Source organism: Vigna angularis, chromosome 10 (genome assembly GCF_016808095.1).
Source record: "Vigna angularis cultivar LongXiaoDou No.4 chromosome 10, ASM1680809v1, whole genome shotgun sequence".
Classification (NCBI taxonomy): Eukaryota; Viridiplantae; Streptophyta; class Magnoliopsida; order Fabales; family Fabaceae; genus Vigna; species Vigna angularis.
This window is the reverse complement of record NC_068979.1, coordinates 19,473,162-19,545,250: the sequence shown is the minus strand read 5'-3', so window position 1 is coordinate 19,545,250 and position 72,089 is coordinate 19,473,162. Positions and strand designations below refer to the sequence as shown.

The following is a 72,089-nucleotide window of genomic DNA, read 5'->3' as shown; positions in this document are numbered from 1 at the left end:
AATGGCACTGCGCTTTGATACGCTTCGGTTTCAATAAAACCGAGGCATATACAGTGTGTTAAAAACCCTCTTTTTTACTAGTGTACACTTGTCGTGAATTAACCTATAAATAAGGATTTTATTGTTTTGTTGACAGATGAAAAGAATTTGAAGAAAAAAAAATGAAAAATAATAGGGATTTGAAAAGAAAAAGAAAGCAAAGAGGGGGTTTGAAGTAGAAGGAAGGAAGAAGAATAAAAGTAGATAGGAGAGTTAAAGTGTGTTGAAGGTAAAGAAACTATATACGAAAGAGAGAAAGGGGGAAAGGTGGTGAAAAAGAGATGGAGAAAGAGAAAAATGGCGATGAAAGGAATGTGGAGAGAGAAGAAAAAAATAAATACTAACATGTGTCATTTTTAAATACAAACTTAACCAAAATAATTTTGAATTTTTTAAAATGAAATAAAGGTTGAATTGAGAAAAAAAAGCTATTATATTAAATAAAGTTCAAAAATAATATATAATAAAAATACCAAATAAACACAATAAGTTTGACAAAGTGATTATAAAAATGATTAAAACAATGCTCATCAAATGTTTAATATAAATAAAAAAATCATAAAACCCATATTTAAAATAAATAAGGAGAACATTTATGTATAATATTAGAAAGTAGATTTTAAATCTAACTCAATCCGACAAAATCGGCTTATACAGTGAGATTTGCATCCCACTTATATATTATAACTTGGCTTTATCTTTAATCGATGTGAGACTTTTAATGTATAATAATGATTGAATTTCTCTACAAAAAGTCATATGTTAATATTACGGTGAGAATGATAAGAAACTAATCTCAATTAAAAAACATAGAGGGAAAGATGTTTTCCAATAAACCTAATGTGAATGACAAAAGATGTAACTTTTGGTGACCAATAAAAATCCTAACTCAGCACAAAATGATTGTCCCTGTCAAGAGGAAGTTTCACGCAAGGTAAAAAGTATGGAGAACGTTGTAGATTTTTTTAAACACGTTTATGTCTTACCTATAAACACCATACATAAAAAAAATTACTCTTACGTCTGAGAGGTCAAACGTAAATATACGTTTATTTTACAAATGTTAATCATAAATTTATATATGGTATGTAAGCGTCATATATAAAAGCTATTTTTTAGTTTAATGATTAACAACCATCTATAAATATTAATCATTTGATAATAAAAATCTCAGCGTGCATTTTTTACATATATTACAGAGTAATAAAAAAAATTCAATATATAAATTAAGTAAAATTATAATATTGTAACTTTCATGAATTATAATATCTAAGTAAAAGGCTTCCTAATTCTATAAATAAGTTAATTTGGATCCATTAACTATATATTTATTAGGTTTAAATGCTTACTTCGTCCTCATGTTAAGAGGTGAATTTCTGTTTAGTGTCCGGTTTTAAAATTGAATTTATTGAGTCCAAGAGTTATAAAAATTGTATAAATAAAGTCCCTTCCGTTAAATTATCATAAACGGAGTTAAGTTCGTGTTGACGTGGCTATAAAATCTGACTCTCTTTTTTCTCTTATCTGATCTTTATGCAACGTTCAGCTTTTTCTCTTTCTATACTAATGATTTTCATAATTTTCATAAACTCATAAACGTTCAACTTTTCTTTTTGCAACATTTTCTTTTCATAGTTTGGTGGTGACAAGGGAGAAGTGGTCCTGGGTGGTGGTGATGAGGAAGTAGAAGTGGAAAAGGAGGAACAGGGAGAGGATGGGAATTGAGATAGGTGTGTTGTGGGAAGTGGACCACCATAAGCCACCACCGCAACCTATCACCACTGCTGATCATCTTCACCGCCATCATAACCTATTTCGCCTCACCACCATCAACACAGACCTGCAATAAGAAAAACCCCAATTGCAAAGCCACTGCGAAGCCGTCACCACCGACCCACCCCCTTCTCCATCATTCTCACGCAACTACCTCCATTGTGAAACCTTCACCAACCTAAATCGCACCGTTGTTCAAGCCAAACGCACCACCCCCAATCTTCTGCGCGAACTAGATGCATCATCAAACCTGCAAGAAGAGATACCAAACAATCCAGATCCAAAATCACACAACCATCAAAATCGCACCTCGCATCTTCATCTCTGTTTTCAGGAGCCTCTCCAAGAAGCTGGTGACCCCCTTGGGTGGTCTGGAGCACAAGGTGATGCGGTGGGGAAAATCGGAGATCACGAAGGGGCTAGCGTCGGAAACAAGTGCGGGGTTCGATATCACGGACTCCATGGCGGCCACGGTGAAGAGGGGGAAGTCGTTGAAGGCGAGTCTGTCAATGCGGAGATTGCTCGCCACGTCGTGAACCCAGGATTGGATGAAGTCGGCGATGGCGCAATCTGGTGGATGCTGCTCTAGGAAACTAGTGATGGCGACATGGAGGAGCATGCTGGCGCGGTAGAACTTTCTGGCACTTTCAGCGTCATTGGCGGCAGACATGAGTTGTACACCGTCCGAGAAGCCGACTTCTCATGACAACCCAGGAGAAACCCTTTCTCCCTTTTAACTTTGATCCTTTTATGGAGGGTCTGAAATTTTGATTTAGGAGGATTGCAATATGAGCATGGGTATTGAAATTGAAAAATTGTGATGAATTGGTTGAATTTTTGGCTGAAGTTGAATGTTTCAGGAAGGAGGAAGGCTCTTTGGGTGATAAAGATACAAAGGAGAATAAAAAAAAAACCTTGATTGGGGAGAGAAAAAGATGGCAACAAAAGCAAAGAAAAGAAAAAAAAGTGCAGTCAGGTCAGCACAGACTTAACTTTGTTTATACTAATTTAATGGAGGGTACTTTATGTATACAATTTTTACAACTTTGGGACTCAATAGATTCAATTTTAAAATCGGTACTAAACAGAAATTTACCTTTTAACATGGAGACGAAGTAAGTATTTAAGTCTATTTGTTATTATGATAGCTTTTTTTTAGAAAAAAAGTGATACTAGTGAAATATGAGTTTAATTTATTCAAAATTAATACCACTTTTAATATTTTAATATATAGTGTTGAACTTTACATGTTTAAAATTTAGATTCACTTTTAAATTTCTAGTACGTGTTGACGTTTGTAATAACAACTATCAATTGAATTTTTTAATATATTAACAATACTTATTTTTTATATAAATAAAAGATACTTAAAGAAATGTTTTAGAATTGTTGTTGGGTGAAAATAGTGATTACATAAGATGGAAAAGGTTGCATATTATAAAAAACGTCATAATTGAGTATGTCCTTTGCTGTCGGATTAGCCCAACTAAGAAGTTCTTTACCCTTATCCAAAATCTTCATCATGAAAATACTTTTTGTACAGGTTCAGCTTCTTCATCACTAACTTTGCACAACATTTTAGAGACAAGGCTCAGCATTTTGAGAAACACGCGCAACTCTTTTTTATCGAAAAAGACATAAAATACTTATCATAAGGCCTGATTAAATCGTGTCAACAGAGAATAACCCCCACAAATACATATAAAAGATTATCTTTAGTGGGGATCATTTAGGTCACACTTCAATTATTTTAAAATAAAAAATCATGGCCAGTGTACCACAATTATCCACACATATACTATAAATTTATTTTATTTTTAATTAATATAAAATTTTTAATATATCTTTTTTAGTTAATATAAAATTTTTAATATATCTTTTCACATTTGAGATATACACATATTAAATGTGAGACTAAATATTAATGATAACTCGATAAAGATGATACAATAAATATAATAAATAACAAATCTTGTTAAAATATATTTCATATATCTATGATGTCATCTTAAAAATGAAGATATAAACCTCATTTTGTGAGGACATAAAATATAATTAAGAGTTAAGATGACACTCGATTATTTTATTATTTAAAAAGTCTAACTTTAAATAGAATTTTCTATTAGTTGAGTTTTATTTTATAAGAATTATCATCTTTCTAAAACTTTTTAAAAGCCTTTTCTCTGTTTTTTTTTTCTTAATATCTGACTTCATCTTTCATTTGTTTGAGGATCGGAGTACAACATAAGATTCTTGAATATAGTAAGTTCATCTATAACTCTTCTTTGAGTCTTGCTAGAAAATCCGTTACATGTAGGGTGCATGGGTTTGCTTGTGATGTTAAAGGGTTCAAGGTGAATATATGTTTGATTAACATTGTAAGGGTGTGTTATGTTCGTTAATCAGAGTTTTGTGTGTGCAAGTAGAGTAACCTATGTGAAGTAGAGCTTATGTGGAGTACTAATGAATGCATATTTATGTCCTCATTTAGCCTTTAATATTGAATTCTTATGTGATTTTTGTGCTTGAAAAGACTGTTTTAATTATGATTTTTTATAATTGGTTTTATTGAGCATGACATACAAAAACTTGTTAAAAATAACTTTACAGTTGTATAAATGTTCTACAAATATTTTGAGGTGTGTTAATAAATTGATTAAAGCTTCATGATACCTTAAAAATAAATCCAAGAAAAACAAATAATCAAAACTATAAAAGAAATTCAAGCCAAGCATTGTATGGAGAAGGAAAAAAAAATCATAAAAAAGTGAAAATTTTTGGCTAAACCCAAATTGAATTTGGCTAAGCCGGGAAGAGGGAAAAAGAAACAGAAATTGTACCTTGTGATTTTCTATATCTTTTTCCAAAAAAAAAAGACTTTGATAATTGATAAATTTTTATCATAAAAGATAATTTGGTATGAATATATCTTTAGATGTTTTTAAATAATTATCTTATTTAATTATATTAGTAAATATCACAAGATAAATATTTGTCAAAAAATTTTGAATCTCACAAGATCTTCTTAAATTTTTTTAAATCTCCAAAATAATTAAATATATCTTGAAAATATTGGATTATTTATAAAATCATTGAAGGAGATTACATTATCAGAAAAAATATCACAACAACAAAAAAAGTCCAACCCGATTTCTATATAAAAAGACTTAGTGAAACACATAATAAGAGCTTATAAACTCTTTGGGGGACCGAATTTGATCCTTCCTCTCATCTTTCACATTCTCTACCCCTTCTTCTTCTATTTTTTATGTTATTTATATGTTTATACATTCCATGAAATGTTAAATCAGGTATTTTAAACTAAGGAAGATTTCGAGTTGCCTAGATAAGCAAATTGGATAACTAACTTAGTTAAATCAGGTGTTGTTGTTTTTTTGAAACAGTGTCGTGCAGTACAACAAAACTATTGGGCACCGAGCAAATAACTTAAGTTAGTGGTAACTTTTAGAGGTTCAGGGCATTGGGCAATATCTTGGGATCGTTGGGAGCTCACTTAATAGATATGTATAAGGGTCCAAGGCGTTGGGTGATACTTTGATCACATTAGGTGTTCACTTGACAATGAGCATTAGGGGATATGGCATTAGATGCCACCTTGATTTTGTTTTTAGCTTGTCTCAGTAAATCAGAATTAGAAAGTTACTACTTTTATGTGTTTAGTTGGTTATGATTATGAGAAATGTACTATACATGGGTAGCCGACCGTCCTAGGAGAGGATCATCTACACTGACCAGTAATTCAATGATTGTGAGCAAGGTAAGATGGATGTCGTTAATGACCAATTAATACTGTTGTTTACCATATCAGTGGAAAATATATAGTATTTATGGGCAGTTAGCAGGTATATTATTAAATATTAATGGTTTGATTACCGTATCAAATATGAATATACGACATTATTGTCATATCCAATATGAATTAATGAGCTTGATTGCCATAAGCCCTATAAATATAGGGTTAATGTCCAAGTAAAGACATCTTAATCTATTACAATAAAATATAGACCTCTTTATGAAACATATATGACTTGAGTGTAGGAGTGTCTTCTGCAGGTCAACAACTCATCAAAGTGGATTGCATTCTTGGAGAGGATTGAAGATCAAAAGAGAGCAGAGCAAGCAAGGACGACCAACCCTCAGACCAATTCAACCGAAACATTTTGGCGCCCACCGTGGGGCCGAGCAGCATCCCCAAGATTCCACGAGGAACCAGACGTGCGCTCGGTCTCGACATCGCTACTTCGAATCAATACCAGGTTTGCAACAAGAGTAAAATATTCCGTAATAATTTCTAAAGACATGTCTTTTGTTTTGAGAACTTTTAGGAAGGTTCAGTCCTACGTTGAACCTTGACAGGTTCCACTTTTCATTATAATTTATATATTATAATATATTTGTTTAACTCATATTTTTGTGAGTAAAAATATTCTGCACAGGAAGGTTCAATCCTACGTTCAACCTTGATAGGTTCCACTTTTTATTATAATTTATAAATTATAATATATTTGTTTACCTCATATTTTTGTGAGTAAAAATATCTTGCACAGGAAGAATCAGTCCTACGTTCAACCTTGACAGGTTCCACTTTTCATTATAATTTATAAATTATAATATATTTGTTTAACTCATATTTTTGTGAGTAAAAATATTCTGCACAAGAAGGTTCACTCCTACGTTCAACCTTGACAGGTTCCACTTTTGATTATAATTTATAAATTATAATATATTTGTTTAGCTCATATTTTTGTGAGTAAAAATATTGTGCACAAGAAGGTTCAGTCCTACGTTCAACCTTGACAGGTTCCACTTTTCATTATAATTTATAAATTATAATATATTTGTTTAACTCATATTTTTGTGAGTAAAAATATCCTGCACAAGAAGATTCAGTCCTACGTCGTTCAACCTTATCAGGTTCTAGTGACTTTTTATTATAATTTATAATATATTGAAGTTTTACTTAACACATATTTTTGTGAGTAAAAATATCATGCGCAGGAAGGTCCAGACTTACGTTCAACCATGGTCTTCTGGTGATCAGCTCACTAGCAATCTTAGGCGGCCAAGTGACCAGCTCACTTGTGTCTTCTAGTGATCTACTCACTAGCAATCCCGGGCGGTCATACGGAGACATTCAACTATGGTCTTCTAGTGACTAGCTCACTAGCAATCCTAGGCGCCCAAGTGATCAGCTCACTTGTGTCTTCTAGTGATCTACTCACTAGCAATCCCGGGCGGCCGTACGAAGACATTCAACTATGGTCTTCTAGTGACCAGCTCACTAGCAATCCTGGGCAGCCAAGTGATCAGCTCACTTGTGTCTTCTAGTGATCTACTCATTAGCAATCCTGGGCGGCCATACGAAGACATTCAACTATGGTCTTCTAGTGACCAGCTCACTAGCAATCCTGGGCGGCCAAGTGATCAGCTCACTTGTGTATTCTTGTGATCTACTCACTAGCAATCCCGGGCATCCATACGAAGACATTCAACTATGGTCTTCTAGTGACCAGCTCATTAGCAATCCTGGGCGGCCAAGTGATCAACTCACTTGTGTCTTCTAGTGATCTACTCACTAGCAATCCAGGGCGGCCATGCGAAGACATTCAACTATGGTCTTCTAGTGACCAGCTCAAACCGCTCCTACCACGACTCAACTACAAAAAGTTAAACCCCTTCGCACCTGCAAACAACTGCTCGGGGCTTGGGGGGCTTAATGTACTATACAAGGGTAGTCGACCGTCCTAGGAGAGGACCATCTACATCGACCGGTAATTCAATGATTGTGAGTCAGATAAGATGGATGTCGTTAATGACCAATTAATATACTTGTTGACCATATCAGTGGAAAATATATGGTATTTATGGGCAGTTAGCAGATATATTTTAAATATTAATGGTTTGATTGCCGAATCAAATATGAATATATGACATTATTGCCATATCCAATATGAATTAATGAGCTTGATTGTCATAAGCCCTATAAATATAGGGTTAATGTCCAAGTAAAGACATCTTAATCTATTATAATAAAATATAGACCTCTTTATGAAACATATCTTACTTGAGCGTAGGAGTGTCTTCTGCAGGTCAACAACTCATCAAAGTGGATTGCATTCTCGGAGAGGATTGAAGATCAAAAGAGAACAGAGCAAGGAAGGATGACCGACCCTCAGACCAATTCAACCGAAACAAGAAATTTACTATTGTTATGAGAAAACTTATAATTTGAATTATCTCTTATAATTAAACTAGTTTACCTTGTTATATGTTGTGTCCTTGTTTGTTCACCTGCTATGATCGTATGTTATACGTGGATAGTGATGGTGAAAGTAGGAGAGCGTATGAAGCAATATGACTACTAATGGTCTTCTTAGAGAAAACTTATAATATGTATGGTCTCTTATAAGTACATTAGTTTACCATGTTGTCTATTATGTTGTGTTTTGTGCACTCTGTTATTATTGTATGTTAAATGTGAGTAGATGATGGTGTAGGTGGGAGAACATATGAAGCAATAGAACTCCTAATCATTTTTCTAGATAATATAATTGTTGTTTAAGTATAAATCTTTCTAATTGATGAAATACTAATTATTTTTTAAAAGTTTAATTTTAACTTTCTTATAAAAGATTTGTAAATACATTTTATATACATTTTTACTAGAGTTGTCAAAACGGGTCACCCGGCCCGACCTACTACGAGTTGGTTACTTAGTGAGCCAACCCAATCCGGCTCATTTATTAGTGAACCAGAAAAGTTTAAACCCGGCCCGACCCATCACGGGTTGGTGGGTAAACGGGTTGGCTCACTGGCTCACTTAATTACAATTTTTTTAAATAAAAAAATTACAAACTTTCTATAATTCAAATCTAAACAAATTTCACTCCCAAATTTCACTTCCACTATGGGTGTTTAATTAATTTTGAAAATAAGGAACTTAAATAATTTTTTCAAACAAAAACAAAATAATAAATATTTTTGTATAAAATTAAAATTAAATTTTAATAAAATAAAATTTGGTAGGTGGGTTGGTGGGCCAACCCGGCCCACCATGGGTTCAACCCGCATGAGCCGGGTTTAAATGAGCTGGGTGGAAATCTGACCCGTATAAAAAAAATACAATTTTTTCAAATCAAATCCGATTCAAACTCGTGGTGGGCTGGATTGACTCGCGGGTTGTGACCTTTTTTGACAGCTCTAATTTTTACTAATTTTATGTGAATATTTTAAAGACGTCTATACCTTCTTAACGAGAGAGTGAAAGACCTAAAGAAAAAAACTCATATGTGAAAATTACTGAATTTGGAGCAAAATTTATTTAATAATAATAATAGAAAATAAAGTATTATTAAAAAAGAATTTAAAAAACAATTTTTTAATAAGACACAAATTATGTAACATAAACATGTACAAAATATGGAAGACAATTTTCCATATATAAACATAACTTAAATAGAGTAGTATATAAAAATTACAAAAACGGAAAACTATTAAAAAAAACTTTTGTTCTTGATATATTTGACGAGATGGAAAATAACAAACGAAAAGATTAACAGGTTTCAAAAAGAAATCTCCTTTATGCATTTTTTTTCCACCAATAGAGTTTTATTTTTTAAGAAAAAATATTGTAAACACACGAGTTCCTTTAGAAATTAAAGTTTGAATGCATTTTGTAGAATCATAACATATTCTTCATCTATAACTCAACAAACATAATATTCTTAAATAACAATTTTGTTTAGGTTAAATAAAATAAGTATACTCAACAAAACTTTTCTCTTTCTAAACATATAAGCATGTGTGTGCTTTTTGTTTCAGTAAAAACATTTAAAATCTATATATTTCACCATGGTAATAAGGTTTGTGTGATACTCAAATCTAAATAAAAATGTCAAAAATAAATATAAAAAACTTATACAAATTTAGTTGTGTGACGTCCCAAAATATATAGAAGAGAATATATAATAAAAACGTCATCATACATAATATAGGAAAGTAGTCAAGAGTAATTAAGGATTACAGTCATTCTCAAAGTAACTTTAGAAATTAAACTTCAACTCCAAAAAGATCTAAACTGTAAACTTAAAGGGAAACAATATTTCAACTACAGACAATAATTCGATAACATCCTAAGGAGACTAGGCAGCAGCATTGTCCTCAACTTCCAAGGCCGTCTCCAAAAGAACCTCCTCTCCATCTGCTCCCACCTAAGTGAATGATCATCGCAAAAGAAACATACACAAGCAACACAAACAAGCAAGGGTGAGCTAGATATAAAAAGCATGTTATTCCACCTCACACGACATGCAAAAGTCACTCAAACATGATAAAATGACATCACAAGACTTGTTACTTTATAAATCGACTCGTCCGGACTAGAATGATTACCGAGCTATGGCGGGTTATGCACTCATGGTGGCCTCTACTGCTTTGCAAAGCCGTTGCCAATGGGTTCCACCCTACCACACTCACGAGGTTAGTCCGTTCCGTGCCCTAGAGCATACTGGAAGCCTCCAAGACTAGGACCTCCTGCTACTACTCACCACATGATTCAATCCTCTCTACTTGAGAATGATTGATCATTGTAGTTTCAGGAAAACCCTAAAAACTGAGATACCATGCAATCATTCTACACAGCACCAAGGCACCACCATGTATCCTCTCCTTGAGGATCATGGAATTACGTCCATGAACCATACTGTCACTTTGAAACTTAACCCAAGACATGAATAACCAGATACCATCATATTATTACAGTGAATCCAACATATCTCATACATTCACATACTTCCCACAGAAATCACATCATACTATGGATTCCAAGAAATTGATCCAATCAAAGATATCAAAAGAAGAGACTTGACCCAACAGGAGTCGCACAGCGCATCCTATTCGCAAGGCGAGACAGGAGGATCTCGCACAGCGCACACCTTAATTCGCATAGTGAATTAAGTCGCAGCATACATCAGACTTCAAACCTCTCGCATAACGCACCTAGGTCGCTATGCGAGAACCCAGACAAAGACCAACCTCCCCAAAGCTCTCGCTATGCGCCCCACTCACCCTTCGAATTAAATGGACAGTGATCCCAGACCACCACCAGTCGCATAGCGACAGGATTTGCCATGGCGAGTCCATAAACATAGAGCATCACCTTCTGGTAATTCGCACAGCGCACCAGCTCGCAGAACGAATTTCCCAGACGGTGAGCACCCTCTACAGGGTCTCGCTATGCGAGACAACTCGCATAGCGACTCTGCATAATCACTAGAACGAAATTTCTGTAGAATTATCTACTCAACCATTCCTTACCACTTCTAGACCTTTCTTCCAACTTCTAATGCCCCTAACTCATATTTCATACCTAGTTAAACTTGTCTAGGCGCTCCTAAAGTGACATTAACATGATTCTAAAGTGATCACTACCAAACTTTTGATTAAAACTCTAATGTTATTAAACTAAGGACCCAATTTCAATTATACCTTGTTGCTAATGACTTTACTTAGTTTTCTGACCCTAACCAGTTCTAATTTACTCATCTAGACTAGCCCAACTTGCCCAATTGGTCATCGGAGAAGAACCCAATGTCTGAACGCATCAAACTCACCTTCGACGCCAACACATATGACTAGTCACAACTGACTGGATCAGACCAGGGCTGCTCTATGATCAGGGATGTGTCAACTCAAGTTTTTTAAGGTTCCTCTATCCTACCAACAAAGTACTCTCAATAAGTCATCATTTATTTATCTAAGTCATCCAAACTGTCCTATGGTGTTCTAGACTCCGATTGCCCAATTACAATACTTCACTTCCCTTCTTAGTAACCGAAAACAGTATCTGTACATCCACTCACCATCCATATTAACTATTTTACAGCATTCTTACTCCAAACCAGTAATCTAGTACATCCAACAAGCTCATCCAAGTCAGAGAATACTCAGTATACCATGGTTACACAACTTTCACATATTCAACAAATGCAGCTCAACATGCTCACCACCAAAAATATCACATAACAGTAAGATAAATCACAACTGATCAAACATGCACATCATATAGTTCAAACAAAATATCACTAGCTCTCCTTACCTAGGTTTCTCCAAGCACAACTACTGAAACTGCCCTAGCAGTACCCTTGACAACACAAGAACTCAACCTGCCCCTTCAAACCACCAAAGTGGTGATGGAGCAGCTTTTAGAGTTTGATTAGGCGGAACGTAGGAAAACGAAATCCACTAGTAACATGCAAACAGTAACGTTGCATGCCCTAGGTTCAAGGACAGTGAAGGAGAAGGGAATAAATGACTTACCGATCGGAATGAAGAGGACGTTCAGTAGAAATGAAGTCCTCTATTCCGCGGACGCTTAGGTAGCACCAAAAATCGAATTTCTATGGTTCAAGGAGTTGGGAATCTAAAGAGAAGTCAGAGAAAACCTATAGGACAAAAGTTTTAGAGAGAGAAAGGAAAAAGCAGAAATGAAGACTCGGGCTTTTGAGGAAGGACCCTTGCTAAGGTCAGGTTCCTTTAATCTGGGCCTGGCTGCCTCCAACTATGGCCCAATAGTCTTTTTTATTTATTTAGGCTCTTACAGGTTGAACATAAGTCAATTTTATTTTATAAATAAAATAATTTCAAATTATTATTATTATTTTTTAAATATGTTAAAATAATTACAGTAAAAATTATTTTGAATTATCGTTTTATTTCAATTTTAAATTACATCAAACCATTAACTATTAGATATATCAAACATATGCATACCAAGGAATGACCTGGGTGATTGAATTCAAATCTAATATTCAATATAATCTAAATTTAATATTTTAAAATTTATATGATCATTTAATATATTGGATTAATCCAATTCAAGTTTTTTGATTGAGTTAATTTGGATAAGATTTTTCGAATTATAGATTTATATTAAATTAATTTTTTAATGTAAAAAATTATTTTTGTTATGAATAAATGATATAAATATAATAAGTATTTAACTTACTACTAATTTTAATAAAATAATGTCATATTAAAATAGTCTATAATTTTAATAATAACTATTATAATAGACTAGAATTTTATATAACTTGTTATTAAATTTTACTAAAATAATATCATATTAAAAATAAAAATTTGTTTATAAATTTATAAATATTAAAATAGAAATTTGGGTGACGTAAAATATTTTTAAAATTTTACTTAATCATAATTATTTATTTTACTTAATTTTATTTATTTAATACTACCCGTCCAACATAATCATAAATTGGGTGGCTTTCGAAATTATTTTTGAGTACGCGTAAATATTATCATTTGTCATAAAACTCGTTTCCTTGGAATCAATCATTAGTGTTTAAAACGATGCAAGTAGGAATTGATTTTCTCAGCCAACGTGTCGGTAGATTTTTCCTCTCCTTTCTCATTCTTATCAACTGAAGCTTAACCTTAAGAAAAATTAAAATAATTATATCAACAACTATTGCAGATCGTATCACATGGCTGATCATGTTTTGTCACTGTTACATAAAAAGGACTCCTCCACCTTTCTTTAGTATATCCATAACATTAATACATGGATTTCTTTTCTTTACATTTTTTAATTTTATTTCATTAGTTTATACTAAAATAATTTCTTTTCTATTTTTTAAATAATTTTTAATGTAACTTTAATTATTTTATAAATTAAAATAATTATTTTATTATTTTTATCATTTCAATAATTATTTTTAAATTCAAATAAGTATTTATAGTAAAAAATATTTAACAAAAAGAAATTATACATGTTATTTATTTTATAATTATTCTTAATAAAAATTATGCTATAATTTAATAATTTTTTACTAAAACAAAAAGTAAACACAGGTATTTCAGTTATTTATTAAACTTATTCTTCAATAAACATTTTTTTATCAATAAAATTTGAAGTTCAATTTTTGTTTAAAAGAGTTTAACGCGATTTACTCCAACCAATAATTTACTGGCCGCGGACTACATCATATCATAAAAAAATATTTTAAAGTTAAGTTAAACTAAATTTTATCCTTAAATTTAAATCTAAAATAGCATTATAATTTTTTTTAATCAAATCTTTCTTACGTTAAAATATCTTAAATACAAATAAAGTTTAATTTTTGTTTTCTTTTTAATTTTTAAAATGCAGTCCAAATACTATCATATGTACTACTTAGAGAACCAAAAGTAGTATATCTTAAAATCAGAGTATTAAAAAACTAACAAGTATATTTTACCTTTAAAAAATATATCCTGGTATTTAAAATTTTTAAATTAAATAAATTAAAGTGAAAAGTTAGTAAAAATGTTTCAGTTATGTTTTTAAGAAGTTAATTTGTTCGGCTATCTAAAAATCAAGGAAACCCAGTAATTTTTGTGCCTCCCTCTTTAGCCCAATATTGTGCTAATTGATCTGTTCAACGTCATCAAGCCCATTGGGCTCAGTTTACTGAAAACCCATATTGTATAGGCTTTCATATTTAATGTCGACTTCATCACTCAATTTTGTTGGTTTGATTTTGTTTATTGTTATAATAATTAACAGACGTGTTTAAATGGCCTTTTCTGTAAGTATTCTTAGAGAAGGAAAATAAATAAATTACAATTTTCCATAAATTAAAATCAATTCATACTTAAAAATAAATAAATAAGAGAGCTTCTATAAATAAATTTTTGCATAAGTTAATTCTAATTTATGGAGAAACTAATTTCAAATTTTCTTTTCTATTTTATTTCCTAGAAGGAATTTATTCTGAATTAATTCAAACAGATCCAATATGTATTTACTTATTTTTAATAACTTAAAAAATTAAGTTTTTGATATTAATACTTGAATTATTTTTTCTATATTTGTAAATGTAAGACCTTGGAAAATTAAACCGTAAGTCAGCTGTCAAATCTAATTAATGCACTGAAACCCTTCTCTGATTTCATTAAAAACCCACTTCCATAACTCTGCAACTCACGCCAAGTGTCACCAGGAAAGAATTGAAGTCAGTAATGGGGGTGCAGGTGTCGACAGGAGAGACGCACGTTCGTGTGGACGTGGGGAGAACAAAATGGATTTTTCTGAAAAACTCTCCCACTCTCCTACACGCATCTTCTCCCTTCCAAACTCAGGCTCTATTTTTCTCCTTCTTCTCTCTAGAAAACCCTCCCTTCTCTCTTCTGTAACTTACCATTCTCTACTCCGATCCCATTTCAGAGACCGTAGAAGTACTCCCGACGCCGTAAGCTTCAGTTTGAACCGAACAGTTTCAGAGTCTGAAGCTGGTAAGTTCCCATCTCTAATCGTTCGTTCATGGCTTACATGCAAAACCAAATTTTGGTTGCATGCAGTAGTATAATCTAAATCCTTCTGTATTTTTATGGTTAGACTTAGTTGGAGGAATTAAGAAAATCATTGAGGGTAGAAAGCTGTAGTTGGGCGAGTCAAAATTCTTAGACGTTCACCACTGATCCAGGTAAGGGAAGCTTATATAATTTAATTTAGATTTGTATGTTGTTTTGCTGTATGAACGATCGCTGTTGTACTGAATGAATATGATATATGTTGGTTGATATGTATGTGAATGGTCGAGGCGTATGATTGTGAATATGAGAAATTATTTTAAAGTATGATTGATTAACATGAATCATATGATGTATGTAAATTGATATTTAATATGAAGTTATGAAGTATAAATTGATATGTTGAAACTGAGTTAGAAATAGATGAAAAATCTGGAATATGACATTCTTACTATGAAAATGTACGCTCGTCATCGAACGGTCCTCTACCATTCGGTTTCCTAGTAAATAGTTTAAAAATGGAATTCTTCCATTCGGGAAGGACTCTGGTCGAGAACGAGCGTCCTCTTGTGAGGTACTAGGTTGAGCGTTCGATTCAGTCTAGTTGAATCTATATATCTGAAATAAAGCCATAATACATTTATACCCTTATACTTTAAAAACTAGTAATGCTCGGTCTTATACCTAGCGTTCGTCATAAGTAGCGCTCGGTCGTATACCTAGCGTCCGTTCTAATGAGCTCTCGGTCTTACACCTAACGTTCGTCTTAAGTAGTGTTCGGTCTTATACCGAACGCTCGTCATTACATTTGATTACCAAACGTGCGTAAATAGCGTTCGTCCAAATATTTTAGTAAACGGGTATTATCGCGTTCGGTCATTGACTGGCAGTCGATCTCTTTAAATGAATTCTTTTTTTTTCATTATAGTCAATTACTCGTCTTGTTGTATCTTTATCCATTTGGATTCGGCCTAGAGCCTTTGTATTTAAATTATTCTGAATATTGATTGTATCGTTTTAGAATCAGTTCATTTAACTGATTTGAATAATAATGACGTTAGTCAAAGAATCAAGTGTCGATTTATTCTGATTGGCAACGAGTCTTTCTAGATCTCGTCCTTAACGTTCGTCCTCGTCCTTTAGAGGGCTGAACGTTCGTTATTTTAGGTATTGGAAAATAAAGATAAAAATGAGAATGAAGTACAAGATTTTAAAGGATAAACATGATATGGAATGATTATACGATTATGGATTTTGTACGAGCGTTCCAGGGAGGAACGACTCATATATATTGAATATTGGATTTGGTAAAGTATGACTGTGGTTATGCTAATGCTGGCAGTCCATCCTGATGTTCCGTGAGTACTCATCCTCACGTAGAGGGGGTAGGTCATGTGTGGGAACGGCAGGAGGTCCTAGTCCTTAGGGGTACTTTGGATAGGGCTAACCTCGAGTGACAGCTGTTGAGTGTATCCCAGTTACTACATCACTCGGGTGCAAGGACGCTTGTAGCTACACAGAATTCATACAGTTCAGACGGTCTGTCTAGTACTATATGTCGTATGATGTTATATATATTGAACTATGTGTTGATGTGTATTGTGAATGCTTAATTTATATCTTGATGTATGAATTAAATTACATAAGCTTACCCTTCGTTTTCCTTGTGTTGTCTCTCGTCCTTGTACGTCCGTCTTGTCTTTGCAATGATCATCCGTGTGGATGTGAGCAGATGGAGGTGCGTTACTTGAAGAAATGCTGGAAGAAGAAAATTTGGAAGATGCGAATCTGGTAGAAGTGGAAGTCAAAGCCGAGCCCTAGAGCGCTCATTACACTTGTAGTTGTTAGCCGTTTAGTTTTAATATTTGAACGGTTAATGTTTTGTAAAACTGTTCGTTCTTAACTCTTATTTTCTGTAGTACGGTAGTTGAATTCTGTACTTGAATCCTTTTGACTTTTGGAATTCTGATCTTAGTGTAAAGACTGCATTGCTTAACTGTTAAATGTAATTAATTCTAAATTATGGTTATTACTGTATTTTGGGATGTTACAGTAAATAAGTATAACCTAATGTTTCAGATTTTGAATAGATATAGTCAACTTATTATCCAAATTTTCTGCATTTCAAATGTTTTGATTTACATTTTTTTTACCAAAACATTTGTGAATTAAACCCGTCCAGACATTGTAAGTATTCATTCAAAATCTACCAAATGTCAATTAATAGTTTATCAAATTATATAAAGGAAATTGATAAAAAAAACGACTTAATTAAGAATTGAGGAGAATTTATTGACAGACTAACATCACCATAAATTATTGATCTTATCTTCACAACCCTTATTTCTTTTACTCCCATTTCACAACTCTTACCATTATTATTTTAATAATTTTTTATTACACTTAATTCCAAAAATACCCTTTATTGTATTTTTTTTTATTAAAATAGTCAAATTAAGAGTTGCAACTCTTAAAAGTATCAAATATCATTTTTGTAAATTATATAATCTTAGTAAATTATATAATAGAGGGACCTTTTAAATCTATTGAAAACGTCTTAGTATCTCTTCATCCATTTCTTTAGACAAAGAAAAGCATTCTTACCAAAAACAAAATGAAGTAGGACTAGTTCTTAAAAAATATTAAACGATTTTAAAAAATCATTTTTATCAAAGTAAAATCAGTACTTACTTGTTTCCCACATTGATTTTATAATTAAACATAGAATTAGAGTTCAAAACTAAAACTAAAAACTAGTTCTAAACTCATTGATCCGTCACCAATTGAATCAGTATTATTATTAGTTTATTGTATAATCTAAAGCATATCTGAAGCAAGAAATTAGACAGTTGGAAATTTCATTCTTGAACTATAATGTTTGATATGCTTATCCATCAATACTAAAATGTAAGTTTGGTGGTAATAAATTTGTTCGTAATCATGCAGTGTTCATAAACATGCAGAAAGTTAACCAGAGACACAGAGAATAAGATACTAGTAAGATATAGGCTTTATGATGACATTACTGAAATCGGATAAGAAATTTATACACTAAATATCTTCAAAAATAAAAATAGAAGTAAAAAGAAAAAAGAAATATATGTTAAAGAAGACATTCACTACCTAAAAAGAATCAGTAGTGTTTATTAGCATAGAATATGGTTAGAATCAGGAATATACATTAAGACCGAAATCCAACTAATATCTAACTACTTCATTAAATTTGACCATACTCTAACCATTAATTGTCTTCCACGATTTAAGTCTCCATATTTCCATGTTATTTGGAATATTGGATTATGAGAAGACCAAGATTGGTTGGAAGTTGGAACAAGAACAGGTTGTGGTTGGGTACTCACTGGAGTAGATGAATCATGTTCCTGGTATGATGGAACTATTATGACATCATCTCAAACCCTGATTTTTTTTTTTAATTTAAGATCTCTTTGGATACCTCCATAAGAAATTTTAGTAACCATTTCATGATTTTTCAAAATTTATGCTTTTTAACTCTGCACAATGTTCTATTTTTTCTTTCTTAGAAAGATTTATGGAATGTTTGTTGGGGGTTGAAATATGTTTATGTTGGACATATTAATGAATCTCTCCTTTCAAGTTACCTGAAACTTAATTTGTTCAATTGAAATCTCACAATATACAAAAGGTAATATATAACTTATATCTCTTACCCCTCACCTTCTGACGTTAAAGATATAGGTTAGGTTGTAGAATATGCAAAATAGTTTAATAAGACCAATTGTAATCAAACAATGGAGAGTGTGTAATAAAGTATATATAGACTATATATGTTAAACAAAAAACACTATTTATTAGATGTCGTGCCATCAATTCTACAAAAATAATGACAACATTCATGGCCACTTTTGATGGCGGGTTTAAGTTCATAAACACAGGCTCTAATTAAATTTCCGAATTTCAGGAATAGAAATGGAAATTAAAAATCAAGTTCACTTCAGACTTGCCATGAAAAACACCATAGATGAAGGTGCTGTAGACCTTAAGCAGAAGCAGTAATGAATTGTATTGCCTCTTTGCATATACCAGTCATTGTGGCTTCTGGTCCATAAACCTGTGGGGAAGATAGATAACCAAAAACCTTAAGACTGTTTCCTCAAGGCAAGTTTTCCTAACAGCATAAATTGGTTGTTCAATACTATGTCAATAATAAAGGCATGGATTATGTTACCTCAATGGGGATGCCAATCTCCTCTCCAAGTGCACGCATTAAAGTTAGACCCTTCTGGTAGTTGGGCCCTCCTCTCCTCACATAGATGTTCATCCTTGCTGCTTTCAATTTTGACTCCTGAATAGCAAAATAACTCACATTGAATAACCCTGCTACAAGAAGATTCTCATCATATTTCTGAACCAAGCTCCATGATCAAAGGCTTACCTTCTCTCTCAGAGCCCGAATTATACCGCTAAATGTAGCAGCAACATCAGTAAAGTTGGCTATGCCTCCTCCTATCACAAGAGCTCTCTTTTGGCCATCAGGGTTTGCAGTTGCACACTGGAAAGAAAGAAAGTAGATTATAATACATACAAGATACCTGTGGTATCAGGTTCAATGTTACTATGAAAATCATAGGCTAATATATAATTAGACACTTCAAACAAGAATTGTCTTATCTTATAAGAACGAATATTGAATCGTTAAATCAATATTTAGGCCAATGATAAAGCAGGGATATAAGTTGATTACATCAATTACAACTCTGGCATACTGTAAGACTTCATCTTCTTTGGGTGCACCACTGTATTCAGCATAGTTTCCAAGCTCAGATGCAAAACCAAGATCTCCAACCTGTGTTAATATTGTATGAAATAAGATGCCACTTAATGCTACAAAATATGGATATTTTCCATGAATTTAGTTTTAATATAGAGAAACACACTGTATCAGCGTAGATGACACTGGCACCTCCCCCAGCTACCATTGTCCAAATTCGGCCCTTTGGGTTCAACACAGTGAATTTTAAAGATGCACTTGTCTGCAATAGTAAATGAGCAAGCAAATTAACAATCATAATAAAAACTATAACCAATAGTATTATTGCATTTATCAATACATTATTGATGACTGCTGTTAGAGAAGTATGAGTATTAAGACCAGGTGATACTGAGAACTATAAATGTTTTGGTTTGGGTAAATAGCTTAATTAAGCTCTATTTGATTACTTTTTATTAACTTGACCGCAAAACTTGATGAAGTTGTGAAGAGCTTATTTTGATATACTACACCAAGAGACTTATTTAAATAAGCCAAAATGAGCTTATATGAGTCATAAGTTATTTTCATAAGTGCAAATATGCTGCACCTACGAGTTCTTTCAATCACCCCAAGACCTTAGTCATTTTTACTTCCCTGTATCCTCTGGCCAGATTTCAGAATGTTGAAATTGTAATAGTTTTAACAAAGGAAAAATTAGTATGTATTGTGTGTACACACAAACAACAAATCTTACGGACAGAGTTTTAACTGAATGGAACAATTTTGTAAAATCAGTTCAAACATTTGTGCATCTATTCATTGAATCCATGAATAAAGATTCAATCATAAACAGGCCTTTTCATCTTACATGTTCATTACCCAGCTACAGAATTAGTAAGAAGGAAAAGAAAAACGCATGTACAATGTACACAGAGAGCCGCGCAAAAATGCAGACACACATCTTATGTACATGGTTTTAACTTGATTTAAAGATTGTACATGTGGGCTAACATTTGTGTACCTTTTCATCTAATCCATGAATGAAAGACTCGGTGGCAGTCATAACCCTTCCAAATGGCAGTGGAAATTCAATGTCTCCCCATCTACATATTCAATCACGTATGTTAACTTAAGAATATTAACAGCAAAACATACATCAATTTTTCATTAGGAAATAGGAATATAGTATTCTATGCTGGAAAATAACACTTGGCAATTATTAGAGGGTAAGAAAAGAACCCACTTCTTGAAGTTCTTGAAAGCAGCAGTGTCATCTAGCTCGCCCCTCATATCCAAAGGATAAGGCTTTCCATTAACCAATGTGAAAGGATTCATCTCTAAGAAAGTGAAATCCAGATCTAACACAAATGATAAGCAAATAAATAAATAAATACATGAAATAAAGGGAAATGGTACAATTTCAATGAAATTTTTAATAAAGATTACAGAATCCCAAACCAATAGTGTTTTGATAACTTGGTAGATATATTTTTGTATACCTTGAAACAGAATGAAAACCACTCTAAGAAATTCCTCAATTTCTCCCTTGATCTGTACAAAAAGTACAGGATTTAATTACATCGTCAGATTGGTTTACATCAAAAATCAAACTAAGATGCATAAAACAAGCATGTTAAAGACTCCAAAGTTAATCTGTTCATAAAACAAATTAGCAATTTAATTGAATTTACCTCCAAGGGAAGGGTTGCAACAAGTGGGGCAACAATTTCAGATGTAATAGACACTCCAGTTGGAATGAATACAGTCTTAACCTGAAATATGAATAAGCCACTCAGTAACTTAATTAAGGGAAAAATTTACAGCACAAAATATAGAATATTTAACATGAAATATGAAAAATATGCATGGTAGCATTGCAGTACCTTATCCCAGTTATCTTCAATTTCAATTCCTCCACATTCAGAAAAGCTTATGCTGTTGCCGAGTCTCTCAGAGACTATGTTAAGGTAAAACTCTTCGTCATGTGGGACAAAAGGTTCAACAATGAAAGTTGTTATGGGTCCTATGCATCCACCCATCTCAACCTATATATAGAGAAAACATGAATAAATAAATCAAGGGTTGAAAGGGAAACTCTCAGAACAATGGAAAAATAAAGTGGGAAAATCCCAAGAGTAGTAAAGCACCTCCTTTCCAAGACGCTCTTTCACAAATGAGACGACTTGTGCAAAATCCAAATTCAAAGCAACCAAACCGCTTTTGCCACGCTTTCCAAATAACATGTCAGGTTTCACAACCAATTTAGAAGATGAAAGCCAAGGTTCCTTCTCTTGTAACTCAGTGAAATCAGTTGATGCATTTATCTTGAGACAAAAAGAAACCAATTCATCAATCATTACTCAAGTTTGATATGCACCATCTACATGAGCCACATGCACAATGGTAAAAGATTATGAATTTAACCCGAATGTACTAACATTAAAATGATTTTTTCCCTGTTCTCCAAGTGACAAATCTATTGACATTTATAATAACTACTAAAGTCACACTTGAGATGATTTTAATTGTTTGACAATATAAATGAAGTTATTTTACATGGACAGTACATGGAAATTAAAGTCAGGAATTATTGATTTATAAAAACTGGAAATTTTTTTCATATGCATCCTCATTATAAAGTATATAAGCGCTTAATAATCACTAATACAGTGAAGGTTTTTTGCATGTTGATTGTTTGAATAAACTAGAGCAACATAACTTAAATGATATTATTCAATTAGAATTGAATTTATTATAGTTGATAGATCATAGATGAATGTTTATAATTCATTGTAATTTACTCATGATAAGATTACTCACTTGTGCAGACTTGATTGGCAACTCCTTGCCAGAGAGTCTCTTAAAGTGCTCCTTCAACAACCTCTTGGAGTCGTACTCTCTGATCTTCTTGCGCGCCATTTTTCTTACTCTATTTCATCAACAAAACAACCCAATCGTCAATGATTGATCATAAGTGAAAACAGATCTGAAGAACCACAACCACAAATTCAAACACCAAATCCCATCAGAAAAAAATAAGAAAGAACCCATCTCAAATTCGCTTCAGGGGGCACAAAATTCATATCAAAATCGAAGCTTGAAGGCTCGGAACATTGTACGGGAACTTGAACATGCAGAAACATGAAAGAAGTGATGAGGGAGAAGAAATGGTGGGAATTACCGTTAGATGAGGAAAAGGGTGTGATGGTTGGTTAGATCTAACAAAGGAGTGAACGAATGGAGAGAGCTTCTGATGGGTGTGTGTGTGTGTATATATATATATATATATATATATATATAGTGCAAGATTTGATTAATCTAAAAAGAAGAAAAGGGTGAAAAGAGAATGATAGGGTGGTTGGGTTGGTGAAGTGTGAGAATGAAGATGAATTAGGCAAGAACAAGGCACACACATGAAGGGTTACCCACCTACTACTCCTTCCTTTGGACCAAAGTCTTAGCTTCAGCTTTCATTCAACCACTTGGTTACATAAATTTTCTCAAATCCAATGTATGTATATGGAACTTTTGTTAGCCACAATTTTTAACAAAAATGGCATGTAAGAATATAAAGATAAGAATATGATTGAAAATAAAAATGGAAGAAAGAAAATATATGTATAAATAAAAAAAAAATATTTTTAAGAATGATACTTTTATAGTTTTTTAGAAAGGTGTTTTCTTACTTATGGTATTTCTAATTAGTTAATAAAACATTTATTTTCACAAGAAAAACAAATCTTTCTATTATTGATTATTAAAGTGAAATTTATTTATTTCGATAAAATCTTTGTCGTCTATAAGTTCACAATCAAACTTGATCTCGTTCAACTATGTATTCTTTATTTATTTTTAGACTATTAGTTTAGTTTTGTGGGGTTGGGGACACATGTCAAATAAATTATTAACCATAAATGAATAAAAAGTAAACAGTAAAATAGAAAAACCATCCAATATAAATTTATCCAAATAAATTAAAAACTAGTTTTAAATGAATATAAATGGTATTAAACATAAAAGTTAAACAAATTTAGTTTTGTCGTTTAACAAACATTATCACAACCAATTTGAATGCGATACGTAAACGATAAACCAGCCTACTTTACACGTGTACAGTACAGCCTTGGATGTGAGAAAATTTCAAAATAATATTTATGATGTTAATAGAATTGAACTGGCCTCCTCTTTTGAACTCAATGATACCTGTAATTTGAACAAATTTTGAGTTTGGAAAATGTGTCACTAAATTCCTCCAACACGTGATGTAAATAAAAGTTAAAATCAACTATTTTTTTAACAACTTTTTCACAATTCATTATGTGTCACTATTTTATTAGTTTGTATATTTAAAACAGACTAATCACAAACTATCACATAAACGGAGATAAAAAAGTTAACAATATTAAAAAAATATATTCCTAACCAAAATTATTTATTACTGTCTTTAAATATAAACACACTTAATTTAACGATAAAGATCAATTATATGTTATATGTGTATTCTATGAATTTATCTATTCTGATTTCTTTTGATATTTATCAAATAAGGAGAGAATAAAAAAGAGTAGAAGCGTCCGTATCTAAGAGTATGTATTCAGGGGAGTACACAAGATAATATAGAATTATAGGGAGTTTCTCTGGATTCTTAGGGTTCATCTTAGGAGTTCATGTTTACATTCTTGTAATCTGTTTGTTTTAATAAAAATGGTTGAGTGTTGTTTATTTTTGGTGTTTATTTATTCATTGCTTATTTAAAATTTTATTTGTTTTTATTCGTATTTATCTGCATTTATGCAATATTCTTTCGACTGCCTTCACTGATAGCATGCAAAAGATAAAAAAAAAGAAAACTATAAAACACACAAGACTTAAAAATAAAAGTTGAACTAAAAGAATGAATCCATCGTTTAAATGTGTATTTATTAAACATAAAAATGGGGAGATTATTTAAAAACAAAATCGTCTATATGAACAAACAATCTCATGTTTTGTATTTTAACCAAATAACATTAAAACGAAAATATTAGAAAGCAACCTAGGATAAAAACATATAGCCAAAACCCCAAACAAACAAAAACTAGAACTTGAATCCCAAACCAAGAAATCATAGAAAAACATTTAGGTCCTAGGAAATAGAAAAACACTTAAGCTAGAACAACCAGACGCATGACTAGACAATGTCTTGTTTAAAGACGTTTGAGAGAGAACTGAGTTAAACGTTCAATGCTTAAAATACCTGAAGTAGGTATTTGGCTTCTCTCGAAAAGAGAAACAGGTCGAGAAAATTTCTTCAACTAAAACAATTAAAAGACATAATTGTTAAAACATATAAGAAAGTTTGAGTAAGCTAAACATTATCTGTCTACAAAGAGACAAAAGCAAAAAGAAGTTTTTACTTGAATCAAGACGATACCATGAGCGATACAGACATGTCATCTTGTGATGAAGTATCTATGTGTTTGGTATATTCAAATTAAAAGAGCTTAATTGTAAAATGCTACCTAACGGTAGGAAATAAAAAACACATTTGTTGTTCTCAGTAAACATTAAATGACATTAAATGCTCAGTATTCAAAAACAATAAAAATGATAAGAAAAACATTAATTTACTTTAATTTTGCAAATAAGCTATTTTACACGCATCCGCAATGCTACAGATAAAATATCAAATGTGGACGTGGAATGTTCCTCTCTTGAAGCAAAGTTGTTTTGAGCAAGCATTAAATGACATAAAATGCTCAACGTTCAAAAACAACAAAAGTGATAAGAAAAGTAATATATGATGCATGCATAGTTTACTCTAATTTTTCAAATAAGTTATTCTACACGCATCCGCAATGCTACAGATCAAATATCAAATGTGGACATTAGACACAAAAGAGATAATCATGAAATGCTCTTCTCTTGAAGCAAAGTCTAAAAAGATCGTACAACCTATTTCAAGCAAAGACTGAAAAAACATGCATGCTCTGACAAAGTTGACTTACACAACGACTGTTGTGAAAAAAAAAAAGAGAAAACACAAGCATCAAGGCTACGAACTACAAACGTAGTCTAACGGACAAACATTCATACCGCCTATAAATAAAAGATCTCTCAAGAAGAAAATCAAGAAGATAAAATAGAGGATAGCCAAAGTGCGTAAAACTTACAACCACATATTCCTCCTAAAGAAAAAAAGGAGAGAAAAAAGTTCAAAGAAAACAATATATTTGAGTTGAAAAAAAAAATACTTTCGAATTTAAGCGTCAAATCTCTTACTATTGTAATATTATAGAGATAAACACCTGCGAATATTTAAACTGTATTATACTATAATCAAATCTATTCACGAGAGATTTAGTCTAAATTGCCGATAAGCAATAGTTGATTTTAAGTTAATATATTAAAGAAAAATAATAACAGTATTAAGAAATAATTTAATGCTAACAATACAAACTATAAATATCATAAGAAAAGAAAAAAGAAAAAAGTGTATACAAAACATTTTAAAATAGTGATTACTTTAAAAAAATTCAAAAATTCGGTTAATAATTATATTTCTAAAAAATTCAGTTAAGAATTATATTATAAAGAATTAAAGAGAACTAAAAGTTGTGAAAAAAAAAATTGTTTTTTGTATTTTATATGTAAACATATATTATAAGAGGAAAAATATATAAATAATAAAAAATAATTTAATGTTAAAGGAAAAACTACAAATATGACCCAGAAATAAAGAAGAGAAAACAAAATTATAATAATTTAATACTATTATTTAAAATTAATAGTTATTTTTAAAAGGATCAGTAAATAATAATTATGTTTCTTAAAAGTTCAGTCTTTATATAAATATAGGCATGCAAAATATTTTGACTAGTTATAATTTAATGTATTACAATAATAAAATAAAATAGGAAATGTTTTATACAACACAAAAATCCTATAGATATTGATAATTAAACCTATAGTCTCACAAAAAAATACTGTAAACTTATGCGCTGTCGTTTGGAATCATACTGATAAGAATTCTGTTCGACACTCGACACGCCAGATCTGCAAATCGGATTAGCGCTGTCGAAAACCGCCGTTTGCGGCGGTAAAACTTGTCTCTGCATCTTCATTTTTGATAATCAAGAGTTTTATCGGGCTTAATTCTCTGTATTGAGAATATCTAGGGCAACACTGAAAGGAAAGGCCAAAAACTCGAGTTCCCAATGGAAGAGTTGGAGCAGTGGAAGGAACAACTTTCTCACTTGTCGCATCTGGCCATGGATCGTCTTCGCGAGGTTCCCCCGAATCAGCTCTACGCTGCTGCTGCCATCGCGATTTTCACAACGCTGCTTCTTCTCTCTGGTAAATTCGCGTTGTTTTTTAATTCTTACTCTTCTAATCGTTTATTGGTGTTCATTATTGATTTGTGTTTGTAGTACGTTTGTTCAAGCGGTCAAAGTCAAACACCATTGTGTTGACGGGGCTCAGTGGGAGTGGAAAAACTGTTATTTTCTATCAGGTATTTGCTCCAAATCACAATTATTGAGTTCATTGCTTCTGATTTTAATCCTCGAATCAGTCTAGTTTAGTTTGTGGCTAGGTTTGGTTTCATTATTCTGAAAATTAGAAAATAAAATTGGCTTTTGCTCGTGGTGAAGAGGAACTTAGGGCCAGATTAGGTCATTGTTGACATGGTTTTCAAATGCATAGCCCAGTGCCTTCATCACAGTTTGAAATTTTAGTAACGATACCAACACGGTGTGAGATGGTTGATAGATAGCGTTGTCATTTAAGTATGTGGTTAGGATCTTTCAAGTTTGTGTGCATGAAAAATATTTGTTGGGACAATTGGAAGAGGTCAGATCCTTAAATGTATCTCAGTACCTTAAGGGATTAATCCTGTGTGGGTTGGTTTCTTTCTTTTAAAATGAAAACTGAAATAATTTTGTTTCCTTAGGTTTTACCCTTGGTTAGGAGGGACTCAGAGTCAGGTTATGTCATTGTTCACAAGTTTTTGAAATGTATAGCCTGGTGCCTGGATTGTTTGTTGTGAATTATATATAACAATGAGAATGAAAATGCATTAAAGGAAAAGTTGTAATTAATTATGACCGATGGAGCTTATATGAGGACATTGTCTAGGGTCAAAATAAAAAAGTTCATGATAACATTTAAAAGTTCAGCACAGTTTTGACCACATTTTGTGTTTTTCTATTGTTATTTCAATGTGCCTTGAGTTTTTCTTTTGTGCCGACTAATGATGTATTCATGCAAGAACTGTTCAAAATCGAATTGTTTTTGTAACATTAGCAGTAGATTACATATTGGGATATAATCAGACTCCTTGGAAAGTGTTATTAGGCATTACTTTTTTTTTATTGACATTTCCATATTAACATCATGTTCTTGACTCACATTTCATGCCTACTGCAGCTTAGGGATGGCTCTACTCATGAGGGTACCGTTACATCAATGGAGCCTAATGAAGATACTTTTATTCTTCACAATGAGAAAACAAGGGTAACATTTTAGCTTACTACACTTTGAATACTTGCTTAAATTACAAAGTTAAGCCATTTTTTGAAGATGCAATAAATTTTGCTTCTCATCGATGTTCGAGATGTAGTTGTAGCTTAAATTTATTTGTTATATCTAATGTTTGTTTGTTGATTGTGGAATCGGACAATAGAATAGAACAAATAGTGTCATATTTTCATTTTTATTATGACAGAAGGGCAAGATAAAACCTGTTCATATTGTTGATGTTCCTGGCCATTCTCGGCTCCGACCCAAACTGGATGAGTACTTGCCTCAAGCAGCTGGGATAGTTTTTGTGGTTGACGCTTTGGATTTTTTACCGAACTGTCGAGCTGCTTCAGAGTAATTCCTTCCTCCATCTAGTTGCGAGATTATCATCTTTATATTATCTAGCACATTTTGTCAATATTAGCAAGAACCACTAGTAAGCCACGATGGGACATATCAATGTACTCAAGATATTTTAGCATTATGATATAAAATAATTTATCATTTTCTACCACTCCTGAGGAAGATGTCAGCAAGGCAGATACAAGGGTACTAACATTGTATTTTTATTTATAGGTATCTGTATGATCTATTGACTAAAGGAAGTGTTGTGAGGAAGAAGATTCCAGTGCTTATTCTCTGCAACAAAACAGACAAAGTCACTGCTCATACAAAAGAGTTTATCCGAAGACAGATGGAGAAGGAAATGTATGCCTCCAAGTTCCAAATCTTTTTATCTCTGTTCACTTTATCAATCAGCAACTACTTTATGATTTCGTTTTATTGTCCAGTCGATAGTATTTATGCGCTCTCTCTGTGGGATGGAACGTATACACATTCATATGTCAATGCTGTTATTGTTATTGATTGGTTCATATTGAAGAAGTATTTTCTATTTCCTTTTAATTACTATAATATTGAAATTTCATTCACCTACTTATGTTTACGCTCTCAATCAACTGATCTGTTTTTTTTTCTTATTTTGAAAATGTGCATTGTTATTTGCTTCTAATATATGATAACCTGATTGTTTTCATGATTTCGCTGTCAATTCTATTGTTGACTCTTTATATAATTATTTTCCAGAGACAAATTTCGGGCATCAAGAAGTGCGATATCAGATGCTGACATTGCAAATGAGTTCACCCTGGGGGTACCTGGTGAGCCATTTTCTTTTACCCAGTGCTCTAACAAAGTAACAGCGGCAGATGCTTCTGGTTTAACTGGGGAAATATCTCAGCTGGAAGAGTTTATCAGAGAACATGTAAAGCAATAAGCTAGATATTGCGTTTAAAGCTCACGGATTTTTGTTGAGTTAGTGAATGGGGTAGTGCTGTTTATCTTGGTTGTACTTATTCCAAGTGCTGTCTGGACGAGTAGAGGCTTAAAAGAAAAGGGATTTTGGGGAGTAGGAATCAATGAGGATTTATTTCATTGTAGGTTCTGGTACATTGATCGGATTATAATTTTTCGTTTAATTGTATCGCTACTTGTATTTACCTTATTTACTGTTCTTTGTCACATTGGTCGGGAACCAATTTCACCAATTTAGTATAATCCGAATTTAATATTTTAAAATTCATATAATTATTTAATCTATCGGGTTAGTCAGATTTAGGTTAGAGATCAATTCGGTTGGATTTTTCGAATTTTTTAATTGCAAATTTGTACTAGATTAAATTTTTTAATGAAAAAAACATTTTTATTTTAAAAAATGATATAAATTGTAACATTTCAAATTTAGTAGTATAAAAGCACTAATATAAAAGCTACATATATGATAATTATAAACTTGAGATTTCTTATAGAAGAAATATCTATACATGAAGAATTTCAAAAGCTATCTATAATGCTGCTTCTCCAACACTTTCACATTGAGATTACTCGAGATATGTCATACACAAAGACAAACAACATAAAAGAAAAGTAAGAGTAAGTTAGAATACAAACCATTAATGATATATATAAACATTTAAATATTATACACATGATACACATATCACACCAACCAACTAAACAATTTATACATGATCATACTTTGACTAGATTGTTTAGACTTAGAATGAATGTCGAACTATGATGCAGTTGTGGTGGCTTCTACTGCTTTGCAAAGTCATTGTTAATGGATTTCACCTTATCACACTCATAAGGTTAGTCTATTCCACGCCTTGGATCATACTGGAAGCACCCAAGACTAAGACTTGTTACCAATGAGGAGCATTGGTGTTTTGAAGTTAATAATTTTGATGATGCTACAAAGTGAAAAATATGAAGACTATTGCTGCATCAAGTTTAAAAGCATACCTACATAATGATCAACAAAGAAAAAGAACAAGAGCAAGACTCAGACCAAACGACAGATAAGTAGACGAAGACCGAGCGGTCACTATCAGTCAACGACCGAAACACAGATGAAGACTGAACGGTTAAAATCAGATGAAGGCCAAACACAACTAAAGGCAGAACACTGTTCATGGCCGAACGCAACTAACAAGACCGAGCGGTAAGGATACGAGCGTTCCCAAGCAGTCAGGACACGAGCATTCCCAAGCAGCGTTATTGACCAACATAGGACCAAGCGGTAAAGTTATGACCAAGACTGAGCAATGAAAGGCAGTGAAGAATCAAGACGAATGGTGAAAAGCTGTAAGGAACCTAGATGAACGACAAAAGGTGATAATGACTTGAGCCGGACGCATTTGAAGCCCGAACACAAGTTGAAACACAGACTGAACGACAGAAGGCCATGAGGGCTCAAATCGATTGCTGGAAAGCTGTGAGGAACCGTGCCGAACGACAGAGGGTGATGAGGGGTTGAACCGAACGACATGAGGATGTGTCGAATTAAACCGAGCGGTAGAGGGAGATGAATTGGTGCCGAACGGTCGAAGAGTTGAATATCCTAACTGTTCCAAGTCTTGCAGATAATCGATTATCACTTACAATGATCGATTATCACTCGCAGTTGTAATGCGTCTTTTCAGTTTCTGACCAGTAGGCTATATATCTCTTTGCCAAACACTGTAGAAGACAACTTTGCGAATTTGAGAATACAGTGAAATCTGAGGAAGTTCTCAAGTGCTAGTTCCTGCTCTTGTCAAGTCTTGTGAATAGGAGAAGCTCGCGCTTTGTGTGTCAAAGGTCGGAGCAGTTCTCTTCAAGTTGGCAAAGTTGTTGCTTCCGGTTCGTTTGTTGAAGGAAGCTCTTTCGGTTCGTTTGTCGAAGGAATGTGTTTTTGTTATTGTTATTTTCTATTCATTTTCATTGTAATTGTTAAATTGTTTTAGTGAAAAAGTTAATCACTATTCATAGTGATTAACGACTGGACGTAGAATCTTTTGATTCGAACCAGGATAAAAATCATTTGTGTGATTTTTCTACTCCCTACACTCTTTATATTTTCTGCTCATCAACTGTTCGATAAAACGTTTAAGAGAAAATTAAAGGAACCATTTTTTAAAGTGACCAAACAAGCTCTTCGCTTTTAAACAAACCGTATCGAACTCTGATTTTATATGTTCGTTGTGTGACTCTACGATACCGGTTGTTCCAACAAGACCTACTGCTACTTCACCACATGTGTCAATCCTCTCTATGTGAGAATGAATGACCATTAGAGTGTCAGGATAACCCTCAAGACTGAGCTCTCTGCATTCAGACTAAAGATGCTTGAAACTACACCAAGAATTCCATCTTGGAACTCACTTTCACAACTTTGAACACCTTTGAAACCCTATACATATGTCACTTTACTTTCACATTGAATACCAAAATATATAATCTTTAATCATACCTTAAAAGAGATTAAAAAACCAAAAAAATCATTAGAACACACTGGAAACCATTCCATATACGTTAATAATACACAAGAACAGAACAAGAAGAACCCCCAAACAACACAAAACCCCTTTAAACTCATACTTAGGCAAGGAAAGTAGCTTTGAAACCCTCACCAACAGCTCCGGAAGGTTCCAAAAACCCCCAAAATAACCTAAAGAATGTCCAAAACTGATACTCGGAACCCCGAATTTGGTATTTTCAAAACTTGAAAAAGAAACTAAAACTGGTGTGATAGCGCTCAGCGCCCAGAAGCTACCTCTCAGCGCCCAAAAGCTACCTCTCAGCGCCCAAAAGCTACCACTCAACGCCAGAGCCACCGGAATGGTGGCGCTCAGCGTCAGAAAGCTGGCGCTCAATGCTAGCACCCCTGGAATGGTGGCGCACAATGCCAGAAACTGCCCCTCAACACCATATCAGTTGACAACACACTGCTTTCATGGACTTTGATGTACTTGAGACTTGTTCTAATGATAAAAAGGGTTTCTTACACAATAAAATTGATATGAAAACAAATTTATAACTAAAACAAGGCACCTCTTTGATTATTATACCCAAACTAGGTGCATTAAAGCCATATGACAACTTCAAAAGTACCCAAACTCAAATCCATACTTTCTAACTCAAAACTCTGCAAAACTAAAGGTATGAACAAGTCTTAAATGACTCAATAACAAACTCCAAAACATCACATTTTGTACAGACCTCCTAAATCAAAATACCACTAATGAAAACCCCTTAAAATGAATTAAAATAATACAAAACACATCCAAAAGATGACCAACCAATTTCATATAAGAATTTTGCTTTCATGACACTCATACAAGTCTTAATCAACACTTAGCCCCTCTCAAAACACACTTTAACCAAAAATAACCCTTCTCCTAACTTTTCACATATCAAAACCCTCTTTTTAGCCTAAAAACCACTCATTTCTTCTGCTGAAATGTAAATAGAGCTTTATATAATTTGTCAGTTCTTACTACACCCGGTTTAACATCTTTAAATTTATCACATACAATCTTAACATCAAGATTACATCACCTCTCACCATAAAAATCAGTTTTCACATCAACACATATTATATACAATCCACTCAACATACTAAATTTCTCAATCAAATGCATTTTCACAATTCAATCAATAATTCACCATAGAAACCTAACTTAGAATTCGTCTATCAAATAAAATCATGTAAAACTAACTTCCCGTACCTTACATCGACGATACAAAGCTTTAAGAACATCCCGATTACTTCTCGCACAAGGAACACCTACGAATCACCAAATTGGAAACAAACAGAGTCCTTAAAACTCTAAATCCACCAAAAACAAGAAAAGAATGCTAAATGATACATGCAAAACAGATTCCATGCATGATCATGGACTAAAGCAAAAAGGTAAAAATGAGTAGAAATTTACTTGTTCTAAAACATAAATTGATCGGTTAGATTTGTAGACCTTGACGTCGTGATCGTCTAGGCACCTCTTGATCGTAAAACAGATGACTTAGGAGCAAAAACACTTAGAAAAAAAGTGGAAAACTCTAGACAAGTGATTTCTAGAGAGATGATAGGTTTTAAAATAATGAAATTCATTTATAACAAAACTATTTATAAATAACCCATTTAATATTAAAATAATCGAATCTCACTATTTTTAAACTACTACCACTTTTAAAACACCATTTTTTAGAATTTTACATAAATTAGTGATTTTTTAATATAAAGAAAAAAATGGCGCATATAATTTTAATAATGATTAATATAATGGTTTATGATTTTATATAAACTATTATTAAATTTTGACAAAATAATATCATATTGAACATAAAGTTTAAAATATATTTAAAAATTTATAAATATTAAAATATAAATTTGGATTGACTCCTTGATAAATTTATAATTATCTATTAAATTTATTTAACCCATCGATATCCATAAATTTATCCCTGGTTTCTTTGGGCTATTTTTCTCCTTTGGTCACTTTTACTTAACGTTAGGTGACATAACCAAGAAAAGTTACTAGGGTGTCATACTGGCAAAATGGAACTCCAAACATATCATTGTCCCAATGATGCAATCATCTAACTGCTGCTCATTTAATTATGGCTAAGTATTTAAATGATTTAAGTGATGAATTTCTGTTGATGAAAACACGTGCATAAGAATGTGGTAGGCCCCAAAATCTCAAACCGAGGCAATATGGAACTGGTTCTTCCTTCTATCTACTAACCACAATAGTTGGTGTTTATAAATATTTTTTGTTTTCTCATCCTATACAAGCTTCTTGGAGGTTTCTGGAGAATGCTTGAAGTTGGAATTTGAGTATCTTTTTTATATCTATTTTTTTATTCTCTCATCGAGTAATGACATTCATCGAGTAAATGATTTCTCTCCCTGCTGTGTCTGTTTATGACAATGAAGAGTGAGTAATTTTAATTGTTGATGCGAAAATCAATTATTTATATTCAATTCACGATTTCCTATGGAACGTGCTAATATATTGGCACTCCTGTTTGTCGTTTTCTCTTTCTTTTTTATTCTCATCACAATATGAAAAAGAATTGGCTAGTTAGCTGTCGAGTTACCGCAAATTTTTACGGAGACATTTTCTTGGGAGAACATTACAAAAGCAGACAAACCAAAACAATCAATTTTCAATTTAAAAACAAAGAAAACAGCACTCAGACGGAATAAATTACATGCGTAGTTCGCATATGTATTAGATTAAACAGAGAATGTATATTAGACTTGCTTATTATTACAATTCGAAGGTTTAATATGTAGACTTAATACAAAGCACTTTCAAAAATAACCAAAAAAAAGAAATAAGTTCTCTTTGTTCTTCCAAACAATTAGGGTGATAATCAAAAGTGAAGGTATAGTTGATGTTCAAGGAAGACGTAATTAGAAAAATACTTGTAATTTTACATTGTCATCTAATCACAAAATATCATATAAATTTATTAACTTTTATAATAACTGCTTCAAAAAAAACCAACTTTATTACAGTTTCTTATTAATTATCAAAGTACAAATTTTTATATTACGATCCATTGAAAATTTAACTCGTGTACTTTCTCTGAAGAATCATATTGACATAGCTACGCAGAAACTATTCATATACATACTGAATACTAAAAGAACAGCACTTTTTGTAAGACTTTACTAGGGTTGATTTCATCAATGTAGGAGGATACTGTGGAATGTTTATCTTGGATGGAAGATATCATAAACATGGTTAGAGCAGAGCAGAGCAGAGAAGTTCCATGTATTCAATCTGAAGTAGCAAATAAAAACCACATGCCACACAAATCCTAAACACTTTTGCAGGGAGGTGGTGTTTATCTGATCTTCTAAGTTAAAATCAGCTCTACTCCGATGACTGTTCATGAATGTATCATCACCGTACAAACTGACAGGAACTAGGAAACAATTTTGACAACCACAAGTGTTTCAACTTAACTATCAAAGCAAAGACTGCAAAGCATGGAATGTGCGTTACACCCACACCTATGTACCTAAAAGTACCACAAGAGAGCCAGATAAATATCATATCATCATCTGAATGCTTAAATTAATTTCATTTCCTAGTGCTGCATCTGGTAACATGTAAGATAAACATGCAATGTTACATGATAAATTGCTCCTTGCTTGAAGTTTACGATTGTCATATTTGAAGGGGTGATCTAATGTCAAATAGTGTTAAAGTTAAATTTTAATTTTACAGATTCTATTTGAGTTGTGATGATGCACTGAATTTAAGAACATACCATAAGGCTGCATATGGGGATGACAAGTCAAGGAAAGGATAAGGCCACCTGGAACAACGGATAGAAAATTATGAACAGAATTTGGTGAAGTGAAAAGCAAAAATCAGAAAATGGGATACTTGTTTTTACCATAAGGAAACACAAGCATGGATGATCCACTGAAAAAGCACAAACATAGCCGTCCACAAAATAAAATATGCAAATCGAAATACTGGAAATCTCTGCATGTGTTAAGAAGTAGACGTAAATTTGAAGTAGGTATTTAATGAGAAATGACTAAGCAAACAAATAAACCGCAATAAAAAATCACCATGCAATTCAATAATGCTTCAACGAGGAGGAATACAGCGTTTAGGGAGTGTAGACAAACATCCATCTGCAAATTGGGAAGTGCAACCATTAGGATTCATTATGAAAATATCTTCTGAGTAGCAGAGGACCAGCCTATTCTATTAGAACCAAAAGTGAACAATTTATACATTCATAAATCCCACTCATCATTCTTTGGCTTCTTTAGCTTTATCATAATTAAGGTATTTCAAACACACCTATTTATTACATCTTTCTTGAGGTAATCAACGCTTAGCACATGCAGAAAAGCCCAAATCCTTTGATGTTAAGTACATGTAGCATGTTCGAGTTGAATATCATATAAATAAAAGACAAAACAACTACAAGCAAAATTTTAATGATTATTTTTTTAACAAAACTGTTCCCTCACATTTAAGGAAAATACGATACAGTTGTGTTAAAGGGTATGATGAGTTGCATTCTTGCAGCAGGAGAACCGACTCATTACTAAATCAATAATTTCCATAAGCGTTTTAACAAAAATGAAACTAGAAAGAAAAGGCCAAAAATTCTCCAAAACTTTTATTAGTATGTTAAGTATAACTTTCTTCACCAAAAGATAAATGGCAGATCAGGGACAAAGATCAATAATACTCACAAATTCCAGACGGAAATCTGATTTTGTCATAGATGGATAAAGGACGAGCCAGAATACAATGTCCGTGAGCACCACAGCACCTCCACAAGTCTATATATTTTAAGGAAAATGAAAATAAATCAGTAGATTGCCTCCTGAGTTCAACCAGTTAATAACACAATGATAATCAACATGCAAGTACTTAGTTTTTTTTACAGCATGCAATAGTGTTTAATCAAGTAGCAGAAAAAAGAGCAAGAAGAGCAATATAAAAAACACAACTTTGACAGAGAGATTGCATCACAGATTTTTACAAACTTATGATCGTTGTTGTGGAAACCTTCATCTGCAAATTTATATTTAATAATACATCTTTTAACACTGTTCTCTAAAAATCAAACAGGTAACCGGGACTTTCAAACGATTAATTAGCTATCTGGGTAAGGATAGCTTACTACTACCATGGACATAGAGCAGAAGTCCTTTTCAGCCATGATGGATCAAATATTATTACATCAGGAATTTTCTTACCCAATGTTGTTCATGAGAAAAAAAAAAAGAAAAAAAAAGAAAAGGAGGGAAAGGGCAACTAAGAGGACAAGAAAAACAATTCTCTAAAGATGCTCAATCTGTAAAACAAATTTAGTTAAACAACTCTGTCCCATAATAAGTTTTAGTAGGTGAAACACCCTAAAAATGTTTGGTAGAGACAATACATGCAGATAGAGGATGGTTACTACCTAAAATGCCAATGAAATAAGTTTCTCAAAAGACTCTCCAGACTATGATCAAATATTTGACAGTGTCATGATTAATTTTGGAAAAATTCTATTTGGCTCCTCGGAAAATCCAGTTTAAAAATGTTGTTCAGCCAGCAACCCATGCTTTGTCCATCTCAAACAGATAAAATTTTCCTAGATAAGCCTGATAACTTTTCAAATTCACATATCTTATGTCTAGTTTAAGGCTGCCATCTCCAATCATACTTTCTTTTTCACAAAACTAATTCCCTTTGAAAATTCTCAGTTGCATTGCATGTCCTAACTAACAAAAAATCTGATTAAATGTCAATTTGCAATTGTTAAAATACATCACTATATAATTTAGAATAATGTAAGTATTAGGAACCCAAAATTGAAAAGAGACAAAAGATATCCTAACAGTAAGGCACACAAAAAAATACTCCAATAAAATCCAGAAAGAAAATTACCTGAAAAATTATTTGAAAAATATAACCCCATACACCAGCAATATGCCGAGTGCGAGGCTCCTGATTGGTATTGGAATTCTTATACAGGTTAGGTAATTCAGGAGTACCATCGAGTGTAGGAGCCACATAAGTGCCTTGTTCAGCATCCAACTGTTCCTGATTGACTGTGTTGCCATCAATTGTTTTGTGTTTATAGAAACATCCATATATGGAGACACAAGATCCAAACTGAAAGTGAAATTGAGAGCAGAAGTCACTTGGAGAAGGAATAAAATGAAAATAAGAGAAAAGAAAGTTGACTGGCAGATTCAAAATTTTCTCCTAAGGAGCATATAATCCTGTAACTTATAAAATGTATCATAACCCAACTAGAACAAGTTCCACCCTAAAATTAAAAAAAAAATGCAATTTTATTATAATATCAGAAGATGAGTTAGAGATGATAAGTGTTACCCCAAAGTAAATGGTGACCAGGGTAAACGTCCACCTGTTCAACAAAAAGAAGTAATCAGCATATTTCTAACCAACTAATCAAGATGGAAGATTAATCAGCATATGTTTGATCATTTTCTTCAAACATGCACTCTTTCATCACAGGAGTCTGGAGAGAGATGTGTCATTTTTCACTTTGTTGGTAGCATTTTAAAGAGGACATATGATTGAGGTAGAGAGAAGGAACAGAAGAATTGAATCCAGCCAGCCCGGTTTAGTTCATAGAAAACTGAATTTTGAGATTTATGCACACTAGTTGAACAAAAAATTACAGCAGAAGTTGTCCCACGATTGTAACAAATTATACATAGAATAACTATATCCAAAGCTTAGGAAAAAACACAGACATGGCAACAGTTATAATTTCCAAAATATAGGATACGTCAGTATTTTGTGTGTGTGTATATATACATTGAACATTATGAATTATTTTAATAGGCAATAAAGATTAAAAATTATCTGCAAAAAGTTAGTTAAATATAACAATCTAAGAACATTTAAGACATGATCTAATCCATCCATCTAAAATCCAAAAAGTGAAAAAAAAAATAATTTAATTCATTTAAGACATGTCACTCCCTTATTGACTACCATTATTGAAAAAGTCATCTTCTAAGTTAGGTTCATCTAAAGACAGTTGTTCTAAAAATAACTGTTAAATAAATGAATATATATGATCACTTATGTTGCATCAAGACTAGAATAGATAGGATATGTGAATGTAAGCTTACTGAGTGTAGAAGAAAAATATGCCACCTCCCTCAGCAACCAGATTGGTAGTGAGCAAAGACAAAAGCACAACAAAAGAAAATATCCTGTAAGCAAGCAGCCAAGCAGGATGAATTCCTTTAAGGCATGTATTCCATGTTTCATCCTCGTAAAGAGTCCCAGCTGTTTCCCTCTGTCTTTCTCTTCTCTCATTCCTTGGCTTACTGCATTCTTCGTACTTCCATATCAAAAATGATGCTAAACCCATAGTCATTAACATAAAGAGGGCACATAAGAAGAACCTCCAATTCAACCAATAACTTAGGAGAGTAGTATCTGGCGGCAGTGCCATAGTGGATCGTCCACTATGCTGGATGGATCTGTTAATATTAAGAAATTGGTCAGTCACTTATATTTGCTTTGCTAAACGAGTTCCTCCAATTTCCTGATTTTTTATGCACCCAGTTAAGATTCGATACACGAGTGATGAGCAAAACAATATTCTGCCAAGATTAGAAGAGTTAAGCCAAGTGCACGATACAGAGATTAAATTGAGAACCTAGATTCCTTACTTGAAAATTTTCACGAAAAATCAAAAAGTTTGATACTTTATCAAACTGAAGATAGAAAAACAGATTACAGATTCCCAACCGAAAAAAAAAACAGAAAAATGGATAAGTAAATAAGCAAAGAAGAGTAGAAATACTCACAGAGAAAATTGAGAAGTAAAATTAAATACGGTAGAGGCGTGATTTCTGAAAGAAGATGCTTTGCTTCTTCCTTGTATATGGGTAGGTATCAAAAAGTGAAGAAGAAGATATGTTAAGAGTGATTAATGAACCAACAAATTGAATTGATGTTATCAAATAATTAACAGTGAGAAAGATATTCAATCAATTGATATGGTTGATCCCAATTTGCAGGTTTGAGATCAACCAAAATTCACCGGAGAAGCTTTTGCTCTGCTCTTTACAATGCAACGAAAGTATTAAATATTTATGGATAAATTTCCATATTTCTGTGTTGCATATATTTATTTATTTAAGGTTGGTTACTTTTTGTTGACTTTTCGTGTTGCATGTTCGTTCTGTTGAAAAAATGTTCATTTGTTAATTGAAAAACAAAATATTTCTATGTTTAAGATGTTTACGATTCTTTTTAGATAAAGACATTCTCTTTTCACGTAAATAAACAGAATTAGAAAAAATTTACGTTTTGAACTAATAAAAAATGTTAAATATGTATCTAAAATTGAAAATACCAATTATTTTGAAAATATAAACCTTGTTTAAATTTAAAATTTAAAATAAAAAGTATTTTTACAATTAGATAAAAAATATAATATATATATATATATATATATATATATATATATATATTAAGCTAAAATATAATCTATGAATGTAAACAATTGACGTAGAAACCATCTTATCAAAAGCAGACGGAAAAGATGTGGTGGTGGGAGTTCTTGAACTAAATAATAACTACAAAATCTATTTTCGATAATTTCATAATAACTTGCTTAAAAACAAGATTTTGTTATTGTTTAAAAAGATAGAATATCAACTTTTTTTATACACTTGATTTGTCGCTCACAATCATTTACTTGATTTATTTTAAATTATAAAACACAATTTATAATAAAAAAATAAAAAAGTAGCATAAAATACAAACACATCTTCTATATTTTTTATTGTACGTAATTAATTTAATTTTAGAAATAATAAATTCAAATAAATAATTATTGAAAGATAAAACGATAACATAATTATTTTAATTTTAAAAAAAAAATCACTTAAAAGATATATATTTATGTCCAGTAAAAAGAAGAAATCCCTTTTATTAATATTATAGATAATGAACATCAATTAAAAATTCGTTATTATATATTATATGTTATTTCAAACACTATCAGGATTCCCCAATACATATTAAATTTTTTCTTTTTTTAATTATATTTTAGAAAATAAAAATAAACAATATAAGTATTAGAAGTAATTGCATAACGACACATTTCAAGTCACTCCTTATTTTATTTAAATAACTATTATTTCCTTAAAAATACAGACACAAAATATCTCTTTTCCACTAATATGTGATAAAAACAATATAAATATCTCATTATTATTTAATAGATTTGGTATTAAAAAAATTAACATTTTAATTTCCAATATTATATTAAAGAATACAATATTTTGATTTAACATTCATGTACTCAATCCATCATTTCGTGAACTCTCAAAGAATCACAAAAGAAGCGAAGATTTATTTTTCATATTCATTTGAAAAAAACTACAACGAACAAAACTCATGACATGACAGTGATAATAATTTTATGGATGATGTTCATAATTTTCTTTTTAATGAAAGCATTGTAAACTAAACAAATTAAGTAACGTGAATTTTGTATCAAAATCATACGCGACATTTTGAGTTCACCAGTTCCCTCCTGGGAGCCTCAAATCTTAGAACTCAACTTGAACATATGAGTTTAATTTACAGTCCTATTTTAGACAAATTAAAAATGTAAATGAAGATTGTTTTATTATTGTAATTTGTAAAATTATAAATTTATGGCGATTGTTACCTTAAAGTACGAGTAAAATCGACTAATGTTGAAGATATGATGATGTACCTTTGTTTCGATAAGTTGAAATAAAAATTCTGAATTGTATCTAACACATAATGAAAATGTCTACTAGCAGTCGATCTTTAATTATAGTAGAAAAATGACACACTATGATTCTTCACATTATATTAATAACATGTAAAAATTTAGCAACTTACTCCTTCAATGTGCACCATATATCGTCCTTCACTAACCCAATTGCCCTTAACTACTGACATATGTTAATAAATGTCTCTAATTCCATTTGAATAATGTCATTGCATCGATTTATATGTACTATGTAAGACATCAATTTCTCTCTTCTACATTATTTGTCTGGGACAAAATCCTTAACTCTATTTCTAGAACTGAAATATATATTCAATATATTCAACGCATGCACAACACTGCATAACATTATCAGTGCAACTACTAATTGCACAATTGTAATTGTCAGTGTAAGTGTGCAACTGTATTAAAGTAGACATCAACAACCTCATTTACAACATCTTCAACATCAAAATATGACACATCTAATTCCTCTTCCATCTATATTACCGCATAAAAAATATAAGGATATTAAATAATAAAGATGAAGCCATAAAATAATCTTCTATACCATATCAAAACCAGGTAAATTTATTATCCAACTCATTCAAAATTTGTATAAACTAAGATACATATAATACATATTTATAGTATTTAAAAAAAATCCATTCATACAACTCAATGTACATATTATATGCAATTTTTCACTCAATGTACATACTTTTTCATTGAAAAATGAAAATATCCATTCAGAGTAATATATTACATACAGAAAACTTGCATAACTTACCTCTCTATAACACTGTGTACACAAGCTTGTATGAACTCACTTTCCATCACCAAACAAAAGGCATATTACACCTTCTTTCACAATTTATCATCTACAACAAAGAATGAAATGCAAATCAAAGCAATATCATAATTTTTCATGAAACATAACACATGGAAACATTATCACCTCCACCATGAGCACACTTACAAGAACTTCCCTAACCACAAACCACCAAATTCCACATAAATCAAACCACTCAACCACCTCCAACGATGAAGTCACCTCCACCACGAACAATCACGACCACAAGCCTTCGGTTCAGCTCTCAAACCACCTCGTACAACATGTCTAATGCTTCCTACAATGCAACACATTTTTTAGAACAAATGAAAGCTTTGGAATCGGTTCCAAGCATGAGAGAACATATTCCAACACCCTAGAATTGGTTCCAAACAAAAAATAATAGATTCCAAGACCATGAAATTAGTTTGAAACAAAAGAGAACAAATTCCATTCTTCTTGGAATCGATTCTAAGTTTTCACAAATCTGGTTCTAAGTCTTCATAGATTCGGTGCCAAGCATGTATATGCATGCCATTCGACCTACGTCCATGAACTATGATGTGAATCCAATTAGGCTATTATGATCAAAAGAGATGTGTGGTAACACCCCAAAAATCAGGATGTCACGAGTTATTACAAAAACTGTATATTTCAAAATTTTCTTATAATGCGGAAACATATTTCTCAAAAATCTCAATATTTTAACACGCATAATTAATTCAAAACGTAATAGTTTCAAAATCCATGTCTAATTACATTATTAAAAAATAATTAAAATAACTAAGGAAGCAAAATAACGCCAATTAAATTGTCTCAAAAGTATAAACACAAGAACTTTAAAAGAAATCCCAAATATTTCCCAGTCATCTTTCGAATCTATCATGCTTCTGGAACATCTGTAACATCATATGTTCACATATAATACATTATATGATTATCGTTGATAATTTCATTCACAAACACAAACAAGTATGTGGTAAGTTACCGATAAAACAAATTATAACAATATAAGATATGGTTAACAAATAACAGTACATAACATTAAGAAGCAACCTCATCTTATTCACTAACAACACAATGAATCAGTGATTCCATCGTTAATGAAATTCAACAATGATCTCTGATCCTTGATTTCATCACGACCATCACACATAGACCAATAGTCTATCCATTCATCAACACTTATGCTAACTACACTACAATTTGTAAGATCCGGGAAAATAGGAGATACAATTTTGGTGGATTTAGATATTTAAGAGATATTATTATTATTAGATATTGTAGATATTTTAAATGATATATTAAGATATTATTATATATAATTAGATATTATGGCTAGATAATAATAATAATATATATTATTGATAGGCTCATTATAATAAATTAGAATAAAAAGTATTATTATAAGTGAAAAAATATTAGAGATAGAGTTGGGTGGATTCATAAATATTAAAATATAGAGAAAAGGGTGATTTTGTGTTTAGAAACCCTAGAAACTCTAGATCAAAGAGAGAAAACAGAGGAAGAAATGAGATTGGCATTTTGGGAGAAGAAGAGAGAGAGTAACGAGAATTTTTTAGTGTAAAGGAATGTTAGTGGTGTTTTAGGGTTGTAGACAAAACCTTATGATTGGCCAAGGTATGGAAAAACTTACCTTTGTTTGTTTTTTGTTGTATGCCATGAATTATTGATTATCTTGATTGGTTAATTGTAGTTTTGTTGCATGTGTGCATAATTATGATTATGATTATGTGTGGTTATTATTGGGTAAGAGTTTGTGTATGCATGGACATATGGTTTATGTAATATTTGTGATAGATTTTTCCTATGAATGTATTATGTATGTTTTGTTGGGTTATCCCAACATAAGGGTTTGATGCTAAGAGAGAACAAATATATGTTGTAAGAGTTGGGTTATTGGGTTCTCTTCCTATGTGGAGAATAGGCCAAATAATGTGGACCATTAGGTTTCACTTTGTTTTAGTGGAGATGGGTCAAATTAGTAGGACACATTAGAGTCATTTGAAAAGAGGGAAAAGGCAAGTGAGAGAGAAAGGAAGAGAAGAAGTCATTCCTGCATAACATGAAACCTGCACTGGTGTTTTCATCGTTGTGAAGTTCTTCACCGTTGGATCAGGTTGATTTTTAGACAGTGGGTTCTACACATATGGTTCTTTATTCTGACCCTTGGGATTGTCAATAGGAGGTCTAGTTTGGGAGAAAATAATCTTGCATCAAAAGTTTTATTTTGGAGCATTTCATAAAACCTACACTAGTGTTTTCGTCGTTGTAAAGTAGTTCACCGTTGGATCAGACTGATATTTGAACAGTAAGTTCTAGACGTAGGGTTCTTTATTCTGACCGTTCAGATCGTTAATCAGAGGTCTATTTTGGGAGAAAATAGCCTCTCATCAACAGCTTTATCTTGGAGATTTTTCATCTTCTTGGTTCTTATTTGTAAGCATTATGCTTAGTTAGTTTGGCTGATTGAAAACTCTATTTGGTGTTTTTATCGGAAACTCTTTTGAACGGGTATAACATGTCAATGATTGGATCGAGATGATTCAAGTGATGTATTATATGTGTTTGAATATGTTTACATGGGTATGAGATGCTTGAATGCATGTATGATGTGTTAACTATGTTTCCACGGGATCTAGGGTTGATATACGTATGTTTGAATGTTTGAATCATGTCCAGGATGTGTTTCGATTCGACAATAATCAATTATCATAAGGTATAATCGATTATCTGCGCGTTGGTTTTGAGTTATTATCGATTCGCATTAGTTATTTGTGATGATAACCGATTATATCCCTTCTTGCGTGATGTTTCTGGCTAAATTTCACTGAGATAATCGATTATCTTAAGTGATAATAAATTATCATAGTGAATTTTGGTGAAAAATGGAAAAGTTGATGAAAAATAGACGTGAACCAAACCTGAGGAGTGGTGGAACATGATGATAATAAGAGATTGATGTTAGTGGTTATGTTTAGGGTCAATTTGACTTGTGGTTGAGAGTGAAGCATGAGTGAGTGTTGTGATGTACCTCAGTATGTGATTGATGAGCATGAGAGTGGAGGATAAATCTACTTCTTGTACCTCGTGAATCCTGGTTCTATTTACGGATAGGTACTTCCTTTTGTTTTGTGTGCATTGGAAGGAGATGATCTGTAGGGGATGCTATAGGTGGGTTGTAGGAGCAGCTACAGTCAGTGCAATAGAGTACAAGAGTGAGATGAACTCTTTCCACTATGGTATTATGGTACGGTGATGCTCATGCTATTGTTCATGATTGGGATAGTCATGATGGTGACGTATCTATGATGATGATCATGGTCCTTGAGATGCTTCAGGTGATGTTATGTTGATAGTGGTGTTATTATAATGATTATAATAAGTAGTTAGCATGTATGCTAATAAGTGGATAGACCAAGGGTCTATGTGTGAGATGTTAGTGATGATATCAAATGTTAGAGATTAAAGATCGATGATCGAATTTCAAGGATCAGGGATTGAGGATCGAGTAGTATGATTAAATTGTTTATGTTAGAGGATTAGGAATCCTATTGTTATTACTACTATGTATGGGGTGTTGGATTATGGTGTATATAATCAGAAGGTATGTATCTTGTTGTGTGTTTGATTATGGTTGGTATAATCAGAAGATATGTATCTTGTTGTGTGTTTGATTATGATTAATATAATTAGTATGTATGTATCTTGTTGTTATGATTGTTTTATTGGTAACTTACCCCATACATGTTTGTGTTTGTGTGTTTATGAATGAAATTATCGGTGATGATCGTATAATGTGTTATACGTGAGTAAATAATGTTACAGATGTTCTAGAGGCGTAATTGACTCGAGAGATGATGGGGAATAAACTTGGGATTTATTTAAAGCTATTTTGTTTTACAAGTTAAGACAATATAATTGGAGTGTTTCATTCGTTATTTTATTACTCGAAATAATGTAATTGGATAAGGTTGTTTTTTAAAGTATGTTTCTGCACTATGATAAATTTTGAATTTTATTGATTTTTTTAATAACCCGTGACATCTCAAAAATTGAGTTATTACACAATCATCGTAACCATCACGATCACGTAACCTCATCAAAAGCATCATCACCATTATAAGTATCATCATCATGAATATCCTCGTCATGAACACACCATCATGAATATCCCTATCATGGTCATCACCAAGAGCATCGCCACACCATGATCTCCATCATGAAAGAACCAGTCACACTCATGTATCCTACCTCACCACACTTGTAGCTTCCCCATACAGGTCACATGTAGCTTTTCCATACAGGTCCGCTCGAGTCATCCTGTCTTTCGGCTAAAGGACCTGTTTTCCTATCACACACGGACTAGGCGAAACATCATTCTCTCCACACAAAGAAGGTTCAACACTTGAACACCACTCCCTTTGCTACAATCATAGCAAAAGAGAGTCATTATCCCGTGTCACACGCAGATAATCTTAGGATTTACTAGGTACATCCAACAGACACACGTCCTCCACCTTTCATGCTCATTGAACAACCATACACCTTAATGCCTCACATCACATATTCATGCCCTAATGTCAAACAAGAGTCCAATCTGACCCAAACTTACCAAACAGTTCCATTCCCTACTCAATATCACGTTCTACAACCCTTGAAGCATGTCCCTCCTCCATTCTTCTCTAAGCACACTTTTCCAGCAAAAATACTCTAGGATAATCGATTATCACCTAATGATAACCGATTATTCCAGAAAGGTTCACACAACAGTTTTCCATATATACAACGTATGAAAGGGTAATCGATTATCATCCTAGATAATCTATCATTCCAGTGACGAGACTTAAAAAGAAAACAACGTGCAAATAATCGATTATCATTTATGATAATCGATTATTGTCGAATCTAAACTCATTCTAGACAAATATCAAGTGTTCAAAATAAAAATACATCATCCCAAACCACGAGGAAACATATTTAACACATCATACATCCATTCAAGCCTCACATACTCTTATAAATAGACCCAAATACATACATTACACCACTTGAATCCTCCAAAACCAAAATCAAATCCAACATACTACATATAATCATCATACCACTCTTTACAACATATATTTGCATGGTAAAACCCCCAAATAACATATAGTTATCCCCTCTCGACATCAATACATATTATCATGGGAAAACTCCACAAAGGCATACATACTTTCATAGGCAAAACCCATCACAAACATCATATAAACCTCATAAGTGTGAAAAAGAGTTGTTTTTACACTTATAAATGAACTCAATCTGGTAATTATTCATGTTGTTACTCAGTGAAAGTTATAAGAGGTAGTAGAACGTTATGTTAAACATTATACAGGAAAGGTTGTATTATTTGGACTGTTGTCAGCAAATTCTCGCAAAGCGAAAGCCAAAATTCGCACTGCGAGAAGGAGAAAATTTGCATAACGCACTAGTACTTGTGCGCTGTGCGAATAACATTAGTTGAAGTGCATCAGTTAAGAAAATTTTCACAGCGCATACAGACATGTGCGCTGAGCGAATTAATGAAGTTAAGTGGCTTAAAAAGATGTGACAAAAAGACAAAAACTATCTTCTGAAACACAAAACAAAGCGAGAAAAATACTGGAGAACTTCAGGAGACCTTTCAAGACATCAAGACTTCACTTTCTGCAAGGAATTGCTGTAAAGAGTACATTTGATATGTCTAGGATAGGCTAATTTTTCCGTTCATTGGAAATTGTTGTATGACAATACATTGATGTAAATTTCCTGTGCAATATATGTCTTTGTTCTTGTTCTTTTCTTGACTTGCTTGTGATTATATGAAAGTATAATTCTTTTTAAACGTTCTTTTATACTGGGAAGTATTTTTAGAACATAAACATAAGAAAAGAAACTAAAAGTAACCACGCTAGGAATAACTTCTGTGCTTTTGATCATTCTCAACATCTGAATTTAATGCAAAATTATTTGTTGAATTAATTAAGGAATTAATAATTTAATGGATAATTTTAGAACTTGTTTTATGGAATTAAATCAAGATACGCTTATGTGAATGCTTGAACAGAGAAAGTATTTTGTCCAGGATGTTATTGTAATTTTAGTCTAAGACCAATTCTAGTGATCTTTATTCCAAATTTTCAATCTTAATTTTTTACGTTGTTAATTTCATGCTATTTTCCAAAGTTAAAATCAAATGTTATCTTCAGTAATTGATTTTGATAAATGTCTTAATTGAATAACGTGACTCAAATTCCCTTGGGAGAACGATACTCTTAACTTATCTCACTGTATTACTTGAACGATTTGATATACTTGCCAAAAAGATATCAATTTCAATAGTGTTCCATTATCTTTATATATCCATTGTTATTTTTAATTTTTGTAGATAGGTTGCATTTTGTTTTTGTGTTATTTCCTTGGGTTGATTCTGTGAGCTTGCTTGCTCTGCATGAGAAGCAAAACAAAATCTGAAAATTTGTTATTTGATTCTGAGACAGAGAGAACAACCCGTAGGAATAACAGTAGGTGTAGGAAAGAAAAGAAAAAAAGAGAGGCTAGAGAAGTTAGCTTGAGTTCTACTTCCAATACTTTTTCTTCATCTGAATTAGAAGATAAGGATATGGCAGAAAATAGAAAGGATGGACCAGATAGAGTTAGGCGTACTTTGGAGGATTATGCTGCTGTGTCAATACCTTCAACCTTCAACAATATAGCTCGACCTGTGGTGAATGCTGCTCTTATGGAAATGAAGCCAGCACTGATTCACCTTGTCTAGAGCAATCAGTTTACTGTATTGTCACATGAAAATCCCTACAACCATCTGGCAAATTTTAATCAAATCTGTAACACTGTGAAAATTCTTCATGTACCAGATGAAGCAATCAAACTGAGTCTTTTTTCCTTTTCATTGGCTGGAAATGCAAAGCTTTGGCTAAATTCTTTTCCTGAGGGAAGTCTGACTGTGTGGAAGGATGTTGTGGCAACATTTTTGCATAAATATTTTCCCCAATCCAAGATCAATAAGGGTAAACAAGAAATATCCTCCTTTCAACAAGAACCTGAAGAGTCGTTGAGTCAAACATGGGATAAGTTCAAGAGATTATTAAGAAAAACTCCAATTCATGAATTTGACGTGCCTACTCAATTAAATCTTTTCTTAGGAGGTTTAAAATATCACACTAAGTTAATGCTAGATGCCTTAGCTGGAGGTAACATTAGGTGGAAGACACCTAATGAGGCACATGAATTAATAGAGAATATGGCATCTAGTGATAACGATGTCCAAAGTGAGAGAGTGCAAACGCAAAAGAAAGACGTGTTTGAATTGCAATCCCAAGATGCCTTATTGGCCCAAAATAAAATCATGACTCAACAGCTTGAATCATTAATGAAAAAGTTGTCACAATTACCTAAAGAACTCCAAACTATATCTCAGGCACAACATATTCAAATTGTGCAAAGTTGTGAACTATGTGGTGGTGATCACCAAAATGGAGAGTGTGTTATTCAGTTCAATGCTAAGGAAGAGGTAAATTACATGGGTAATAAAGGCCGTCAAGGCAACTATGGAAGTTATAATCAAGGATGGAGACCTCATCCTAACATGGGTCAGGCTAGTTCTAGTAGACCACCATAACAACAGTTTCAACAACAACCTACTTTATCTGATAGGACATCCAAACTTGAAGAAACTCTTCAAAAATTCATGCAAATGTCCATATCAAACCAAAAGAGCACATAATCTTCTATAAGGAATTTAGAAGTTCAAATTGATCAATTGGGCAAGAAAATAAAAGAGAAGCCTGCAAATACATTTGGAGCTAACACTGAACCAAATCTAAAAGAGCATTGTAAAGATATAACTACAAGGAGTGGTAAAGTGTTAGAAGGAGTAGTTGTGAGGAAGGAGGAAGAGAAGGAAAAATTAAATGAAGAGAAAGAAGAGACAAAAGAGAAAGTTGAGGAAGAAGAAGATAAAAAGAAGGAAGAGAAAGAGAGTCATAAAGGAAAACAAGTTTTGAATACTTTACCTTATCCAAAGACTTATTCAAGAAAGGAAAAGGATAGTCAATTTTCCAGGTTCATGGCTCTCTTTAAAATCACAATTCCCTTTTCAGAAGCACTCCAACAAATGCCTTCTTATGCCAGATTTATGAAGGATTTGTTGACCAAGAAGAGAAAGTACATTGAAGAAGAAACAATTGAGGTGCAAGGGAATTGTAGTGCAATCATCCAAAAACTTTTACCACCAAAATTCAAAGATCCTGGTAGTTTTACTATTCCATGCACAATTGGAAAACTCCCCATTGGAAAAGCATTGATAGACTTAGGTGCAAGTATCAATTTGATGCCTTTGTCTATGTTAAAGAAAATAAGGGACATGGAAGTAAAACCAACAAGGATGGCACTTCAACTAGCAGACAGGTCTGTCAAGTACCCATATAAGGTTATTGAAGATGTTTTAGTGAAACTTGAAAAAATTCACTTTTCCAGTGGATTTTGTTATTTTAGATATGGAGGAGGATACTGAAGTCCGCCTTATACTTGGTAGACTTTTTATGAAAACTGCTCGGGTGATAATTGATGTTGATGATGGCCATCTTAAGGTGAGGTTGCATGATGAGACAATAACTTTCAATGTTGTGGAAGCCATGCAACACCCGAGAGATAGAGGAAATTGTTTCAGAGTAGAAGTTTTGGATGATGTGGTTGCGAAGGTAAAGAGTCAGATGTATGTGAAATATCCTTTAGAGCGTGTTTTGATAAATTCATGTGAGGAACTTACTTTAGAAGAGGAATCTGAAGTAGAGGAGATTTCACAACATTTGGAAAGATTGAAAGAAGAGAAATCCACTAATGTGAGAGTGGAAAAATTAGAAAAGGTTAACTTAGATGATCAGGAAAAGATGGAATTGAAAATATTGCCTAATCATCTTAAGTGTGTGTTTTTAGAGGAAAATTCCAAGAAGCCAGTTATCATTAGCAATTCTCTGTCAAAGAATGATGAAGCAAAATTGGTTGAAATCTTAAAAGAGAACAAAAAGGCAATAGGTTGGCATATTTATGATCTAAAAGGTATAAGGCCAATTTATTGCATGCATAAGATTATGATGGAAGAGGACTATAAACCCATAGCACAACCACAAAGAAGATTGAATCCAACTTTGAAAGAGGTGGTGAGAAAGGAAGTACTTATAATTTTGTTGCATGCTAGCCATTTTTGCTGATCTTGTTGAGAATTGCATAGAAGTTTTCATGGACGATTTCTCAGTCTTTGGCAAATCTTATGATTTATGCTTGCAGAACCTGGATGTAGTATTGAAAAGATGCATTGCCATGAACCTTGTGTTGAATTGGAAGAAATGACATTTTATGGTTCGTAAGGGGATTGTCTTAGGACATAAGATCTCATCCAGGGGGATAGGTGTAGATCAAGCAAAGGTTGATGTGATTGAAAAGCTACCACCTCCTACAAATGTCAAAGGGATAAGAAACTTTCTTGGACATGTTGGATTCTACAGAAGATTTATAAAAGACTTTTCCAAGATTGCTAAAACCCTTTGCAATTTGCTTATGAAAGACACTCAGTTTGAGTTTGATGAGGAGTGTCTGAAAGCTTTTGAAATATTGAAAGAGAAGCTAGTCTCAGCCCCTGTTGTAGTCGCACCAAATTAGACTCAAAATTTTGAGTTAATGTGCGATGCTAGTGACTATGCCATTGGGGCTGTGTTGGGACAAAGACGTGGCAAAGTTTTTCACGTTATTCACTATGTCAGTAAAGTTCTGAATGATGCACAACTGAATTATGCCACAACTAAAAAAGAATTTTTGTCAATTGTGTATGGTCTTGAAAAGTTTAGACCTTATCTAATAGGCTCTAAAGTCATCATTTACACTGACCATTCAACCATAAAATACTTACTGGCAAAGTCTGATTCAAAGCCATGTCTCATAAGATGAGTATTAATGTTACAAGAGTTTGATCTTGAAATTAAAGACAAAAAGGGGAGTGAGAATGTCATTGCTGATCATTTATCTCGCCTCCTTAACATTGAGGTGACGGATAAAGAAGGAGAAATTAAGGGAGAATTTATTGATAAGCGTTTGATGCTCATACAATAGAGGCCATGGTTTGCAGATATGACAAATTTTAAATCTGCAGGAATTCTCCCTGATGACTTGACTTGGCAGCAAAAGAAGAAGTTTCTACATGATTCCAAAGAATATCTTTGGGGTGAACCTTATCTGTTCAAGTTGGGTCTTGACCACTTACTAAGGTGATGTGTCACAATAGAGGAAGTTGTTTGTATTCTATGACATTGTCATAATTCGCCATATGGAGGACACTATAATGGAGATAGGACAGCCGCCAAAGTACTTCAATCTGGTTTCTTTTGGTCAACCTTATTTAAAGATGCACATGCTCATGCAAAAGGTTGTGACAAATGCCAAAGAACTAGAAGCATTTCAAAAAGACATGAGTTGCCACTACAGGCTATTTTAGAGGTTGAAGTGTTTGATTGTTGGGGAATGGATTTTATGGGACCATTACCTTCTTCCTACAATAATGAATACATTTTAGTGGCAGTGGAATTATTCAGTAAGTGGGTGGAAGTTGCAGCATGCCAAAAGAATGATGCCAAGACAATTGTCAAATTTCTCAAATGACAAATCTTCTCAAGATTTGGTGTGCCTAGGATCCTCATAAGTGATGAAGGATCAAATTTCTGTAATGCTCAATTTGCTAAGGTCTTGACACATTATGATGTGAGGCACAAGATTGCCTCTCCATTTCATCCTCAGACCAATGGACAAGCTGAAGTTTCCAATAGGGAAATCAAAAGAATCATTGAAAAGACTGTTTCATCATCAAGAAAGGATTGATCTGCAAAGTTAGATGATGTCCTGTGGGCATATATGACTACCTCAAAGCCTCCTGTGGGGATAACACCCTTCTAGTTAGTCTATGGCAAGTCATGTCATCTCCCGGTTGAGATGAAACATAAGGCATATTGGGCCTTGAAAATCCTTAACTTTGATTCTTCTCTTTGTGCAGGTAAAAGAAAGCTTCAGTTGCAAGAGTTGGAGAAAATGAGGATGACTGCTTATGATTCTTCAAGAAAATATAAAGAAAAGGTCAAGATGTATCATGACAAGAAGCTGATCAAAAAAGACTTTCAACCTGGCCAACAAGTACTGTTGTTCAATTCTAGATTCAAATTGTTTCTAGGTAAGTTGAAATCTAAATGGTTTGGTCCTTTTGTTATTAAGGCAGTCAAGCCTTATGGTGTTGTGCAATTGATGGATCCAAATTCTGAGGATCAAAATAGAAGTTGGACTGTAAATGGTCAAAGACTGAAACATTACTTAGGTGGTGAGGTTGAACGCCTGACCACAATTATTCATTTATCTGAATCATGAATTTTCTGGGTCAAGATAGTGACGTTAAAGAAGCGCTTACTAGGAGGCACCCTAGCACATGTTTGTTTATATATGTGTTTGTTAATTTTGTTTCTGTAATTGGTAAGTTTGAGTGTGGAGAGGAAGTGTAGATGAAGCTTGATAATTGATTTCTGACGCTCTAGTCGCACAACGCACAGTTGAGGTGCGCTAAGCGACTAGATGTTTTTAGGAAGCAGTGGTTTGGTCGCACAACGCATTCCATGTGCTATGCGTGAGAGAAAATGAGAATGCTCACTATATTCAGGTCCGCACAGCGCACCACATGCGCTTTGCAGTCAAAATTTATTTTTCTCTCTATAAAGCAATTCGCATAGCGCATTAGAAAGGCAAAGCGAGAAAAATCACTAGAGAAAATTGGGAGAAATTGAGCCATTAATTCGCATAGCGCACATATTGCGCTATGCTAGCCAAAGTTTGAAGGAGCTCGCTGTCAAAATATTCGTTGTGCGCTCTGCGAATGACTTTAAAAAAAATTTAATTCAGTCGCACAACGCACAACTGAGGTGCGGATAGTGACTAACTTTCAAAAATCAAAAAAATAATAAACTATTCAAAATGTTCAAAAAAATAGGGGAGGCATTAATTACGAGCTGATTCGCACATCGCACATCTATGGTGCGCTCTGTGAATCTACTCGTCCAGTTCTTTATAATTTACTTTTTCCCTTTTCATTTTACCATTCCTTATTCATTTTAACCCCAACCGCACTCTCCCATTATTTTCACACAATGCCTCCCCTACTTCTTCTTCTTCTTTCATTGCTCCCAAATTCTCCCTTTGCTCTCTATTGCTAGCATAGCCAAACTCCATTGTTTGCTTCATTGCTTCATTGCTTCAAAAAGCTTCCTTCCAGGTAAGTTCTTCTTCTGTTTCATGTTTCTTACTAGAGTTAATAGGAATTCAATGGTTTAGGAGATAGTGTGTGTATTCTTCTATCCATCTGAAAAAGCATTTGTGGTTTGTAAATCTCAAAGGTGTAGTCATTTTGCTGTTCTAGAATTGATTCGCATAGCGAACGCACTGTTGCTTATGAGATTTGGCATCTGATAATTTCGCACAGTGAGCTGCTTGAATGGCGTCATTCACTGTTATGTCACAGTCGTTATGCGACAGTTTCGCACAGCGAATCCTTTGCTCTGCCCTTTCGCATAACGAGCCTTTCGCACAACGAATTCCTCATTCCAATAAATCTTGTTTTCATATATTCGCACAGCGAAAAGTTTCGCATAGCGAATCATGAATATTGCATTTCAGATATCAGTATATTCACACAACGACCCTGGTCGAATCGCGAATTGTTCTTGACAACAGCCACTGAATTTGCTTTTTCGCATAGCGTAGGCTTGCGCATAGCGAATTCAATTAGCAACATCTTTGCATTGTTCATTGATTGACTGCTTACACTGTGTTCCATACTTCTTGTGTAGCTAATCTTTTTGCAGATATGACTCCTCCAAAGAACACTCGAGAGAAGAAGAGGAAGACCACCAGAGGGTCTTCTTCTAGATCCCAACCTACAGAAGCCCAAGAGGAGAACGCGGTCCTAAACTATGATCATGACCGTTTTGTTTCAGAGGCAGCATCAGATAGGTTCCATTAGAAAATTATGGGTATGGGACTTTTACCTGGGAGGAGGATTGAGCTGAAACCAGAGGAATATGATCATATCCAGGAAGAACTGGAGAGGAGGAAATGACATTTCGTCGTAGCCAACCTCCTAGATGAAATTGATGAGGTTTTGGTCAAGGAATTTTATGCAAATATCTGGGAACCCGATCACTCCCAAACTCGCTCTAGAGTCTCCAAGGTTAGGGGCAAGCTGATACACTTTGTTAGACGGACACTGAACATGATGCTATATACACTCACTTTTCAGCAGTGCCGCCTAGGCACTTTCATGTCTGGCTATCCTGATCATGACCTGATTACATCCACCTTGTACCTCCCTGGATATGGTTATCAGCTAGGGACTAGTGGGACGTTAGCGAGAATTTTAAGAAAACATCTGAATTCACTAGCAACCATCTGGAGCACCTTCACCTTCACAAACATCAGTCCCAACTCTCACACTTTCGACATCAACCTGGAACATTCGTACATGGTTTTTTGTATTATGACAGGTATTTATATGGATGTGGGAGCTTATATTTCCCAGGAGATGACACTGATAGCTGATAATGATTCTTGCAAGCTTGGGTTTCCAACTCTGGTGACAACCTTGTGTAAGGCAAATGGAATAGCTAGTGTTAGGTATCACTCTGAAACTACAACCCCCCTCAACAAGAAATTTTTTGATCGCAATTGCACCAACCAGGGGGAGTTGTCTGCTATGAACGCCCCTGATGAGAGGGTCGCACCTCACACAAAAATTGATTGCATAAAAGAATGCAGTATAATACTAGGAAGTGACTCCTAGGTCGTCTCTCAAGGACCAAATGTGGTTCGAGTCTTAGGTCAAACATGTAGGGGTTTTTTTTTTTGATAGTTTTGAATGAAAATAGAAATATAAAAACGGTTTCAAATACAAAATTAAATTGATTGGTCAGCACAAACATTATAACTAAAATATCACAACCAAGCAAAATAAACAACACTAAAATGAAAAGTGCTTTAATCGAATTAAAATGCAACGTTAAAAAAAATGAAAATCTGAAAGACACATCCACGACATATAATATAAAAATAGCAATGAAAATAAAACCTATTGGATTTTATCTCTTCTGGACGAAACCATGTGCACATTCCAATATATAAAAAAATAAATCCCCATCACCAACCGAAACGTAAAAGATGCGCCGAGTGTACCTCACAACTCCTGGAATCAGCGATTTTTTTTCTCCAAAGCCAAAAGAATACAAAGAAAAAGGAAATTAATCACCATGGGGTTCCTCTTTTATACGCTTGGACGTGACTGCTCCCTACCACCGTACTGCACATCTTCAACTCTGAATCAACACATCTCAACCCTTCTCTTTTCTTAATCATCAATCACCACACTTTGCCTCATTAGCTCCACGTCACCCTGTGCTCCACGTACAAAGCCCCGTCTAATCACCTCTTCATTCTCAAATCCCCTTATTCCATGACTCTTGGACATGACCGTGCTTCCCACTAACTCCCACCTAACCATCTTTCATTCTCTATTCCAGCTAAGCTAAAACGAAATAAACTCCTAAAGTCAATCACCGCTTCTGCCTCTTAAAGAAAGAAAGACTACTTCCGCGTGCTGCTGGCATAATAAACCGAGAGCTGCTTCCAATAAATCAACGTGCATGCTCTTCTAAAATGAAAAGTAAATCAGCGCCTCCACTTCTTGAATCAGCGTAAAAACGTGCACAAAATAGAGCACAAATTCTAATTGATGGAATCAATAAATTAACGTGACAGCAGCGAATCCAAGCTTCAATCAAAAGGTGCACAAAACGAAATGAAAAGGCAATGAGAAATCAGCGAAAAGGAATAAACATTCTCTTCATTCATGCCATTGAAAACGTGTTCCAAACCAAAAAAAAAAACGAGAGAGAGTGGCAAGTGTCGGCTAACCTAAAGGCCGTGTGTCTCCCCTTTAATAAGGGTGGGTCCACACAATAAAATAAAAACCCTAACCTAAAAGACACATGTCCTACACATGGGTTTTTTTTTACAAAATTGCCCCTAAAAGGGTCCAAAACACCTAATTCTAATTAAGGGCTTCTAGAAAACGAAATTACAACTTTAATTAGAATCTAAACGACTAAATGTTAAGTCTTTGAGTATGTCACGCCGTATCCCAATGCTCCAGATGATGTTTCCACTACTTCCCTGCAACCAGAAATGCACTTAATCAGCTAAGAAAACCCAAATTAACACAATTACGAATTTTCGACCAAATTTAGCAGAATTCGGAAAACGGGGAAATAACAGACAATTAAACACAATTCCCTGGTTTATTTAAGTGCAATAAACTAAATATAATTCAAGAAATAACGACTCATCAACCCCTCCTCTAGTTCCCCCTCCACATAGAAATGTTAGAGCCGCCCGACCTCCCACAACCCCCTCAGTTCCTTCACCAGACATGTTCACTAGCTACATGCAGCAGAGTCTGGCTAGACAGGATGACATCCGTGACTGATGCACTAGTATGCGGCAGGGTCAGGTGTCCTTACAGGAGAGCATGTATAACCTCTCACTTGGCATCCTCGACTTCCCTGCAGATACCTTGATGACTGGGGCCTAGTTTGCAACACATATTCCATGGTCTGAGGGCAGGCCAGAGTCTAGGTGGGGGAGTGCTTACCCAGCAGCATCAGAGCCAGAGCAAGAGGAGGGTATGATGGTCGGCGATGGTGATGGAGAGGAAGAGGAGCCCGATCCCAGATGGACACAACAAAGTTACCAAACACAGGAGAGCCAGTGAAGATCAAGACGAGATGGGTCTTGGTAGAGCAGATGGACAGAGACTCCTGTTATTTTATGTTTATTGTCATTTTGTTATTTGAGTTCAGTTGTTATTATGTGGAACTTTGTCTAGTTGATTTATGTTTCTGGTTGTAAAGAAAATTGTGTTTTGATTTAAATGATTATGCATTATCTGGATTGAGTGATATGATTCTTGAAGATGATGACATGTATGTTTGTGGTTGTTGTGCTTCAGAATTTTTATCTGTGTGTATGAATATGACCAGATCTGTGAGTGTTGAGACCACATGTTGATTGAGAGATATTGAGTTGTCTATATATGGAATTGACTTTTGCAAGATTTTGATTCTACGTACTTACACACACTTTTTGGTTAAGGATGAAAAATGCCTTGTTTGTTATTGATTATACAACTACTTGGTCAGATAGCTAACCTTGATACATTGTGCTACATTTGTGAACCCTCTTTGAGCCTTGATTTCTTTCTTCCACCTTGAGCCTATTATGTTATCCTACCTTACACCTTAGAAGAGAACATGTATAATGCTTTAAATGAGGTTAAGGTTGAATTCAAGTTTGGGGGAAGAAAAGATCAATAAAAAAAATGATAAAAACTGGTGCTCAAAATGAAAAAGAAGGTTGAGCTGTGAAAGAAAATGGTATGTGATGAATGATATATTTTGGGATTTAAGTACTGGATTGGGAATTGAAGCTTATATTAGTGTTCTCTTCTTAATAGGTGTCTTTGAATCCAAGAAAAACCATGATTCTTTTTCTAGCCAGACCAAACCATAACCTGAAAAGACCTTTTGACATAACCAATAGTGTGTGAAGTGTGTGGATCAAATGAAATGCAAAAGTTGATGAAGTTCTATGACAATTCTACTGTCATGTGAGGACAAACACTTGAGTGGTGAGTAATGATAAATGCCGATGATATATTTTGGGATTTAAGTACTGGATTGGGAATTGAAGCTTATATTAGTGTTCTCTTCTTAATAGGTGTCTTTGAATCCAAGAAAAACCATGATTCTTTTTCTAGCCAGACCAAACCATAACCTGAAAAGACCTTTTGACATAACCAATAGTGTGTGAAGTGTGTGGATCAAATGAAATGCAAAAGCTGATGAAGTTCTATGACAATTCTACTGTCATGTGAGGACAAACACTTGAGTGGTGAGTAATGATAAATGTCGATCTGGTTGTTCATATTTTATGCACACGTGATTTTGTGAGTGATGCACCATGTCATACTTGTTTGAAATCTTTGGGAATGCATGTGATTATTCTGATGTGCAAAGTCATTTTTATCAAAATGTCAAATGTTTGTTGTGTTGTTCATTTTCTTTTGTGATTTCATGAGGGCATGAAATAGTTCAAGTTTGGGGTAGTTGATAAGTGTGAAAAAAAGTTGTTTTTAAACTTATAAATGAACTCAATCTGGTAATTATTCATGTTATTACTCAATGAAAGTTATAAGAGGAGGTAGAACGTTATGTTAAACATTGTACAACAAAGGTTGTATTATTTGGACTGTTGTTAGCAAATTCTCGCAAAGCGAAAGTCAAAATTCGCACTGCCAAAAGGAAGAAATTCGCATAGCGCACTAGTACCTGTGCGCTGTGCGAATAACATCAGTTGAAGTGCAGCAGTTAAAAAAATTCGCACAACGCATACAATTATGTGCGCTGAGCGAATTAATGAAGTTAAGTGGCTTAAAAAGACGTGACAGAAAGACAGAAACTATCTTTTGATACACAACCAAAGCGAGAAAAATACTAGAGAACTTCAGGAGACACTCAGGAGACCTTTCAAGACATCAAGACTTCACTTTCTGCAAGGAATTGCTGTAAAGAGTACATTTGATATGTCTAGGATAGGCTAATTTTTCCGTTCATTGGAAATTGTTGTATGACAATACATTGATGTAAATTTCATGTGCAATATATGTCTCTGTTCTTGTTCTCTTCTTGACTTGCTTGTGATTATATGGAAGTATAATTCTTTTTAAACCTTCTTTTGTACTGGGAAGTATTTTTAGAACAGAAACGTAAGAAAAGAAACTAAAAGTAACCACGCTAGGAATAGCTTGTGTGCTTTTGGTCATTCTCAACATCTGAATTTAATGCAAAATTATCTGTTACATTAATTAAGGAATTAATAATTTAATGGATAATTTTAGAACTTGTTTTAAGGAATTAAATCAAGATACTTTTATGTGAATGCTTGAACAGAGAAAGTATTTTGTCCAGGATGTTACTGTAATGTTAGTCTAAGACCAATTCAAGTGATCTTTATTCCAATTTTTCAATCTTAATTTTTTACGTTGTTACTTTCATGCTATTTTCCAAAGTTAAAATCAAATGTTATCTTCAGTAATTGATTTTGATAAATTGTCTTAATTGAATAACGTGACTCAAATTCCCTTGGGAAAACAATACTCTTAACTTATCTTACTGTATTACTTGAACGATTTGGTATACTTGCCAAAAAGATATCAAGTTTTTAGCTATGATCATCCAAAACATATTCTCACACATACATAAGTATCAAAACAAGCATTACCTTTCATGATAATCAAGAACATACAACATACCACAAACAAGGTAAGCTTCCTTATACCTCTCAAGAAAATCAAGAATATACCCACATTCATCATACAATGAAACAAATGTAAGTTTCCCTATACCCCTCAAGAAAATCAAGAATATATCCACATTCATCATACAATAAAGCAAAGGTAAGCTTCCTCGTACCTTCTTGGCAAATATTAAGGCTTTCTCTAACAACAAAGATCACACAACTTTAATCCCTTTTTTTATCCTTCCAATCCACGGAGATTTCTCCCCCATCACACAACTTAAATCTCTCTCTCTCTCCTTTTCTCTCTCTCTCTTTTTCTCTCTCTCTTCTCTCCTTTTCACATTAGGTTTAGGGTGCAAAAGTGCAAACCCTCTCTCCTATTCTCACTTTTATTTTTTTCAATCTATCTCCATCTTTGTGTTTTAATAAAATCTCTTTTAATCTCTAAAACCCACCAAGATTATATACGTCCTTCCTTCTCTCAACTGATTTTTAAAATAACAACTATCTTTCACTTTGTTTACTTATCTTTGCATGCTTTATCTTCTACACCCTCCCTATTTTAATTTCTACCCTTACTAATAAAGTTATAAAGACCTTTTTGCCCCTAGGCAAAAATACAAATAAAACTAAGGTTTCCCTTAAGCTTTCTTCCTAGAAATTGAACCGACAACCTTTTAATCATACACAACCTCTCTACCTACAAGTCAACAATCACATTGGTAAGAACACACATATATCACAATCCAACAAACATACCAAAACATGTGTTGCACTTTATTAAATTAAAATCAAAGAATAACATAACAATTATGTTCTAACCAAAATGTACACACAAGAACACCAATTACCAAACCCAAAAACTCCAAAGTCTCAAAACTATTTTATTTCTAATCACTATATTTTCCACGGGTTTTACAATATGTTTTAGAGTGTCGGGTTGTTATACTGCCCACCGAGCTTCTATTATGTCAGGTTGGATATATGTTTTACTATTAATTTGTATTAATTTGAATTTAAGTTTTAACTTTTATTTACTTATCCATTGACTTTACTTGGATATATGTTTTAAATATTTTTTGTATTTTTTTTTTGCAATTTAATTTGGATTTCATTTATAAACTTATAAAATATTTTTTTTTTAAATATTCGCGGTTGAAAACGGATATCCAACGGGTATCCGAGGGTTTTTTTAAGGCGGGTAGCAAGGTGGGTAGCGGGTACAATTTTATCCAGCGGATCGGGTTGCGAGTAGGCTCTATCCGTGCCCGACCCGACCCATTGTCATCCCTACCCTCTACTCTCTATAAAGATGTTTAATACATTTTTTTTATATATTGTTATATATTTTTTTAATTTTTCAAATACTATTAAGAGTAAATAGAAATACAAAATATTATTATCAATCATTCTTCATTATTATATTATATTTATCAAAAATATTTATTGAATTATTTAAAATGATTTTCTATATAAATGATTTGATAATATTATTTATTGACTTCCTTTACTCGTGCATCCACTCATCATTTAAATAATAATTAATTTTCCCATATCTTAAGTGTAACATCTATGAGTAAGAAGATTAGTAGTACCCTTCTATAAGTAACAAAAAAAAATACTAAATGTTTCGTAGGATTGAAATCCCTGACCGCTCCATCATCCAGTTGCGTTGTTCTCTCTCTTCTCCTTGTCCTATTCGTGGGGGAGGGTGCTTGCAAAAGACACTCCGACGCTCAAGTCAGTGACTTTGCATTATAATCTTGTAATAAAGATTAATGTACGGTAGGACCACCCGTTATCGATTTATTCCTTTAACAATTGTATTATCACTTGAGTGAAGATATATAGATTTAGTCTAACATCTTTTTCACATTTTATTGTTTGAGTGATCTCTTGTTGCTTGTTTCAAATGAAAGATAATGATCTCAATATTTTTTTTCAAACCATAAGTTAAGTTATATGCTCTTTTATTTCAAAGATTATGTTGAAGCTTGAACTATATCAAATGCACAAAATTGACTAATTTCTTTTGATTGTTGTTAGTTGAAACAAAAAACACAAATTTTATAAATAGTATATGAAAACATATCAATTACAACATATAATACTTTTAAGGTTAAGGTTCAAATATTTTTATTAAACTTTTATAACTATGTACATATATGCACAATAACATATTTAGCATACAAATCAATTCATTTGTAGGACAAATCAAAACATATAAGACATTATTTAAGTAGGTGTTTCACAGTTAATTCTACTAACCCATAAATAAACACGACTCTTTCATTTTCAGCAAGAAATATGAAATAATATTGGTGGTTGAGATATCAGAGCGACTCAAAATTAATTTGATTTACTTGTAGCAGTACTATTTAGTTGATTTAGTGTTTATAAATGAGAAAATGACAAGTACATTTCAATGTATCTATCAGCAATTTCCAACCTGCATTTTTGACAATCAAATCCAAAGACATGTACGTGATTTAACAACTTGTTAAAGAGTATATAAGCAAAATGGTAAATCTATTATTTTGCGAGTAGATTAACTTTTTAACTAGTTAGAACTAATTTCTATTTTAATTAATAACTAATTTTTCAAATGAAAAAAAAAATTGCTCATTAAGGAATTAAAATTGCCATCAATGTTTTCCATTTTAATTCAAGCTATGTGACATTGAAGTTTTAAATGACCACATAGTGCTATAACACCCAATTCGTATCTGCAATAACACTTACAGTCAGTAAATGCATGCACGACAAAGGCCTTGCACCCAACTTATATGGCATTACTCTAAGAATCTCATTACCACTCCTTTACATTCCATAAATTAGCTTTTATCTTGAAAGAAAATGTAGATTGCCTCAATAAGTTCAGTAAAGCAACATGGATTTAACTAGTTAGAAACAGGAATTACCATGCTACATTTCCAAACCAGTCAGTAAAGGTACCTGCTGCTATTTAATTTAGTTGAATAGATTTGCCCAGGTGAACTACAAGTGCAATCTGACACATTTTAGGCTTCGTTAAATTTTCAGACCACTATGGCATTCCATCTCACATTTGCTGGGTTGAGGACAATTACGTTTGAGACTATGTTACTGCACCACAGACCTAATTTTGTGGTACACTATATTCTAACAACTAAAGGTTAGAAACAAGTTCAAAATTTCAACAAGTAGATGCATATCAAAATTTGCATACAACATGAATTAGATGGGAGATAATCACCCACAAAGAATTTCATCATCAAAAAGACTATTCTGAAAAATTTCAATAATCCAAATGAAACCTCAATACGATGATACAAAACTTCTAATAAATGGATGGAAATTTTGTAAATTATATAGACACTCACCTCTTTCTTTCTAGGTGTCGGTGCTATTAGTGGCCCAAAGCGTGAGTGTGCCAACTTATTCCAACTTAGACACTCATACTTTCAAAACAAAGTTAAGCAATATTTACTAGGCATTACGAAACCCCCAAACACAAAGTAATCTAAACCCCTAAACAAACCAAACATAGAAATCGATCTCATCCCCAAACCTAAAACCCTACCGAAAAGAGGTAACTCGAAGAGATTTAGAAGTATAGTTGATGGAAGAACGATTTGGCTGATTCGGGTGGAGGAACAAATCAACCAAACTCTCCTCGGATTTGGACCGTAGAAGCACGCAGCAATGGAAGATGTGCTTGGACAACATAGCGGAATGGGTTGAAAAATGATGATGATGACCGGAGGAAGTTGAGACTCTAGAAGCCACTCTTCAAATGGTGTTTGGTGGCTGGATTGAAGTAGATTAGATGACTCGGTGATGAAGCTAAGATTGAAATAGATGAAGGTTGAGTCGAACAGTGGTTCGGTGATGAAAATTGATGAAGCAGTGATGGAGAAAATGGAAACAGGGAAGTGGTTTAAGTGTTGTACTGTGATGCAGATGGTGTAGAGGAATGCTAGGAATGGAGCCTAGCTAGGGAGAGAGGCTAGAGGAAACTCTCAAGCTCTCTCTCGGTGACCTTCAAACAGAAGAATGATCCAGAATGAAATCAACAGATTCTATTTCTTCATTTAATTCAAAGGTCAAGTTTACAAGCAATGGAGCAAGCTATTTAAAGGAGAAACAAAGCTCCTGGTTCATGCCTATTTAGCTAACGTTAACTATGATGCAATGGAGCAAGTGCTAGTTATGAAGGGTGAAGAAACGTGAGTGGCTACATGGCCAATCAAGCAAGAAGCTGGTGAAGAAACGTGAGTGGCAGCTGGTGCATTTGTTGACGCTGGGCTCAAGCCCTCATCCGTTGAGCATTAGGCTTTCTTCAACTTCAACCAAGATGCTGGTTGGAATGTGACACATGTGGGCTTCCAAAGCAGCTTGCTATGCATCCAAGTGAAGATTCCAACATTCCTCCAAGTGAAGATTTGGCTTGCTTCTTCATTCTTGATGTTTCCTTGCTTCTTGATTAGTTGATCCATGATTTCCTAACCTTATTAATTCCTACAAAACAACATACAAACATATTAAAGATAATCCTTCTAAGACTTAGAGAAAGAAAATTAAGAAAGAGTCTTTAACAGTCCTTCTTCACTTCCCTTTCTTAACCTTAGCTTAAGTTGATACTCCTTTGAATGGAATGCCCTAAATGGGTTTCCATCATACCCTCCCTCTTGAAAAACGATTTATCCTCAAATCAGGAAGATATAAAGAAGCACAACTTTGGTTTGTTACTTTCCTCCTGGATCAAAAATATATCTACAGTAAGCATCAAATATATCTCCAATTAGTATCAATCCAAGAAAGAATTTTGTTATGGAAGTAACTTTAGAATAAGAACTTTGTTTTATAGTTTTAAGGAAATCTGAAAGTTCTAATTCACAAGTCACTTTTCTTTTATCTTGAGTTTCTTGTATCCCTAAGGGTAACAATAACTCAAGATTTAAATTGCCAAATTTTGAAGAGGGTAGTATAATGAAAATTGGTGTGGCAATTAGTTTAAAAGAGAAGTTATCATGCAAAGACTTAAAGATAATTGAAGAAGAATTAAAGGATTGGAAACCTTCCATTTTTGGTTCCCTTTGAATTGTAGGAGTAGAATTTGCCATAAGTAGCAATTTCTCCTTTTCTCTCTTTTCTTTTTCTCTTCTCTCTTCTTCTTCTTTTCTCTCTTCTTTTCTTCTCTCGTCTTCTTCTCTCTTCTCTTCTTCTCTCTTTCTCTTTTCTTCTTGTATCTTTTCTCTCAATTCCTCTTCTCTCCTTCTAGTCTCTCTCTTTCTTCTCTTATCCAAGAGTTTCTCAAGTTTTTCTTTAAATTCAATTTCCCTACTAGAGAAACCATCTAGATCTTTCATAAATGTTTTTCCTGAGGTGTCCCATTAATTCTAGGTCTCTTTTAGCTGAAGGAGGAACAAAATTTCTTTTCATGCAAGCTCTTAGTTCATACCAATCATGAATGGAGGATTTTCTACCTTTCTTGACACTATATTGCCTATGATTCCACCACTCACTTGCATGTTCTTCTAATCTAAAAAGATATATGTTAAGAGCAAAGGATTCACTATCTCTAGCAAGAAAAGAATGTATTTTATCAAATTTTCTTTCCCAAGCTAAGTATGTTAAAGCACTAATGTCTTTACCAAAAAATGGAATATCTTTCCTAGCTTGGTTGTACCTTTCATCCTTCCTTCTTTCTTTTTGTTCACCCTCATTTTGATTTTTCATGTATTGGGCAAATAAGTTCCTAAGCTCACTCATTTCTATTCCTCTCTTGGTGATCATGATTTCCTCATACATCTTATTTTAATTTCAAAAGTGGATTCTTAGTTTGAAAAGGTTTAAGATTTTACCAAGAGACAATTCCCAAGAGAGGTGAGCCAAAGGCCGCTTAAATACCAAGTCTTACCTAGCCAGAATGTCTAAGGTTACTTACTTGACCATTTTCAAAGTAAGATTCACTATTGAATTTAAAAATGGACTCAAACAATCCAAATGAAAGATAAAACACCTAGACTTCTAATGGAACAAAAGCCTAGAGCATGAAAATAAAACAAAAGAAATCCTAGGTCTAACAAGACACAATCACCGTCTACTATCAATGCAAGCAAATAAAATTGCCAAGATTGGAGAGAGCACCAAGGACCCTTCCAAGCACTTGGTCTTAATTGGCCTTTTATAATGAAAGTTGAAAGAGATCTAAAACAGGAACATTACAAATCAAATTACTCAAAGTAACTACAAAAGAAATAAAAGTGTTGCTGCCACTATGCTAATTTGGTCCACTTCTATAGAAAATGATTAACATGATCACATTGAGGCTTCTGGACAACTGTATTTTGCTACTGGAAAGCACCCAGATGGAGGCTTGATGACCTGTACATTGCCTAGTTCAATGGTCATATGAAACTGCACTTTAAGCAGATGTTGTTTAACTGTTCCAGGTGCTGAAGGTTCAATCTGTTCTACTTATTAGGCTTTTATAATCAACTCAATGTTTTCCCTTATGGATTCACAAACCTGCACTATTATGTTAAATCATAGCCACCATATATTCCAGACAAAAATAAACTAGCTAGCACAAGAAAAGGAACAATTTGGTTTAAACAAAGTGTGAAGAGATTTGTTTTGAACACCTTGATAAACTGAAATTTGCACCTTTAATTGTCAAAAACCAGTTCAATCAACAAGTTTCAAAATCATTTTGATCATTTAAAATGTTTCTCAAATCAGAAAATGTATAAGCCAAATTGATAGCACAATTTAATTTGAGAAAATGGATTTTTCAGTGCCAAAATTTTCCTCTCGGCCAAGACTATTTAGCTTTAGGTGCAGCCTCACAAACTCTATTTCTGAACTGTTTTAGAGTGTTGGGTTTCCTCTAGCAAGTTTCTTTCAAGTTCAAACACTCAATCTCTCATTCACTTTGATATGGAGCTGGCCTCTCAAAATTTGGCTATAGGAGTTGCCAATTTTTCACTCTTTTTCTCATTGTAGAATGGTGTTTTTGGAAGCTATTTTCCCTTACTGTAGAGTCACTTAGATCAAGAGCTATGAAAGTTCCACCCCTCAAGATGCTACCACTAGAATGAGTAATCACCCTAGCATAAAATCTGCACCAATAAGCATGTAAACAACACTGGAAATCAGAAAGTAAGGCTGGAACAAAACTGACTTATTATGGACAAAACCAAATTTTCAATTTAAAGACAAAAAAGCAATTAAGGCTATTAATAAAGGAGTCACTGCAAATAGATCCTAACAAAGCTCTAGAGTAGATTAATAAAGCAAGAAAAACAAGAATGCAGGTTGAAATCAAGGTGAAACCAAACTGTTTGATATTTTCCCAAAATTGTTTGATGAAATGCCCCAAAGAGAATCAAATTTTGTGTTTTGGGGTTTTAATTGCTTGAAACTGGATTGCACGGTTCTGCAAGCTTTTTAACACTTGATATGGCTTATTTTGATAATTTATTTTCAATCTAAAACACTAAACCAACTCTTGCTACAATCCAAATTAAATTTTGAAAGTCAATTCATCAAAACAGAATCAGTTTTCAACTTTGCACCAGAAAAATTGGCTTGATTTTGGTGGTTTGAAACTCAACTTTGCACAGAAGTAGCTTAAACTCGAAATGAATCACTTCAGCAACTTTAATTAGTGATTTGAAACGTGTTCAAACTCTGAAATGAGTTAAAAACAGATTTCTACTCAAATTGACCTTGCCACTTCCTAATTTAACACAAAATATGATGGTTTAAGAAAAAACTCTGCACTTAGGCCAAGATATTACTAATTGAAATCTGCTAGCAACTTTTAAACACCATTTTAAACTTGTTCAAGATATCAAATAGCTCAGAATTAGCATAAATCAAAATCAGACCTTGTTATGGCCAATTTATGTAGAAAAATACCCATCAATCCACCAAAATCAAGTTTGATAGATTCAAAACCTATAACAACAATGAAAATGACTTAAGGAAGTCTTAATAGTCTAGATCAAGCTGGAAATTATCAGCTAGAATGAATTAAATTCAGATTATACATCCAAGGATTTTTAAGCATGGTGAAAAGCTTAAAAAACAAATTGTAACAGTGGAATGCATTGACCATTGATATGGTCACCACCACATAGTTCACACATATGTTGTTGAACCTGTGCAACAGTCTTTAACTCTTTTGGCAGTTGTGCGTGCCTTTGTGAGATTCTCCAGTTGTTGAATTATTATTTTGTTCTGAGCTACCAAGGCATCATTGGATTGCAACTGTAGAACTCCTTTTTGTTGAATAGGAGCTCCTCTTTCACTGTTCAGCTCATTGTCATTAGTAGTCATGTTTTCAATTATTTCAGTTGCTTCCTCTGGAGTCTTCCATTTAATATTGCCTCCAGCTGAGGCGTCTAGCATCAGCTTCGTTTGTGAACCAAGACCTCCAAGGAAGATTAAGACTACTTCTACTTCGTCAAATCCATGCGTGGGAGTCTTTCTTAGTAGGCTTTTGTATCTATCCCATGCATGACCTAGTAATTCCTCCATGCCTTACTTAAAAGATGATATCTCTTGCTTTCCTTTATTTACCTTGGACTATGGAAAATATTTGTTCAAGAACTTTGTGACTACATCTTCCCACTCTGTAAAGCTCCCTTCTGGAAAAGAATTCAACCAAAGCTTAGCGTTGCTTCCCAATGAGAATGGAAACAGGCTAAGTTTGATTGCCTCGTCAAGCACCCCATTTATCTTCACTATATTGCAAATTTCATTAAATGTTGTGAGGTGCTCATATGAGCTTTCATGCGACAACCCATTAAATTGATTACTCTTAACCAGTTGGATTAATGCTGGTTTCACCTCCATATTAGCTGCATTGACCCTTGGTCTTGCTATGCTATTGAAATGCTGAGGTCCAACCACATTAGTATAATCAGCAAGAGTCCTTCTGACATTATTATTCTCCATCTCCTCAGTGCTATGGTAAGAACCTTGTGGTGAAGGTTGTAAAAGGATTTCCGGAGGAGGGAAAAGTTCTCTAGATGTACAGATTCTTCTCCTCCGTCTACTCTCGTCTAAGCTTTCAAGAAGAGGTTCCGAAGTTTTCTTGCTTCTAGTTCGAATTGCCTCCTGCATACACAAGAAAACAAATCCCTAGAAAAATTTGTTAGCACAAAAAGATATAGAAGAAATAATATAAGAGATAAGAAGATAAAAACAAAAAACAGAAAAATACAAACAGAAAATAAAATAAAAACAGAAAATAAAATAAAACAAAATAAAAATAAAAACAGAAAAATAAAATAAAATAAAATAAAATAAAAATAAAAAAGAAAATAAAATAAAATAATAACTGAAAAATATAAACAGAAAATAAAAACAGAAAAATAAAAACAGAAATTCAAATTTCAAAATTCAAAATTCAAGTCAAAGATAATCAATAATCACACAAATGAACTAGTTAAACCACGAGTCTCCGGTAACAGCGCCAAAAACTTGATGACAAATTTATGAACACCGAAAAACGACGCCAAAAACTTGTTTAACCCTCGGCAAGTGTGACCGAATCGTATCAAGTAATAAACTTGGTAAGACCAAGTATCGTTCTCCCAAAGGACTCACGGCCTAGTTAGTTATATGATTTCTTGATTATTTAAGACTTGAGAACAAATTGTTATAAGTTTCAAATGCAAAAGACAAAAAAGTAAACATGTATGCATGAATTTTGATCAATGGAAAAGAGGAACACAAACACTTGAATGAATTAGATGGACGAGTATGTTGTTGGGGTAATCAATTTCATCTTATCCACTCTCATATACTTTTAGGAATTCATCATTCTTTTCATCAATGTTAATGCCACTCTCTAAATCACCTTGCAAGAAAGCCTATCCTTAATTACGAGTTCATACAATTCCTAGCATCCCTAATAATTAATTCTGAAGCACAGAAGCTTAAAGACAACCAACCTCATATCCCTATGTCTAGGCGATATTACTTTTGGGAGAAATTCCCCGGATCTAGATTTTACCGTATGTGTCCATATCACTAAAATCAATAATCATGACATTGAATGAGTTAAACAATGCATGCTTTGAGCAAAGAGGAAAAACCCTAACTAATGATGAAAGAAAGCATGTATCTCAAATAAGATGTTTAAACACAAATTCCATATATGAGAGTTTCACAAGATTACATTGATTCCCCAACAACAAGAAGAGTTTAGTTCACCATATTCATGGTGAAACTAGATGAAATACAATGAAATAGTGAAAGATAGAAAAACCCTAGAAAGAGAAGAGGAGAGCCGTCACCATCTCCAATTCTACCCCCAAGGGGTGAAAAGTGTGTTTTGCGTCTTCTCCAGCCAAAGATACAAACCCTAGGAAGTCCTAAAGCTTATATACTATTCGCAATATTACAGAAAAGTGGGCCTAAGCCCAAAATACCACCGCTCAGCGGTACCAGCGCAAAGTCAAATTTCCCCTCAGTTGCACTTTCACCCCTCAGCGGAGCCAACGTGTGTTCTTGAGTGCCGCTCAGCGGTAAACTAGCGCTGAGCGGTACTTACGGCTTCTCTTCTTTTGCCCTTTTTGAGTTCTTTTCTGATTCCATCTCTATCCTTCTCCACTTCTTTCATCAAATTCACCTTAAAACCTACATAAAACACTGAAATCAAGCATAAACCTGTCTAACTCTCTTATTTCTAAAAATATGAACAAAAGCATGATTCTAAGCTAGTTTCTAAGTGTTAAAGGTTGCTTTTAGTATCAATTTTAAGCATAAAAATAACAGTTTTTCAACTATTATCAC

At 33.4% G+C, this 72,089-nt stretch overlaps 3 protein-coding genes across 4 annotated transcripts; 1 reads left to right on the top strand and 2 right to left on the bottom strand.

The window, feature by feature from the left end:
* Positions 1-18,947: 18,947 nt before the first annotated feature.
* LOC108336020 (ATP-citrate synthase alpha chain protein 1) lies at positions 18,948-23,445 on the bottom strand. 2 transcript variants are annotated; one of them, XM_017572300.2, is made up of 13 exons: positions 23,300-23,445; positions 22,691-22,799; positions 22,018-22,194; positions 21,754-21,915; positions 21,562-21,642; positions 21,370-21,421; positions 21,114-21,228; positions 20,892-20,973; positions 20,055-20,150; positions 19,862-19,963; positions 19,553-19,669; positions 19,346-19,462; positions 18,948-19,228 (listed from the first exon to the last, which is right to left on the bottom strand). In XM_017572300.2, exons 2-13 carry the CDS (start codon positions 22,787-22,789, stop codon positions 19,157-19,159), a joined length of 1,272 nt encoding a protein of 423 aa, XP_017427789.1. In that variant the 5' UTR covers positions 22,790-22,799; positions 23,300-23,445; the 3' UTR covers positions 18,948-19,156. The 2 variants fall into 2 exon arrangements, with proteins under 2 accessions (XP_017427789.1, XP_017427788.1); XM_017572299.2 differs by having other exon boundaries at positions 23,052-23,321.
* A 3,372-nt stretch (positions 23,446-26,817) lies between these two features.
* On the top strand, positions 26,818-29,873 carry LOC108335056 (uncharacterized). The gene is made up of 6 exons (XM_017570977.2): positions 26,818-27,205; positions 27,280-27,362; positions 28,277-28,363; positions 28,575-28,723; positions 28,946-29,077; positions 29,456-29,873. Exons 1-6 carry the CDS (start codon positions 27,067-27,069, stop codon positions 29,643-29,645), a joined length of 780 nt encoding a protein of 259 aa, XP_017426466.1. The 5' UTR covers positions 26,818-27,066; the 3' UTR covers positions 29,646-29,873.
* Positions 29,874-35,193: 5,320 nt separating this feature from the next.
* Positions 35,194-40,321, bottom strand: LOC108334620 (uncharacterized). The gene is made up of 9 exons (XM_017570505.2): positions 40,029-40,321; positions 39,342-39,698; positions 38,572-38,605; positions 38,119-38,346; positions 36,930-37,019; positions 36,291-36,356; positions 36,110-36,201; positions 35,981-36,028; positions 35,194-35,728 (listed from the first exon to the last, which is right to left on the bottom strand). Exons 2-9 carry the CDS (start codon positions 39,668-39,670, stop codon positions 35,611-35,613), a joined length of 1,005 nt encoding a protein of 334 aa, XP_017425994.1. The 5' UTR covers positions 39,671-39,698; positions 40,029-40,321; the 3' UTR covers positions 35,194-35,610.
* Between the last annotated feature and the right edge of the window lie 31,768 nt (positions 40,322-72,089).

What these genes read in the sequence shown, in the direction of transcription:
- LOC108334620 (XM_017570505.2), bottom strand. Translation starts at nt 39,670, where the DNA reads ATGGCACTGCCGCCAGATACTACTCTCCTAAGTTATTGGTTGAATTGG. An exon ending in CAGATTTCCGTCTGGAATTT is followed by an intron (nt 36,357 to 36,929) that starts GTGAGTATTATT and finishes CCCAATTTGCAG; the next exon opens with ATGGATGTTTGTCTACACTC. An exon ending in AAGCATTATTGAATTGCATG is followed by an intron (nt 36,202 to 36,290) that starts GTGATTTTTTAT and finishes TAACACATGCAG; the next exon opens with AGATTTCCAGTATTTCGATT.
- LOC108336020 (XM_017572300.2), bottom strand. Translation starts at nt 22,789, where the DNA reads ATGGCGCGCAAGAAGATCAGAGAGTACGACTCCAAGAGGTTGTTGAAG. An exon ending in AAGAGCGTCTTGGAAAGGAG is followed by an intron (nt 21,916 to 22,017) that starts GTGCTTTACTAC and finishes CTCTATATATAG; the next exon opens with GTTGAGATGGGTGGATGCAT. An exon ending in TTCGGGCTCTGAGAGAGAAG is followed by an intron (nt 19,463 to 19,552) that starts GTAAGCCTTTGA and finishes TTTGCTATTCAG; the next exon opens with GAGTCAAAATTGAAAGCAGC.
- LOC108335056 (XM_017570977.2), top strand. Translation starts at nt 27,067, where the DNA reads ATGGAAGAGTTGGAGCAGTGGAAGGAACAACTTTCTCACTTGTCGCAT. An exon ending in AAACTGTTATTTTCTATCAG is followed by an intron (nt 27,363 to 28,276) that starts GTATTTGCTCCA and finishes TGCCTACTGCAG; the next exon opens with CTTAGGGATGGCTCTACTCA. An exon ending in AACTGTCGAGCTGCTTCAGA is followed by an intron (nt 28,724 to 28,945) that starts GTAATTCCTTCC and finishes TTTTATTTATAG; the next exon opens with GTATCTGTATGATCTATTGA.